This window comes from Mesoplodon densirostris, chromosome 6, assembly GCF_025265405.1.
Source record: "Mesoplodon densirostris isolate mMesDen1 chromosome 6, mMesDen1 primary haplotype, whole genome shotgun sequence".
NCBI classification, from domain to species: domain Eukaryota; kingdom Metazoa; phylum Chordata; class Mammalia; order Artiodactyla; family Ziphiidae; genus Mesoplodon; species Mesoplodon densirostris.
In genome coordinates this window covers 107,990,533-108,062,621 of record NC_082666.1, presented here as the reverse complement: position 1 = coordinate 108,062,621, position 72,089 = coordinate 107,990,533, and the positions used below count along the sequence as shown (strand labels likewise).

Here is a 72,089-nt window from a genome sequence, read left to right as displayed (position 1 = left end):
ATTTTTGAAACTAATTTTTCTTTACCTTTTAAATTCTCTTGGAATTAAATGTGGTGATTTACCACTAAGACCTTCAAGATGTATTAATTTATTTAGGCCACCGTAATAAATTTCAGAGAGAGTCTTTGTACAGAGATGCATTTTAAAAAACACAGTTAATCACCCAAAAGTAATTTATAAAGGAATTCAAATTGTAACCATTACTCATTTAAAAAAAGGTGAAAGGAATTAAATTCATAAAAAGTTGAACATTCTTAAATCTTCATCCCCCTACTCAATTTTCTTGTACTTCAGTGCTGCAGAATCTCTAATACAGAAATCCTCAATTATATCCAGCACTTTTTGGCTTTTCCCTTTTCTTTACAAACCCTCCATTATTTTCTTTTTCTTTTTTTTAAACATCTTTATTGGAGTATAATTGCTTTACAATGGTGTGTTAGTTTCTGCTGTATAACAAAGTGAATCAGCTATATGTATACATATATCCCCATATCCCCTGCCTCTTGCATCTCCCTCCCACCCTCCCTATTCCACCCCTCTAGGTGGTCACAAAGCACCGAGCTGATCTCCCTGTGCTATGCGGCTGCTTCCCACTAGCTCTCTATTTTTTTATATTTGGTAGTGTATATATGTCCATGCTACTCTCTCACATCGTCCCAGCCTAACCTTCCCCCTTCCTTGTGTCCTCAAGTCCATTCTCTATGTCTTTGTGTTTATTCCTGTCCTGCTCCTAGGTTCATCAGAACCTTTTGGGTTTTTTTAGATTCCATGTATATGTGTTAGCATACAGTAGTTGTTTTTCTCTTTCTGACTTACTTCACTCTGTATGACAGACTCTAGGTCCATCCACCTCACTACAAATAACTCAATTTCGTTTCTTTTTATGGCTGAGTAATATTTCATTGTATATATGTGCCACACCTTCTTTATCCATTCATCTGTTGATGGACATTTAGGTTACTTGCATGTCCTGGCTACTGTAAATACAGCTGCAATGAACATTGTGGTCCATGACTCTTTTTGAATTATGGCTTTCTCAGGGTATATGCCCAGTAGTGAGATTGCTGGGTCGTATGGTAGTTCTCTTTTTTAGTTTTTTAAGGAACCTCCATACTGTTCTCCATAGTGGCTATACCTATTTACAGTCCCACCAACAGTGTAGGAGGGTTCCCTTTTCTCCACACCCTCTCCAGCATTTACTGTCTGTAGATTTTTTGATGATGGCCATTCTGACCGGTGTGAGGTGATACCTCACTGTGGTTTTGACTTGCATTTCTCTAATGCTTAGTGATGCTGAGCATCCTTTCATGTGTTTGTTGGCAATCTGTATGTCTTCTTTGGAGAAATGTCTATTTAGGCCTTCTGCCCATTTTTGGATTGGGTTGTTTGTTTTTTTGATATTGAGCTGAGTGAGCTACTTGCAAATTTTGGAGATGAATCCTTTGGCAGTTGCTTCATTTTCAAATATTTTCTCCCATTCTGAGGGTTGTCTTTTCGTCTTGTTTATGGTTCCCATTGCTGTGCAAAAGCCCCATAGCAGTACTGTGTCACTGAAGCAAACTTGGGTCCACTTATCCACATGCAGTAAACCCAATCTACTGACACTGGGTTGTGGTGAAAGAAAGTGCCGTTTTTATTGTAAGGCGCCATACAAAGAGTCCGGGACAGCTAGTACTCAAAAAGCCTCATTTTCCTGATGGGTTTCAGCAAAGTGTTTTTAAAGGCAAGGTGAGGGAGGGGAGTCCCAGGGTATGTGATCAGCTTGTGCACAGTTCTCTGTTTGGTTGAGGGTGAGGTTACAGGACAGTGTCCCAGGGGTTAAGGTCATCAATTCTTTGGCTCCAGTAGGCCTGGGGGCTATGTGCTCATGGTCATTAAGTAGTTAACCTTCCATATGGTGGGGGTTTTAGCATCTGTAAAGCAGGAAATGTGCATCAAATACTGTTATCTATGCACTTCAGAGAGGAGCTAAAGTAGAGGATATGGGGGAGGAGTCTATCCTAGGAAGGCCCCATAGGGTCCTCATCTGTTACATGAGCCCTGATGTTCTTTCCAAAATCCTCTTAAAGTTGAGGACAGACAGATTCGGTTTCCATTTTTTGCTACCAAAAGCATCCTAACTTATACACTTGGCATAAAAATACTCTACTAATTTGGTACCTGCTCAGAGGTCTTGCTCAGGGCTGTACACAACTCCAGCATGTGTCATTCACATTGACGTTGTTATGAATGGTACCCCCTGGAGTTGTGCAGTCCCCAACTTTCATAGTTGTAAAAGGCTGTGCTGCTTTGTATCTGCTCATCTTTCCAGCTCTCCTTCAGTTGTCTTACATATGTGAGCTACAGTTGAGTCAGTTCCAACTACTTTTGCTCTCCAGAGGAACCATGGTATTACTTGGGCTTTTTGTGATCACTTTGTTCCCAATGCCAAATACAGATTCTTCACAGTTTGTTCATCTGACAAAGTCGTGCTTATTCTTTGATGGTCTTCTCAGATATCACCTTTACTATAAAACTTTTCTGGTCACATTATTTTCCCGCCATAGACCTTAGGCACTCATAGTAAATGACTTTATCAAATGTAAACATAGCACTCTGTGTACATTTCTATCAATGCATCTCATGATGGTTTTATGTTCGTCTTCTGTACTGACCTATGTGCTTTTTGAGCAAACAGATTTTTCTAATTGTGGCCTAGTAGAGGAAACCCTAGCACACAGCAGATGCTTAAAGGACTCTCTCTTTGTGGACTGTTTAATGTATTCATTAACACTCATAATTCACTAAATGAACCAAATCATTTAATATTTACAGTTTTCCACAGCAAGATCTTTTTCGACCCACCACCTAGAGTAATGAAAATAAAAACAAAAATAAATAAATGGGACCTAATGAAACTTAAAAGCTTTTGCACAGCAAAGGAAACCATAAACAAAATGAAAAGACACCCTCAGAATGGGAGAAAATAGTTGCAAACAAAGCAACTGACAAGGGATTAATCTCCAAAAGATACAAATAGCTCATTCAGCTCAATATCAAAAAGACAAACAACCCAATCCAAAAATGGGTGGGAGACCTAAAGAGACATTTCTCCAAAGAAGACATACAGGTGGCCAACAAACACATGAAAAGATGCTCAACATCACTAAGCAGTAGAGAAATGTAAATCAAAATGACAGTGAGGTATCACCTCATACCAGTCAGAATGGCCATCATCAAAAAATCTACAGACAATAAATGCTGGAGAGGGTGTGGAGAAAAGGGTACCCTCCAACACTGTTGGTGGAACTGTAAATTGGTACAGCCACTATGGAGGACAGTATGGAGGTTTCTTAAAAAACTAAGGATTGAGCTACCATATGACCTAGCAATCCCACTCCTGAACATATATCCAGAGAAAACCATAATTCGAAAGGATGAATGCACCCCAGTGTTCACTGCAGCACTATTTATAATAGCCAGCACGTGGAAGGAACCTAAATGTCCATCAACAGAAGAATGGATAAAGAAGACGTGGTACATAAATGCAATGGAATATTACTCAGCCATAAAAAGGAATGAAATAGTGCCATTTGCAGAGATATGGTTGGAGCTAGAGATTGTCATACAGAGTGAAGTAAGTCAGACAGAGAAAAACAAATATTGTATAGTACCATTTATGTGCGGAATCTAGAAAAATGGTAGAGATGAACTTATTTGCAAAGCAGAAATAGAGTCACAGATGTAGAGAACAACCTTACGGTTACCAAGGGGGGAAGGGGTGGGTGGGATGAATTGGGAGATTGGGACTGACATATATAACTACTATGTATAAAATAGGTAACTAATGAGAACCTACTGTATATCACAGGGAACTCTAGTCAGTGCTCTGTGGTGACCTAAATGGGAAGGAAATCTAAAAAAGAGCAGATATATGTATATGTATGACTGATTCACTTTGCTGTACAGCAAGAAACGAACACAACATTGTAAAAGAACTATACTCCAATAAAAATTAATTAAAAATTTTAGAGTTTTCAATCCCCCATTATCACATATATCCAAATGCAGCAATATTTACTTCTTCTATCAGTTGCCAATGTCAACTAAAAAAAAACCCAAACAATACCAGCATAGTAAGGAGAAACTTTACTGAAAAGGTTAAGTGCGAGGAGGGGTCAATTGCAATTGGGGGAGGAGAACTATTGCATTAGGGAGAATGCTGTGACCCTAAGATCTGCAAGCCTCTCAGTGGTTAATCAAAAGGGGTTTTTCTTCTCTTGAGAGGAAGTAACAAGGGTATTAAGTGTAGGCTGTGGGAAAATGGGATAAAAGAGTAGCTTGAGTGGATGGTAGATCAGAGAATATTTTACCCTGAGCTCAGCCTGTTCTTAGGAGAGATTATATGTTGACTCAGTCTGACAGTGAGTCAGAGTTCTGGAGCCTGGAGGAAGGAGTGAAACTTTACAGTTTGATTAATAAGCAGTTTGTTCCAATTGATTAGTAGGAATAAACACTTCAGATGATAATTTATGAGACCAAAAAAATGGCAATTTGGAATATCTTTGTCTGGCATTGCCATTGGTAAACAAGAGGAGGCATCTGTGGTGGTTCTTAGGATTAAGCTGTTTTCCACAACACAAAGGGCAGAGAGATATCTTAACTTTTGCTGTTTTCCAGGATTCGAGGGCTCAGGTAAAATTCAACATTGTCACTAATAATAGTTTTCAGTATTGAAGGACACAATTAGACTATATAAAACTTTATTTTCTTTTCCAGTGGTCATCACACAGCCAAGCAAATGTATCCACTTGTTAAATTTAATTACCTTTTATCTTAGAGAGTTCCCCCAAATTAAATAGGTCGGAAATTTTTATAAAGAATCAAATATTGCTTTCGTGTCTGAAAAGTGTGGACTGAGTATCAGAGACTTATCAGATTCCTTTCAAGCTAAAGTCACCTTCATTCACTTGATAAGACTGTAGAGGGCACAGTTGGACTGAAACAAAGCTTGAGTGAAAGAGTGTGAGAACTTTATTACATCTAGCTAATACCCAAATGTGTGCTGTCAGTGATTCATATCTGCCTTTCAGAGCAAAGGTTTTTTAAAAAATCTTTTTAAAAGAGGGTTTTCTTATTTGTCACTTTACTTTCTTTTTACTTAATCCTAACAACATTTCATGTGGGAAAATGTGTTTGAAGAGATGGAATTATAAATGAGTCCAGCATTATTGTTATAGTCCCTGTATTAAAGTGTTACTGTAAGCTAAGGCAAGGAAGTCAAAGATAGTAGATTAAGAGAAAACTGCTGGGGAAATGAGCAAGCATTATTAAAAACAAGTGAGGGCTTCCCTGGTGGCACAGTGGTTGAGTCTGCCTGCCAGTGCAGGGGACACGGGATCGAGCCCTGGTCTGGGAGAATCCCACATGCCGCGGAGCAACTGGGCCCGCGCGCCACAATTGCTGAGCCTGCGCATCTGGAGCCTGTGCTCCGCAGCAGGAGAGGCCACGATAGTGAGGGGCCCGCGCACTGCGATGAAGAGTGGCCCCCACTCGCCGCAACTACCGAAAGCCCTCGCACAGAAACGAAGACCCAACACAGCCATAAATAAATAAATAAATAAATAAATATTTTTTAAAAAAATAAAAATAAATAAATAAAGAAAAATAAAAACAAGTGACAGGCTTGTATTACTCTATTGGAAGTAGCATATAGTAGTGGAAAGACTAAGGAATTAGTTAGGCTATCCGTAAGCTATTTGAAGCACAGCTTTTCCAAAGCTAAGTAAAGTTTTCTCTAATCCTCAGCTAATTTGTGGTTTCAAAATCCTGTAGTGTTCTTGATGCAGTTACCACCAACATGAAGCATGCCCTTCTTCCTAATGGTCTATTCCTCCCCTTCCTTGTACTATATGTGCAAAACAAATGACATATACGAACTCTTTATGTTCTCTTTTCACCCTGCTTTCATTCCACATTGCACCAAGATTTTATTTTCCACATCAGTAATGGCTTTATAATTTCCAAATTCAAAGGGTTTTCTTCTGTCTCATTTACTTTAAAATCTCAATTGCTTTTGATCTTTTGCTCCTCACAGATGACTCTTATCTCTTTTGCTGTAATTGTGTTGACTATGTACTACCTGTTACTCTTTTTACATATTTAGCAAATCAGTTTGTTACTTTGAGTGCTTCTTTTTGATTTTTCCCATTCCATTATTTTGGGAATTCACCATACTTCTGTATTTTGTGTGCTGGTTCTCCTCTATCAGACTATTGATTCAATTTTATGTTTCCAGCTAAAACCTGCCATTGGATTGGCTATTACCTCAGTGGGAAATGGCTATGGTATCCATGTAATGTACTCTCACTAAAGCCCCAACTTTATATTGCTAATTGCCTTCTAAATATTCATAAATGGATGTCTTGCTATTCCTTGAAAGATAGCTATTCAAAATCATTTTTCTCTCCAAACCTAGTCCCCCTTTCTGATTTTCTCATTCTTCTATCTCTGCCATAGCCTTTAGATACAAAAAAATTTGAATGTTTTTTCAACTAACACTCTGTAGGCTCCTTGCTATCCTCCTAGGCCAGGTCTTTGGGCCAAGGTAACTAGTCTCTGGATCCATTAGAAAGTCCAAGGGGGCAGAATTTTCTTTATGCTTTGTTCATTAATGTAGCCTAATCACAAAGGATGATAACTAGATCAATTAATATTCATTAATAAATGAATGAGCCCAAATACCCAAAGTTAGGTTCTCCTATTATTTATTTTACATTAATTACCAGATGAATATTTTTTAATACCACTTTTGTATTGCTGCTTTTCTGATCAGAAACTTCATTTAGTCTATTTTGTCTCTTTTTTTCTGACTTTTAAGATTGTCCATTTTTCTATTCTAAGGAGGTCCTAAGAAAGTGAATTAGTGTTGTGGGTAAGAGTGAACGTACTGGAGTTAAACAGCCTGAGTTTGATTATTGTTCTTTCATTTACTAACTGGGACAGATATTTAATTTTTCTGTGCCTTGATTTCTACGTCTGTAAAATTGAGATAATGATCACTGGATTGATGTTAGGATGAAATAAGTTAGTGCCTCTTAAGCACTCAAACAGTGCCTGGTATTTAATGAATGCTCAATATGCATTATTATTGTTATTATTATTATTAACCTCTACATTTGAAAAGCGTCTGTACAGTCAGTGACATCCAGATGTTTAATAGAACATATCCCATCTTTCAAACAAAACTTTACATGTAATCCCAATAACTTTATGAAATACAAAATAAGTGTGGCTTTGATTATTTGTACCCTCCACTCTTTCATAAACTCATAAATGTCCTTGACAAAATCCCCAAACTCCAAGAATACAATTTAAAAACCACTGGTCTCAGTAACTTTTTTTCTTTTTTTTAAATATTTATTTATTTGGCTGCACTGGGTCTTAGTTGCGGCATGCAGACTTCTTAGTTGTGGCATGCGGAATCTTAGTTGCAGCATGTGGACTCTTAGTTGCAGCATGCATGCGGGATCTAGTTCCCTGACCAGGGATCAAACCTGGGCCCCCTGCATTGGGAGCACAGGGTCTTACCCACTGGACCACCAGAGAAGTCCCTGGTCTCAGTAACTCTTGATGTAAGTATTTACTGATTGACTAAGTCATGTTGAAAACCATTAGATTGTAGAAAGAGCAGGCATTTTAATAATACATCTATTATATTGCCTGTCTCAAGTGAGGGTATTGTAAGACAAGGAAGTTACATTTGAAAATATTATCTAACACAGACAATTTATATCTATTTTAGTAAATTTAGATCAAAGGAATAAACTTTTTTTGTAATAAATGAGGGGTAAGTTTGAATTACAAATCATACTTAAGGAGTCAAAGTGTTGTGTTATTATAATTGTCATATATAGAATAAATTATTTGCCCTTTGAGCATTTGGAGATGACTTAAAACATTATTTGTTTCTGAACTAAACCTAAAAGATGTAAAAAGCATTTTCTAAATGATAATATTGATATTAACAATACTTATCCTTTTACTTTCAACTCTGTAAGCTTAGTAAAACTTCAGCCTTTATTGATATCCCCATATCTAAAAGATATTTATCTCTACTGCTTAACTGGAAATTTTTGAGAAAAAATTAATTGATGTTATTAAAAGAAAGGTGTCATCTAAAATTATACTGTCTCATTCTTAGAAAGAATTTCCTGAGTGATCCACTGAACATCTGACTAAGAGTCATGTACTCTTAAGGGGTTGAGAACAGGTTCATGAGATATTTTAGTCCCTTCATTTTACAAATGAGAAAACTATGAGCCTGCTTAGCTAAGCAATTTACCAAAGATAAATGATTGCATATTAAATATTAAGAAATATTAAAATCTCTGTTCTCAATTCAGTACTTTTTCCACCATTTGGAAAATTAATCATACAGTCTCAAACATCAAAATATTTTTTCCTGTATCCAAAAGAGAACAGAATGTCATGTTTTAGAATCCAGATATCATATCAACTTAAAAAGCAACATAAAAAACAACTGTAAAGTAAAACTTTGGATTAAGCAGATGATGACTGCTTGATTGGTAGTGGCTTATAGTGGAATATAAAGTAAATCAATAAGCAGAAATACTGCAGTCATCTGTTTTTCTGAATGTCAATAAACAGAGCTGTTCTAAGAAGGATTGAGAAATAGCAAAAGGCTGGTCTTTCTCCAATCTGTGGTTGTCTTTATTGAACTCATTTTCTTTTTTCCTTGCCCTTTTAGGTGCCTCTTATCTCTGTTCTCTCCTTCTCCTACCAAAACTTCTTCTAGGAAACTTATATCAAACTTGTACTGAAATGTAAATGGCTTACAAGCCTTAAGGTGTTGCCTCTCCCAGGGAAGTGTGAGGAGTGAGATTTAAGAGGGGCAAAGAAAGGTAAAGTTATAGAATGTATATCTAAATATGAAATATTAAGCATCAATGAGGAAGAGAGTAGCAGTTTTAAATTGTAGGAGGACACACTTCCCAGTGATTTTAAAACCATTGTTAATCTCTCCAAAGAAATAAAAACCAAACAAACAAACACATATGCAACAAATATAACAGCCAAACACAAAACAAAAATAAAAACCCCCAAATTAATGGGACTTGACTATGTTGAAACTGAGATTAATATGTGGAGTATTGATTTCTCTAATAAGTTGAGTCCCTCAGTCCATGATCATGGTATATCCCTTTATTTAGGTATTCTTTAATTTTTCTCAATACTGCTTCATAATTTTGCATATAGAAGTCTTCGTATCTCTCATTAGATTTATTTTTATGTGTTTCACTTTTTAGATATTACCATCAAGAGCATTGTTTTCTGAATATCCTATTTGCTGTTGGTCTGTACAAATACAATTGATTTTTAAAAATACTGACCTTGGATTCAGCAACCTTGTTAAATTATCTTATTCAAATGGCTTACCTGTAGAATTTGTTTCAAATCCCATAATGATTAAAAGATCAATTCTCTAAAACAATGTAATAAATCTAAGATTTCATACAAACAATAATGTTTTTAAAAATTCATACAGCAAAAATTGACAGGAAAAGAAGAATAAATATGTAAATCCACAATCATCATGGGAGATTTTAACACAACTCTCTCAGTAGTAGGTAGAACAACCAGCCAGAAGTCCATGGAAGATTTTTAACACAAATATCAAACTTGATCAATTTGAAATATATAAAACGCTCTATGCAACAATGATGGAAATCACACTTTTAACAAGTATATATAGACTATATTACAAAATTAATTATATGGTTGTACATAAAGCAAGTCTCAACATATTTCAAAGACTGAAATACAATAAAATATACTTTCTGACCATTGAGATGTTGAGTTAGAAATCAGTAACAAAAGTTATTTTAAAATAGATCCAAATGTTCAGGAATTAAGCATTTTACTTTAATAATCCACAAAGAAGAAATCACAATTAGCATAAGAAGAGCAAAATTTTAGCTATACTCCCATGGTTTATTACATATGTGTGTACTCTAACACCATCACAGTTTCCCCCACAAGCATATGCACTAACAGAGTTTGTATCCTATTTATCTAGTTTCCTTTAGGGTCTGATAAGGACAGGTGAAGATGCTTACTAAATGCTAATTGGGTGTATTGGCAGAACTCTTGGTTTTAAGCAACATGATATGACTTAGATAACTTTAAGAAAATGAATTTATTACAATGATATAGAGTAGCTCACAGAATGGTTTGGAGAGTCAGAGAACCGTGGGTCCAAACTATCAGCCAGGAGAAATGTCTGAACTTATTTCATGGTCTGATGTGGTGAAGATGAGATTGCCACTACTGCTGGATTACTTGATTACTCTGCAGATTGTAATGCTGAGCTCACAAACACAGAACGTTAGATGCTGCTGGAAAGAGGATATTGCTTCCACTAGGGTTCTTTTATGTGACCAGTATAGACTCTACAATTGCTGTTTTCCACTCACTCACTGGCAGCTTTTTTTTTTTTTTTTTTTTGCGGTATGCGGGCCCCTCACTGCTGTGGCCTCCCCCGTCGCGGAGCACAGGCTCCGGACACGCAGGCTCCGGACGCGCAGGCTCAGCGGCCATGGCCCACGGGCCCAGCCGCTCCGCGGCACATGGGATCCTCCCAGACCGGGGCACGAACCCGCATCCCCTGCATCGGCAGGCGGACTCCCAACCACTTGCGCCACCAGGGAGGCCCTCACTGGCAGCTTTTAATTGCAAATCTGGGGCATATGCATCCAACTGATAGAATTCCGTTTTTGTGCTAATGCCCTAGTTTCAAAGGAGGCTGAGAAAACAAGTACTTGAGATCTTTAGCTTGTATGGTGAAAGGTGGATTTGCCTCATAAAGTGGGAGATTCCTAAAACATAGGGAATGGACAAGGTTCATGCAATTTATCTATGACTTTCAGGCAGACATGGGTCTTGCCAAGACACTTTGGATAGTCTATTTACTGATCTGTAGTTTCTCTGAGCACGAGGTCATTAAAATAGAGGATAAGTGTGATGTCAGAAGGTCAAGGTCCCTATGAGCTAAGCTGTGATATAGAATGAAAAAGTTCAGACAATACAGTGAAATTAATACTGCTGCCTTGTGATTTGCAAGCAAATTGTTCTGATGTTCTCAGCTTTTTAGAGTAAAGGAATAAAAGCATGTGCCTAATCAATAGCTGTCGATTACTTAGAAAGCAAAGCAGGTTCCTTAGAACCTTATTGATTTGTTCTAGTGAAGAGACCACATATAGAGCAACGGTCTCAATTTGCTGTCTCTAGCTGATCAAATTTATAACAATCTTCTGTTTTACTCCTGAATACTCTGACTTCTACACTAGACATATTGAAATTTTAAAAGGGAATATGATAGAAATCACCAATCCTGAATTTGTAAAATCTTCAGTAGTGAAACTAATCACTGTGATTCTCTTAGGGATTTAATCATGCTTTTGACATATTATTATAATAAATAGAGGAAGCTCTTGGGGCTTTTAGTGGGCTCTTCCTAATAAAAATATTATTCCCTGAGACATGCAGCCAAGATGGTGATTCTGCTTGTGGCTGAGTGTACTACTTTAATGATATACTAAGAAACTAATGAAATATTTATGGACATTTGGGGCATCCTACTAGTCCTACTGGGAGGCAGACTTAAGTCAAACTGCCATTTATCATTTCATCTTCATGTCTCCACCCTGACTAGTGGAGAATAGTGGTATTGAAGGTACCAAGAATCAATACAGGGAAGGCTAAAGAGGTTGGGATGGGAAAAATTGACTTCCATTTTCTAGGTAACTTTTCTTGGCTAAGTCATTACATGTCTCCAATCATGGCAAAAAAAATGTTACTATATATTGTAAAATTGACTTCTCCTTAGAAAGATGGCAAGTGAGGGTTGGAGAGTCCTTTCTTTATTGGAATCTACCATTATATCCTCATCCCACTACAAAGAAGTCCAGTTCCTTTTCAGTCAATGCCCCATTCCAAGATGCCAATTAAACTCTCATAATAAAGCAGTCATCAGAATTAAATGTTTAGTGTTATTCTATCTCAACCTGTGGATGCAAGAAATAAGACTTTTATCACATTCACAGAAAGTTAATGATATTTTGGCATTATCTTGAGCTGGGAATTTAAGACTGGAATATTACATTCTTATTACATTGGTGTATCCTGTTGTCTTTTTTTTAATTTATTTTATTAATTTATGAAAAGAAATTTTATTGTGGTAAGAAAACAATATGCGATCTACTCTCACATTTTTAAGTGTATAATACAGCCCCTGGCAACTATCATTCTATTCTTTGTTTCTACGAGTCTGACTATTTTAGATATCTCATACAAGTGGAATCATGCAGTATTTGTTCTTCTGTGACTGGCATATTTCACTTAGCATAACGTCTTCAGGTATATCTATATTACTGTACATGGCAGATTTTCCTTCTTTTTTAAGGCTGGACAATATTCTATTGTATGTATATATCACATTTTAAAAATGTATTCATCCATCAATGGATATTTACGTTTTGTCCATATCTTGGCTATCATGAATAATGCTGCAGTGAGCATGGTAGTGCAGAAATATCTTTTAGATCTTGATTTCAAATCTTTAGACTATATACACAGAAGTGACATTGCTGGGTCACGTGATAATTCTATTTTTAAGGTTTTCAAGACCCTCCATACTATTTTTCATAGCAACTCTACCATTTTACGTTCTTACCAACAGTACCCGGTAGTTCCAATTTCTCCACATCCTTACCAATACTTTATTTTTTTTATTTTTATAATAGCCATCCTAACAGGTTCAGGATGATATCTCATTGTATGGGTTTTTTTGGGGGGGGATTTCTTGGTCTGCACTGTGTGGCATGTGGTCTCTTAGTTCCCTGACCAGGGATTGAACCTGCACCCTCAGCAGTGAAAGCACAGAGTCTTAACCACTGGACCACCAGGGAATTCCCTCATTGTGGTTTTGATTTACATTTTCCTGATGATTAGTGATGTCGAGCACCTTTTCATATATCTGTTGACCATTCATGTATCTTCTTTGGAAAAACGTCTGTGCAAGTCCATTGCCCATTTTTAGATTGGGTTGTTTGGGGGTTTTTTTGCTATTAAGTCATAGGAGTTTCTTATAAATTTTGAATATGAACCCCTTATCTGATACAGGGTTTGCAAGTATTTTCTTCTATTCCATAGGCTGCCTTTTCATTTTGTTGATTGTTTCCTTTGCTGTTCAGAAGGTTTTTAGTTTGATGTAGTTTTACTTGCCCATTTTTGCCTTGTTGCCTGTGCTTTTGGTGTCATATAGATAGGACATCATTGCCAAAATTAGTGTCAAGAATCTTTTCCCCTATGTTTTCTTCTAGGAGTTTTACAGTTTCAGATCTTATGTTTAAGTCTTTAATCCATTTAGAGTTGATTTTTGTGTATGATACAAGAGTCCAGTTTCATTCTTTTGCATGTGGATATCCAATTTCACCAACACCATTTGTCAGTTCTGAGAAAGAGCAAAGTTGGAGGCATAAGAGTTTCTGATTTCAAAAAAATATATTACAAACCTACAGTACTCAAAACAGCATGGTACTGGCAAAAAGACAGACTAATGGAACAGAATAAAGAGACTAGAAATAAACATATGCATATACAGCCAACTGATCTTTGACAAGGGAGCTAAGAATACACAATTGGGAAAGGATGCTCTCCCAGTGCCCTTAGAAGTAACCATGACACCCTACAGATTTGGAATACTCAGGGCCTTCATACTTTTTGAAAAGATAAATTTATTTATTTATTTTTGGCTCCATTGGGTCTTCATTGCTGTGCACAGGCTTTCTCTAGTTGTGGCAAGTGAGGGCTACTCTTCATTGCAGTGTGTGGGCTTCTCATTGCCGTGGCTTCTCTTGTTGCGGAGCACAGGCTCTAGGCTCATAGGCTTCAGTAGTTGTGGCACACGGGCTCAGTGGTTGTGGCTCGTGGGCTTAGTTGCTTCCTGGACCAGGGCTCGAACCCGTGTCCCTTGCACTGTCAGGTGGATTCCTAACCACTGCACCACCAGGGAAGTCCCAGGACCTTCATACTTTTACATGTGAGTTACTACTTGATTTTCCCTAGTCAGGTCACTAGTAGGCTTTAAGTTCCAGGACACTCTAAGGATACTTTTTTCTCAATTTGTTTCTTATTGCCAACTAGAGATTTACTGTCTTCAGTGCAAACCAGGCTAGATAAGTGATGGCAATTTCCCCTATATCCTCAATGATCTGTTGTCTCTGATCTCTCCTGGTATCAATTTTTATGTTAGAGCAATCGGTGACTTACTCTGGGTTAATTAAGTAGAAAATAAACTATTAAAAAGATATTGGACAGTTTATGGAATCTCTAAATAAAAGATTCAACAAACAGGATTGGTGTTTGGAAGTTTAAACTTATGCCTAGGAATCATGCTGTAGAATTGGTCCAGGGAGCAACCTAGTGCAAGAGTCACTGGGCAGAGACACTTCAGCTAGAACTACAAATATCAATGATAGGGGATGCTAAATACAGTAATATGAATCACTGATACATTTGTTCTGGATACTGAAAACAGTGTGTGCTTTCCACTGCCAGAATATATTCTAAGCAGTCGTTTCTTCTTGTCAGTAGCTTCTAGTCCAGTCTCCAGAATGGATATAACTGATTGTCAGAGCTAAGGTCATATGCTAGCCTATGGCTTTAAAGGACACTCAGAGATTAAGTAGCTGTCATTTTCAATCTCTATGAGAGACAGATTCTTCCTCATAAGATGGGGATTTCCATAACTTATATATGTGTTCATACACTGGACAAAAACGAGGAGCAGAACTCTCCATTAGAGTTTATTCATGAATAAATACCACATAAGTCATAATTTTCTTTACAATAATATTTTGGAAACAAGAATAAGGAAGTTATATATATATATATATATATATATATATATATATATATGGGTGTGTGTGTGTGTTTATAAATTCTGACTTTATATAAAGTAGGCCTTGGTTTTTTACTGTTACTGTTCTGAATGCAGAATGGGGATCCTTTTAGTTACAAAGAGGAAAATGAAAACTTTTTTCTGAACTAAACTACATGAAATGTGAACATGAAGATTAACATCATCTCTGAGGCAGGAAACTCAAAATTATACAACATCTCAATCAATGCTATTGTCAGTTCTTAGTTTTATTAATTATTAAAGGAAAATATATATCCAAGACATTCCTGCAAATAAATATTTTAGAATATGTCTGGCTTTTCCTGTACAGTGAAAACATTTTTATAATATGAAATGTAAGAACAGATGTTTTTCCAACGTAAGTTCTCGTTGCATATTCTCACATATTATAACCATATATAATTACTGTTAAATGAAAAGCCTGAATTAGATGAGTAAATTGTTACAGCCAGTGGTAAGAAAATTATTATATTTCTTTTTAGTACAGTATTTAAATTTGATATTTAAGAAACTTTTGAGGGACTTTTCATCTAGCTAATAAGTGAGTTAATTTAAAACAGAGAAACGTTGTGAAGAGTGGCACCATGGTGTTTTTAGAATCAGAGGGATATGAATTCAAATTATTCAATGATAATTTTTGAGATCCTACCACAGCCAGGTACATGGCTTTTACATTTTCTCTAGGAATTTCATTTTCATCGTCTAAACAATAGATATAAAACATTGAACTAATGAAGTTTTTGAGAGCAGAACAAATCTTAAAGGCAAGACACAAAAAGGTGAAAACCTTTCCAAGTAACTTGACTATGTTCCAGAGCAAAACTCAATAATATTTATAGAAATACAAAAATATTCATCACTACTACAAGGCAAAATTAATAAGTTATGTCATCCAACCAAAGATTACCAGGCATACAAAGGGACAGGAAAAGATGAACTAGAATAAGAATAATCACTTGAGAGTGACCCAAATCTGGCACAGATGTTAGAATTAGAAGATAAGGAAGTCAAAATAGCTCTTATAATTGTACCACACATGTTAAAAAAAGTTATGTAGAAATATAGAAGATACATAAAAGAATCAAATTTAACTTCTAGAGATGAAAGCTACAGTTATTGAGATTAAAACAAAGCAACAAACAAATCATTTGATAGGTTTTGTGTGTTTGAAACTTTGTTGTTTGAAAATTTGTTTCATTTGTTCTACCAGTCAGACCTGGTAGAAGAAACAGTGTTTCTGGGTAAGAGATGATGAAAACACCAGTCCTCCGGTTAGTTCACTGTCACTCTCAGAGAGCTTAAAAGAGAACTCAGTGTGGTCGAACAGTAGCCCAGAGAATAAGTTGGAGGGGGTTATTGCTGGAAGTGACAAAAGTATGACATGGCTTCCACTTCGGTGGGGTTCTTCCGTGTAAAAGAGGCAAGAATGAGGATGAACCCTAAACTCTTCCCATGCTGAAGCCACAGAGTGAACCCATCCCATGTTATTAGAGGCCACTGATACCAGAGGCAGAAGACCAGGATCATAACTGCTAATGGGCAGCTAATTGTGCTTGTAGTCAGAGGAGGGTCTCCCTCTTTCCCCCTTTTTCTTTTTAATTCTAAACTCAGGGTTATAATTAAACAAAACAGGAATTTAGAGAAGAGCATGTGGGAAGCTTTTTGGCTATTTGGAGTTGTTGCTTTGAACAAATATCCCCCCAATAAAAATAATAACATAATAATAGTGGTACATGAAATGTCCATATATTTACTTAAACAAATTCTTTAAAATTAGATGTAATTTTTGGTCTAGACTGCAAAAGCATTAAATTTCCCTTGTAGCAGTTACTGAAAAAAATTAAACATGTAAATTTTTTTACTTCATCAAGATTGAATTTCTCAATCAAACCACATATGATTAACCTGGTTTTCCAATGTATCTTTTATAACAGACACATAATCTGATAATAAACATGGCATTGTTTTCTAAATTATTTTTAATGACATACATGATAGAACAAGAGAGGATCTTGGCCCATTTAGCAAACCCCATACTTTTATTTTAATGGAACATATAGTTTAGGTAGAAAATATAGCCTAGTGAATTTAAAAAGAATTATCTTTGGAAATGAAAAATAATGGAACTGAAAGATTATGTATAAATTAGAGACTAAAGGATTTGATTTATTTGAAGTACAGAGTCCTTAAATTGTGCTTCTGGTTAATAAACTGGCTTTAGACATTGGAGAAAGGTCTGTAATTTCTTCTACTACAGTCTGATATTTCAAGAGCTACCAAGAAAACACTGCTGAAAGGCTTTAGGTCTCAGAAGTTAAGACATAAGAGAAGTCAGATATCACCACTATGGTGGTAAATTCCCTCTATGCAAAACAATTTAAAAAAAATCCACTTCTCTCATTAGAATACCACAGTGCAGAACTTCCGTGGTGGTGCAGTGGTTAAGAATCCGCCTGCCAAGGCAGGGGACATGGGTTCGAGCCCTGGTCCAGGAAGATCCCACATGCCCAGAGCAACTAAGCCCATGTGCCATAACTACTGAGCCTGCATGGCACAACTACTGAAGCCCACGTGCCTAGAGCCCGTGCTCCTCAGCAAGCGAAGACACCGCAGTGAGAAACCCACACACCGCACTGAAGAGTAACCCCCACTCGCCGCAACTAGAGAAAGCCCACGTGCAGCAATGAAGAACCCAACGCAGCCAAAAATAAATAAAAATTAATTAATTAAAGAAGAAAAAAGAATACCACAGTGCAATGTCATCATCTCCTCAAGAAAAAGTGCCAAATAATTCTGTTCTCTGTCTTCAGTGTTACGCAGTAAGACAAGATTTGTTTTCTCCAAGTCCCCCCTCCCTTTTTTTGGTCATTTCCCCCTCCTAGAAGAGAACCTTAGCTTAGATGAGAAAAGAAAGTTTCTATTATCATAACACCAAATAAAGGCTATCAACATTTGCAAGAGAAATTTTGATTGTAGATGTTTAACTGAAAGATTAAAACATATTTCCGTAGGACCTTCAAGGTACCTGACCTCTCCCACAGCCTATCTTGCTGAGAAGATGAAAGGAGCCTATTGACTGCTAATCAAGCCTTGCAGAGTAAGAAGAAAGCTAAAAAAAACCAAGGTCATGGTGAAGAGGAGAAAAGTTAGGGAGAACCTACAGAGATGCAGCTTTAAGCTGAAACCTGTATAGACTTTAAATGGAAAAGAGGAAAACACTATCCATGCTCTCCACTGTTCTCTATGTGTTTTGTATTGTAAAGTAGGCTTTTCTTCTAGTAACAGACCCACTTTCATGCTCTTCCAGATATTCAAGTCGACATAAATGAGGATTTATATACTTGTGGTCTTGTCTGAGATTACTGTACTGTGACATAACATATGGCTGTGCCTCCATCTAAGACTACCATAGAAATTAGCCAAGAAATACTCCACCGTTTATCTAAACTACCAGATTGTTGCTGAGGAAGGGGAGTGCTCACAGCTTTTGTAAACTGATGTAATGAATACTCTTTCAGCAGGGGAGTAACTTGAGAAAAGTAGTAATCTTGGCCTGGAAGCACTGGCCGAGTGTCAAGTTTGAGAATGCATGGTTTAACATGAATGCCTAGGTTAATACTTTCTAGTGAGTTTATTAGTTTCCCATAGGAAAATTTCCCAAGCTGTTATCAGGCTATGAAGAGAGGGAAGAAGTCTGGGGAAGGTCATTTGTGTATCTGCATCATCCAAAATGGATGATAGAAATGAAATTAGATCGTTTATGAAGACGGAGGAAAAGTCCCTGAATGATATGGCAATATTGATGGGGGCAATGCAGTTGATACAGTATTTGACTCCAGCTACATTTGAAACAGGGCTTGAAACTAGTGAAAAGACAGCCAGTAGGTACGTGAGAAGAAGAATGCATTCTTTAGGAATTCATGATTCTCTGCCATTCTCAAATAATTCATTGAATAATTAATTGAGAGGATGGGTAAGGGAAATTGATTAAATAAGCTTTAGAGGAACTGATATAAATTATTTAGTGGACAGTGTATATTATGATTGATTTAAGAGATTTTCAAGGGTAATTTTGACTTTACTCCCTTAAACAATATTTTCCACTGATTTTAGCACCTAATCAAATATCAGAGTAATATTTGACTCCAATTTATGGACAGATTTGAATATACAAAATCTTAAGTAACCTAAGAATGGAAGGCAAGTTTAAAGAGAAGTTATAAGGTATGAATACACATTTTTCCTCTCAATAAGCAGTGCAAAAGGAGAACTACAGCTGTAGAACCCTAGAGTTTGTAGAGCTTTTCAGTGTGATTGAGCCATCAGAGATCAATGTTTTATGGTACCATAGTAGGAAATCCTATATTATGATATCATAGTACCGAAGTTAGTAATCTTATTCAATTGTGATGGTATTGTAAAAGACTAAGAAAATTAGGATGTGTGTGTGTTTGTACTAAAGGAAGTTGAAGAAGAAACTATTAATCATTAATTTACTATATCCCAAATTCAGAATTCAGAAGTTGGCATGGTATAGATTCAGGAATTTTTTTGTCTGTGTTAGATTTAAGGAAGGAGTGAATATTATTTGATACCCATACGAAGACTAAACCTAAAGAGAATATAAATACTTTTTTCTAGGGAGATTTTTTTTCCTTTGAAACAATGCTTCAGGGTAACACTAGAGTCTAAACTCTTTGGGGACAGTGGCTATTGGTGAGAGTATTTGGAAGTGTAGGTATAGTTAAATAATAAACTTGATTCTTGGAGTTAAGGACTCTGAAAAAGCAAGAAAAGTTACTTCTCTAAGGGCAAGATCACCTTAAGGAAGTTAATTTGAAAATGTCATTTAACAGGTGTGAGTTTTGACACACTTCAGTGAATATGTGCACCATGTTGTTTATTGACAAGGGGAAAAAGAATTACTTATCTCATTAACAAGACCACTTCTTACCAATCTGAAAGAACTAAAGATATTTGGAGAGTTCAGATGGTATTATAATTGATTCATCCAAGATTACTCCTAGAGTGAAATAAGTGGATTGGCATTCAGCATCTATTTGATCTATAGACATTTCCCTTTATTCGAGGTTTCATTTTCTGCTGTTTTAGTTACCCACGGTCAATCGAAGTCCAAAAGTATTAAATAGAAACTCCCAGAAATAAACAGTTCATAAATTTCTGAGTAGTGTGATGAAATCTTGTATCATCCATCCACCCACCGGGGTATGGACCATCCCTTTGTCTGGCGTATCTCACCCCTTAGTCACTTAGTAGCCCTCTTCCTTATAGAACTGACTGTCTCAGTATCACAGTGCTTGTGTCCAAGTCACCCTTATCTTACTTAATAATGGCCCCAAAGCAAAAGAGGAGTGATGCTGGCAATTTGGATATGCCAAAGAGAAGCTGTAAAGTACTTTCTTTAGGTGAAAAGGGGAAAGTTCTTGGTTTAATAAGGAAAGAAAAAATCATTTGCTGAGGTTGCTAAGATCTATGGTAAGAATGAATCTTCTGTATGTGAAATTGTGAAGAAGGAAAAATAAATTCATGCTAGTTTTGCGGTCACACCTCAATTTGCAAAAGTTATGGCCACAGTGCATGATAAGTGCTTAGTTAAGATGGAAAAGGCATTAAATTTGTACAATAAGATATTTTGAGAGAGGAAGGGACCACATTCACATAACTTTTATTATAGCATATTGCTATAATTTTTACATTTTATTATTAGTTATTGTTAACCTCTTACTGTGCCTATCTTATAAATTTTATCATAGGTATGTAAGTATAGGAAAAAAACACAGTATATATAGGATTCGGTGCTATCTGCTGTTTCATGCAACCGCTGGGGTCTTGGAATGTATACCCTGAGGATAAGGGGGCTACTGCATTTTCTAGTATACCTTCCTAAGGCAGAGGATAGAAGTTAAGAAAAAAAAAATCCCAAACCCTCTTTCAGCTTGGGATCTTTATATAAAAGAAATTCCACAAACTCAGTGCATTTATGTGAGACTTGGAATTTGAAAATAAGGAAAGGCAGTTATCCTGGTGCTTTAGCTTTTGTGGCCAGCAAGCATCGCTGTGGAGACATAAGTATTCATCTGTAGCATCATTTCTGTGTACTTAACTCCCTAGGTAGTAAGCACAATAGCTGTTTTTCTTTGTGAGTTTAGATGGAAAATCTATAGACTCTATGTACATTTAATGAAAATTATGAAGCAGTAACAATTGTTACAATCACACGGGTCAAGAAATGGAACATTGGCAACAACCAAGAATCCCCTCCATGCCTTGCATCATCACAAAACCCTCCTCCCATAGCACAAACAATAACCACTTACCTTACTTTTATGTTAACCCATTCATTGTTTTTCTTTGTAGATTTATTACTTATGTGCACATTCCTGTAATACTGTTGATAGATATTTGTGTTGTTTTCTATTTATGGCTGTCATGAACAATGCTGAACAAGATACATGTTTATATATGTATCCTAGTACACAGGAGAACACATTTCTCTAGGGAGTGAACTACTGGGTTATAGGGAAGTTTCCGGAATGAGATGCTGAGTCACAGAGAATATATGTCCTTAAACCACAAGATAATGACAAGTGGTCAAATCAACTTACACTTCCAACAGTGGTGGTGACTGATATTTAAATTCCTTGACATTAGTTGTTATCATTTATTTTAATATTTCCTATCTAATCTGTGTGTAGTGGTACCTCATTATGGTGTGAATTTTAGTTTTCATGATTACTAGTGAAAATATAAATATTTTACAATGTTAAATATAGTTATTCGCTTTTGGGATTTGCTGTTTTTTGAAGGGTCTATTGAATTTTTGGCCTACTTTTCTATTGGGTTATTTGCCTTTTTATTCTTGCTTTTAAGAGTTTACTTCATTTTTTAATTGAAGTATAGTTGATTTACAATATTATATTACTTTCAGATGTAGAACATAGTGATTCAATATTTTTATAGATTATACTCCATTTAAAGTTATTATAAAATATTGGCCATATTTCCTGAACTGTAAATATATCTTTGTAGCTGATTTATTTTACACATTTTATACCTCTTTATCCCCTACCCCTATCTTGCTCCTTCCTCCTTCTCTTTCCCCACTGGTAACCACTAGTCTGTTCTCTATAACTGTGAGTCTATTTCAGTTTTGTTATATTCATTCATTTTATTTTTTAGATTCCACATATAAATGATAACATACAGTATTTGTCTTTCTCTGTCTGACTTATTTCACTAATCATAATACCCTCCATGTCCATCCATGTTGTTGCAAATGGCAGGATTTCTTTCTTTTTCATGGCTGAGTAATATTTCTCTGTGTGTGTGTGTGTGTGTGTGTGTGTGTGCGTGTGTGTGTATCATACCACATGTTATTTATTCATTTGGCTGTTAGCAGGCACTTAGGTTTCTTCCATATCTTGGCTGTTGTAAATAATGTACATAATGCTGCTGTGAACATTGGGTGCATTCATCTTTTTGGATTAGTATTTTCGTTTTCTTTGTATATATACCCAGGAGTGGAATTGCTGGATCTTATGGTAGTTCTAATTTTAGTTTTTGAGAAACCTTCATATTGTTTTCCATAGTGGCTGCACCAATTCATATTCCTACCAACAGTTTACTAGGGTTCCCTTTTCTCCACATCCTTGTCAACATTTGTTATTTGTAGTCTTTTTGATGATAGCCATTCTGACAGGTATGAAGTGATATCTCATGGTGGTTTTGATTTGTATTTCTTTGTTGATTAGTGATGTGCATCTTTTCATGTGCCTATTGGCCACCTGTATGTATTCTTTGGAAACATGTCTATTCAGGTCTTCTGCCCATTTTTCATTGTTTTTTTAATATTGAGTTTTATGAGATGTTCATATATTTTAGATATTAACCCCTTATAGGTCATATCATTTGCAAATATTTTCTGCCATTTAGTAGGTTGTCTTTTCATGTCGTCAGTGGTTTCCTTTTCAGTGCAAAAGCTTTTAAGTTTATTTAGGTCCCATTTGTTTATTTTTGCTTTGGTTTCCTTTGTCTTAGGAGACAGATCCAAAATAATATTGCTATTATTTATGTCAGAGTGTTTTGCCTATGTTTTCTTCAAGGAGTTTTATGGTTTCTGATCTTGTATTTAGGTCTTTAATCCATTTTGAATTTATTTTTGTATATGATGTGAGAAAGTGTTCTAATTTAATTGTTTCACAAGTAGCTGTCCAGTTTTCCCAGCACCACTTATTGAAGAGACCTTTTTCCTATTGAACATTCTTGCCTCCTTTGTCTTAGATTAATTGACCATAAGTGTATATAGGTTTATTTCTGGTCTCTCTATTCTGTTCCATATGTCTGTTTTGGTGTCAGTACCATACTGTTTTGTTTACTGTAGGTCTGTACTATAGTCTAAAGTCAGGGCGTGAGATACCTCCAGCTTTATTCTTTTTAAGTTCTTTTCATATTTTGAATAGTAGTCTCTCTATTGGTTTTATATGTTGCAATGATCTTTTCAAACTCTGTGGCATGACCTCTCTTTTAACTATCTTTGTGTTTTCTTTTGTTGGAAAATATTTCTTAATTTAATGTGGGTAAATACATCAATCTTTTCCTTTAAAGCTTATACTTTTTTCCATCTTTCTACTTTGTGGCTTAAAGATAGCCTCCTATATTGTCTTTTAAAATATATTTGGTACCATTTCACATATAGGTCATTAATCCATCTGGAAATAATTTTGTTTATAATGTGATACAATTTTAATTATTTTTTCTTTATGGATACCTTAGTGCTCAGCATTTTTTAATTGAAAAGTTTGTTATGTCTTTGTTGAGGTGCTGTGATATCTCTGTTATACAGAGGTGCCATACGTATGTGTGTGTGTGTGTGTGTGTACATATATATACATATGACTTTGTTTTAATAATAGATGTTTTGGTTTGTTTTTCTGTGTCTCTATTAAGTCTTCTTTTGGTTCATTTGTTTGTCTCTATATCAAAACTGCACCCTCTTTGTTACTATAGCTTTATAAGAACACTAAATATTCAGTAGAACAACTTTTCCCACATTTATATTATTCTTCAAGTGTGTGGTGGACTTTTGTAATCTGTATAAATTTTTAAAGAAGTTTTTCAGGTCCAAAACAAAATCTTTGGCATTTTCACTTAGATTTTTCTTACTCTATAACTTAATCTTTAGAGACTGAACATCTTTTCACTATTAAGATATCCAACTTATAAACACAAAATATATCTCTCTTCATTTCTGAAATCTTCAAGGTCTTTGAAAAACTATTATAATGTTGTCTGTAAAGGCTTTGTATATCTTATTGGATTTATTGCTACTTCAGCTTTTTGGTGCTATCTAAAAGGATTTCTTTCTTTTTACTATCACTTTCTGTTTGATGCTATTATATAAAAACACAATTTATTTTTATTGATTTTTATCTAGAAATCTTAAGAAGCTCTCTTACAAATCCTAGCAATTTCCTGTACATTATTTTGTATTTTCTCTGTACACAACCATATCATATATAAATAGAACAAGTTGTGTGTTTTCTTTTCTAATCCTTAGACATTTTAGTTCTTTTTCTTGACTTTCTCCACTGGCTAAACTCTCAAGTACAATACTGAATAGAGTGGTGACAGGGGGCATCCTTGTCTTCTTCCTGATCTTTAAATCTTTCATCATCTCACCTGTATCTATAATGTTACTCTATGGTAGATTGCTAATTTTCATTTAAGAAAGTTTGTTTCTACTTTGATAAGATTAGCTGCAGGTTTTTGTAAAATCATACATGACTGCTGAAATTATAAGAAACTTGTGATTTAATTTTTTTGTATGTTTAATTTTATTAATTTTGTTGTGTAAAATAATTTTGGTTGTCTGTCATGAAATTAGCTTTTTATATTGGACTCAGTTTGCTTATATTATATTTATCATCTGTTTTCCTGGGTAAGGTCACCTCTAATTATGCTTTCTTATACTACCCTTTCCTGTCTTGAAATGAAGAAAATATTAAAAAGTAGTTGAATAGTGTTCCCTCTTTCTATTCTCAAAGAGTTTGTGTACTACTGGAATTCTTCCTTTCTTTAGAACACACTAGTGAAAAATCTTGGATTTCAGCTTTCTTCATGGTGAGAGTAGTGAGTGCTGATTCAATGTCTGTAATGTATAAATGTATGTATAAATTTCTATTTCTGTTTGAATCTATTTTGATGTTATATTTTTCTAGGGGACTGTGACTTTTATAAAATTTAAAATTTATTTGAAAACACTTTGTTCATTTTTTCCTTTGTAAAGTCTGTAACATGTATGTGATATATGACCCTTTTACCTTTCTGATATTGGTTTCTTGTGCTTTCTTTTTTTTTTTTCTTTTTTGGTCTTGAGAAGACTCTCAAGTAGATAGCCATTTTTATTAGTATTTTCAAAGAGCCAAGTGTTAGCTTTTGAATTTGTGTTCTTTATTTTCTATGTCATGAATTTCTGCTCTTGCATTTATTATTTACTTCTTCCACTTTCTTTGGGTATGTCTCTTGAAGATAGCACATAGTTACATGTAATTTTATACAATCTGACACTTATTTTCTTTTCATTTGGAGCAGCCAATCCATTTGCATTAAATGTAGTTACTAATTTGGTTTAAATCTTCCTTTTTTTCCTACTTGTCTAAATCCTTTCATATTTTTCTTTTTCTCCTGGAATCATGAAATATTTATCACAGTCTACTTTTACTCTATTAAGTTTGAAACTGTAAGCTCTATTTTATTATTTAATGACAATTTCTGTCAGAATTTACTAAATATTTAGAGCTGAAAAAAAAAACCCTTGCTGGGAACCTGTAAATCAATACTTGTAATCTGTGTCTCACACACACACACACACACACACACACACATATTTGAAAGGAAACTTATTAGTAATTAATTAGCTAAGTTTGCAATGTAAGAATTAAATAGATTGTGCCATAGAAGAAGAGATAATTAATAAAACAAGTAGGACAAACAGAAAACAAACTTTAGAGGGTATCAATAATCTCCAACTTGTAGGAGGACTCACACTTCACACTATTTAAAAAAATAGTGGTAGGACAGTAAAATGGCGTCACTCAATTGAAAACCATCTAAGCAGTTCCTCCAACAATTAAACATGAAATTACCATATGACCCAGCAATTCTACTCCTAGATGTATACCCAAGAGAAATGAAAACCTATGTTCACACCAATTGAAGAAGAATGTTTATAGCAACATTTTTCATAGTAGCAAACAAGTGGAAACAGCCAAAATGTCCATCAGCTGATAAATGGATGAACAGAAATGGTATGTCCATACAATGAAATATTACTTGGTTATAAAAAGGAATGAAATACTGATGCATGCAATCACCTAGATGAACCTTCAAAATATTATGCTAAGTAAAAAAGTCAGTCACAAAAGACCTTATATTGTATGATTCTCTTTCTATGAAATGTCCAGAATAGTGAAATCTACAGAGACAGAAGATAGATTAGTGGTTGCTTAGAGCTTGTGGGAAGTAGGGTGGGAATATAGGGAGGTGATGCCTAAAGAATATTAGATTTGTTTTTTGAAGTGATAAAAATGTTCAAAATTGACTGTAATGATGGTTGCACTTATATGAGAATATACTCAAAATCACTGAAATATATAAGTAGGTGAATTCGATGGTATGTGAATTATATGTCAGTAAAAAATGGGATCTAAATAGACAATAGAGAGGATCAGTAAACTTCAATTTTGTTTCTTTGAAAATATAAAGAATGGTATTTTTTTATGTTCATAGAAGAGGAAGGCACAAACAAAACTATGAAAGAAAAGGGGTTTTATTTACATATATTTGGAGTTTTACTAATTATAGGAATAAAGTAAAGAGTATTATGCATTAATATGAAAATTTATAAAAAATTGAATGAAAAAATAAAATTAGCACAATTGTCTTAAGAGGAAATAGAGAAACATAGTATACTAACAACTTTTACATGAATAGGATACTCTGGTCAAATGTCTACAAATCAGCAAACAAAAACACCAGGACCAGACATTTTAAAAGTGACTTTGCAAATCCTTCAGGGCTCAATTTAACCTTTATCTTATATAAAATTTTTCAGAGAGTGAAACAAGAGGGTATACTCACTTTTTCAATATACAATAGCCAAACCAAAACAAATAAATAAATAAAATATACAACACATCCATTTATAGAAATCAATAAAACTATTCCAAATAAAATATTAACACAAGATTAATTTATATGTACTGAAGCAAAAGCCAGTGGAAAATATATGTGAAAACAAAAAAAGAGGTGGAAAATGTCTGCATACAAAATATAAGAAAATCTGTAATCTCTGAACTTGCTGGATGACTGACGTACAGAAACCAATAAGAATTTAAAATATTAGCAACAACCAGTAAGAAAATGTACTACTATTAGTAAATACTATTCCATTAATACTTTTACTATTAAGTAAAAATATCATTCACAATAAAACAATAAATATCAGGTATTTGAGAATAAATATAATGTGAGTCAAATATTCATAGAGAAAATGAAGCTTTCTTAAAGGATGTAAAAAATTAAATGGAGGGCCTCCCTGGTGGCGCAAGTGGTTGAGAGTCCGCCTGCCGATGCAGGGGATACGGGTTCGTGCCCCGGTCTGGGAGGATCCCATATGCCGCGGAGCGGCTGGGCCCGTGAGCCATGGCCGCTGAGCCTGCGCGTCCGGAGCCTGCGTGTCCGGAGCCTGTGCTCCGCAACGGGGGAGGCCACAACAGTGAGAGGCCCGCATACCGCAAAAAAAAAAAAAAAAAAAAATTAAATGGAACACTTTGTAATATTCTTTGAAAACATGAATCAATATCTTATAATTGACCATGGCAATAACTTGTGTATGCATTGCTATTACAATGAAAATTGCAATAGATATTTTCATAAGCCATGACAAGCTAAATCTAAAGTTTATATGGGAGAGAAGTGTATTAGGCAGAGTTCTCCAGAGAAACAGAAGCAGAGCCAATAGGACATGTGTATGTGCAAAAAATCGGCAGGGCAGGGCAACAGGCTGGAGACCCAGGGAAGAGCTGATATTGCAGTGTGAGTCCAAAGGCAGTCTGCTGGCAGAATTCCCTCTTTTTGAGGGGACGTCAGTCTTCTTTCTATTAAGACTTTCAACTGATTGGGTTAAATGTTAATCTTATCTAAAAAAATTCTTCACACAAATATCATGAATAATGTTTGACCAAATGTCTGGTTACCGTGTCTTAGCCAAGGTGACCATTAGGTATAAGTAGGGAGTTGAAAGTAGCCAAAAATTTTTGAAGAAGATATGAAAACATTAAGAAACATGAAGAAAGGGCAACCTATGCTACCTGATATAAACACTTAAAGTCATATTAATTAAAACAGTGTGGTACTGGCACAGGAAAGGTATAGACAAACAAAATTGAACAGAATATAGGGCCCAGGAACATAGATAGATTAAAAAAAAGACTATTGTGGTAACATTACAGATTTGTGGAGAAAGGATGAACCTTTTAATAAATGGTGTTGAGATTATTGGAAATTCATATGGACAAAGGGTTAGACCCCTATCTTAAAGAAATGAGAAAAGAAATTCCAGTTCAAATCAAAAATTAAATATGAAAGAAAAAACATTACTACTTTAAAAGCAAAATATGGATATAGCTTTATGAAATCAGGTTAGGGAAAGGTGTCTTAAAGACAACATTTAAACAATCACAAAGTATGAAGAAAAGCTGAACAGATTATATGACATTAATATTGAAACATTTCCACAGCAGTATAGACAAATGGACAAATAAAAACACAAAAGAATAAATCTGGGTGGCCACGAAAATTATCATAGAAAGGTCTGCCTCTCTATCATTAAGGAAGTTCTTATTTATCTACATTAGAAGCTAGGTGCATTGGAATTTTAATGTAGTGCTGTTTATAATAAGGTGGATGTTACCTAAATTCCCTTCTTAAAGGTAATTGATAAATAAATTATGGTTTGTTTTCAAAAGTAATAGTATACAATAGGTAAATTGAATGAAATGTTTTTGTGTGTATTAACATGGGTGGATCATAATAACATAATGTGGATTTAAAAAATAAATTGCAGTTACAAAAAGAGTATGTAGGTTTACAAATATATGAACTGAAGGGATGGGTGTGTGTGTGTTTGTGTATGTATGTGAGAGAGCGAGAGACAGTGTGTGCATGAGTTTTTGTGTGTGTTAAATAAGAATATATATGTAGTCAGATATGGCAACATGAACATAGAAGATTTACATACCTTTTGGTTAGAGATCTCTCTAATGATTGAGGATGATCTGAAGCGAAATGCAGGAATCAGATCTTTGGAAATACGGTCAGGTTCCACGTGAAGTTTTGAAAAATTTACCACTTTTATTTTTTTTTTTTTTTTTTTTTTTTGCGGTATGCGGGCCTCTCACTGTTGTGGCCTCCCCCGTTGCGGAGCACAGGCTCCGGACGCGCAGGCTCCGGACGCGCAGGCTCAGCGGCCATGGCTCACGGGCCTAGCCGCTCCGCGGCATATGGGATCCTCCCAGACCGGGGCACGAACCCGTATCCCCTGCATCGGCAGGCGGACTCTCAACCACTTGCGCCACCAGGGAGGCCCAAAATTTACCACTTTAAATAAACATTTCCTTCTCTGAGTCTGTTAAGATTTATTGCAAGTTCGATCTAATGAGCTGTATAGTAGAATGAACTTTTCAAAGTATGCTTGGTGAGGGATAGATTTCAGATCATTGATTGTTCCCTTAAAGACTAAGGTTATTCGGTGAGAAGGCTCCAAAACAAGGATTTTGTCGATATATAAATCTGTTTTCTTGAAGAGCTAATTATTGGTAGTTATGGCAGTATAATTTACTGAAGCTTTAATTTGTGTTTATTTTCCCCAATAACTCTATTACCACCACTTCAAGATGGTAGTTAACATTTGCTGTTAATTACTTCAGGGGAGATTTGTGTTAGGGTGAAAAGCTGGTGTTTCCTGGAATTGACAGGTTTTCCTTTGTTCTTTGAAAAGCACAAATACTTTGAAAGAATAATGTTAGGTGAGAGAGAGAGAGAGAGGAAACAGAGGAGAGCCATTGAGATTCCAAAGGAAGAGGGATAGATGTCCCTGAGGCTGGAGAGAGGGACATATCTTCATGTAGCAGAAAACTTAAACATTCACTATGGCAATGTGAAAATAGGGCATGTCTCCAGAGATAGAGAAAGATTTCAGAAACAGTGGTTATGCACTTCATGCAAGTAATATGGGTTCAGGCACCAACTTTCCTGTTATTCCAGTTTATCAGTGAAGCAGTAGAGTCAGCAGATTTAAAGCCACCATGAAAGTTCAACAAGATGTATCTTTTGTTTAAGGCCCAAATACAGAGCCTCTACCACACTTTCTAGGGTTATTTTAAGCCTCTAGAATGTTCATGTGACCTAATGAAAGAAATGGATTCTTGAATGATGACAAACTGGTAGAGTTTCTTCTTTGCCTGATGGGATGAGGGCTTACATTATTATTAAATTTGAAATAAAAGAAGTAAATAAATGAGCCTCTTCTTGACCAATCACTTGAAATTCACTTTAATGAGAATACCAATATGGTGTTGTAGAATAACAAAATCTCATGCAAGAAGGGAGCCTAGAGATCACTCCATCCAGCCTACCATTTTGTAAATAAGGAACCTGAAATTGATCAAATGTGGACAACTTGCCCAACTTAATATTCTGGTAATTAATCAAGCTGCGATTCAAACTCAGGTCGTTTGATTCCAGTTCTAGTTTATTTTTCCCATTATATTAGGCTTTGTTTAAATAGATATAATTTTAAAAGTACATGATACCTTTACTCACTGTGGGACAGTATTCCAACATGAAGGTTTTATTTCTATTTGCCTTTCCTTGAACCTAGGACAGTTGAGGACCACACACACACACACACACACACACACACACTCTCTCTCTCTCTCTCTCTCTCTCTCTCTCTCTCTCTCTCTCTCTCTCAGTAAATTTTCATTGCTTGGACTATCAATCCATTGGTATTTTAGCATTTCCTTCAGAGATAGGATGCATCCTAAGAAACTATATTTTCAAATAGCGTATTTCAGATGAATTATCTAAATGTGTGGGGGTTAGTTCCTGAAAATCTATTTCTCAGTTAATTGCTAGTTAATGTTTTTCTATTTTTACCACCTTAATCTGCTATCCTTTACCTGGACTCTTATAAAGGGCCTTCTAAAGTTTCTTCTTGAATCCTTGTTTACTTGTCTATAGGAAACTCCCTACAGATAATCTTTGTGTGTGTGTGTGTGTGTGTGGTACGCAGGCCTCTCACTGCTGTGGCCTCTCCTGTTGCGGAGCACAGGCTCCGGATGCGCAGGCTCAGTGGCCATGGCTCGCGGGCCCAGCCGCTCCGCAGCATGTGAGATCTTCCCGGACCGGGGGACGAACCCGTGTCCCCTGCATCGGCAGGCGGACTCTGAACCACTGTGCCACCAGGGAAGCACCCCCCAATAGATAATCTTAAAAAAATAAATTAGATCATTTTTCTCCCATGTTTAAGCCTCCAAACCCAACTCTGCATTGCACTATCCTATTGTAATTGAATAAAATCAATATTTCTCACCATTGACTAAAAAGCTTACATGATATGGCATCTCCCAAATACTCCTTTGTTTATATATATATCACTTATATCACTTATATATGGAATCTAAAAAAGCCAAAGTCATAAAAGCAAAGAGTAGAATGGTGGTCCAGGGGCTGGGAGTGGGGAAATTGGAAAAATGTTGGTCAAATGATATAAACTTGCAACTGGTATTGATAGATAAATAAGCCCTGGAGATTTAATGCACAACATGGTGATTACAGTCAGCAATACTGTACTATAAACTTCAAAGTTGCTAAGAGACTAGATCATAATTATTCTCACCACAAAAAAAGAAATGATAATTGTGTGACATGATAGAGGTGTTAGCTAATGCTACTGGTGGTAATCATACTGCAATATACAAATGTATCAAACCAACAAGTGTACACCTTGCACTTACATAATGTTATATTTCAACTATATCTCAATAAAGAATACTATAGGCTGGGTGGCTTAAACACAAATATTTGTTTCTTATAATTCTGAAGTAGTATTTCCCCCGAATACTACTTCACTATTGAGTTGTAAGATCATCTTACATATCCTGGATGCCAGTCTATGTTATGTATATATCTATATCTATATCTATATCTATATCTATATCTATATCTCATGAATATTTTCTCTAATCTGTGGCTTGCCCTTTCATTTTCTAATGGTGTCTTTAAAAGTGCAGAAATTTAAAATTTTAATGTAGTTATAATTTTTTTATAATTATCAAAATGCTATTTTTAAAATTCTGAGGTAACGTGGTTTTAATTATAAATTGAAAAGCAGATAGTATAGGTATGTGATTTTGTATCTCATGCAGAATTTGGCAGTCTGGTAGCTTGTGAATATTTTCTGTTTGTACTATTATTGCATGTATGAATTTATTTACGATAAATATACTTACGTGATACATAGAGAATATTTAAGTTGTCAGGATTTGCTATTTCCCCATAACCTTTCTCCTCTCAATACTCTGAGGACTTGAAATGTTTCCTTTCTTAGTTGGTACAAGGCCTTTGTTGAGGTGGGGGGTGGACGGGAGAGAGATATAAAGAATGTAAAGAATACAAAGAATAGCCCAGGCTATTCTCTATGAGGAAGAATGAAAGAGGGCAGAGGGGTAAGAAGGATAGGGAACAATAAAGGAAGGGTGAGGACAGGAGAGAAGAGGTAAAAGGAAAGAGCAGTCACTATCAGGAATGGGATTTAGGAAAGGGAGTGTGTAAAAAATCGTTCGGAATCCTGGCTGTGTGCTGCCTCCATCTTAAAAACAAATCAACATGATCTTCAGTGCTTCCTGGAGGTTGGTTTCTGTTTGTGTGCATTATCATACCTAGGCTGTGATATATTTGACATCCTAAATTTTCATGGAGTTTATTTCCCACTCTGACATCTATGTATCTTACTGACACAACTTGAGTACTTCCTACTTTTTCTCATGTCCAATCACCATAAACTCATCAATACAAGGGACTATCATAATGCTTTTGTGATATCCAGATGACTAATCTCCCTATGGACTATAATATTATAGACATCGGGAGACTTGGCATAGCACTCAAGTAAGACAGAGTTTGAGTGTACTTCTGTCTCTGTCAGATAGAAGTGAACTGCTCCATTACCTTTGCTGTTTGATGTGGAGACAACTATTCGCCAGATCAATAGCTGTATATCAGTAGTTAGAGATGTTTTGATTTGTTCCAGGAAGAAAAGGCCCATAAAATCCAGCAGCTTTGGGCCTCCCTGGTGGCGCAAGTGGTTGAGAGTCCGCCTGCCGATGCAGGGGATACGGGTTCGTGCCCCGGTCTGGGAGGATCCCATATGCCGCGGAGCGGCTGGGCCCGTGAGCCATGGCCGCTGAGCCTGCGCGTCCGGAGCCTGCGCGTCCGGAGCCTGTGCTCCGCAACGGGGGAGGCCACAACAGTGAGAGGCCCGCATACCGCAAAAAAAAAAAAAAAAAAAAAAAAAAAAATCCAGCAGCTTTGATTAGAATTAGTACCTCATTTTCTTATGATAATCAACAATCATTGTCCATGACTTATTTGCCTTTTTTACAGGCCAAACAGATTATTTAAATGGGGCAGGTGATGGAGATTACCATCTGCATGGTTATTTTAGTCTCTGCAAATTCCCCAGATATGTGCTATTGCTATTTTTTGGTATTGTTTTCATGTAAGGACAGTTCCAGGAGCTTCCACTTGGCCCTTCCTATGTATTTTTTTCCAGTTGTGGCAAAATACGCATGACATAAAAGTTACCATCTTAACCATGTTTAGGTGTACCATTTAGTGGCATTACGTACATTCACGTTGTTGTGCAACCATCATTACCATTCATCTCCCGGACTTTTTTCATCTTCCCAAACTGAAACTCTGTACCCATTAAACAACACCTCTCCATTCATCACTGCACCCAGACCCTGGCAATCACCATTCTATTATCTGTCTATATAAATTTGATTACTCTAGTACCTCATAGGACTGGAATCACAGTATTTGTGTTTTCGGTTCTGGCTTATTTCATTTAACATAATGTCTTCAAAGTTCATCTGTATCGTAGTGTGTGTCAGAATTTTTTACCTTTTAAGGGTCATTAATATTCCATTATATGTATATACTACATTTTGTTTATCCATTCCTCTGCTGATGGACATTTAGGTTGTTTCCATCTTTTGGCTACTGTGAATAGTGCTGCTAAGAACATGAAATTACAAACATCTGTTCAAGTCCCTGCTTTTAATTCCTTTGGATATATACTCTGAAGTAGAATAGCTAGATCGTATGGTAATTCTGTTTAATTTTTTGAGGAACTGCAATGGAGAAGGGTTCAGATTTCTACACATCCATGCCAATACTTGTTATTTATTATTGTTTTTAATAATAGCTATCCTAATGGATGTCAGGCAGTAGCCGTTCTTAATAGCACTTATGTTGTTTGAGAGTTCTGTCATTTTCCAAGTATGTGTACTCCAAAAATACATTCAGATATGGGGAAATATAGTGTAGGTCACTGCACAAGATTTCTAGTGAGGTGAACTTGTGTCAAAATTCCAATTATCACATGGCTTCCATAAGCCCTCTTATGACCTGAAGACCACAGTGATGTTTTGGAACCTCAGGTGTGTAAATTTATCTTAATAATCTCTGAAAAATTCTGAGTTTTCCACTTTTCTTTCTAAACATTCCCCCTGGAAAATTGTAAACCCCTTTGAGGTAGACCTGGAGAAAAAAAAAAATCACACTCTATACTTTTGACAGTTTTGCAGCAAAGTTTCTGAAGCTGTTGTAGCCACCTGATCTCTGGTTTAGGTCTGGGCGAGGCTGTAATTTTCATTCCTGGAAAATCAATGCAGGTTTCTGCTCATTGTGCTTGAATTTTATTTTCATTTATACAGTCAAGCCTGCTCATTAATGTAATTCCCAGTGTAAATGTGATTAATCTGTTACTGCTGGAAGTCATTTTGGGTGAAAATAGTGCCACTCTGCCCTGCTGACCTTTATGATAATTGCACTCACCTTGTTTCTCATATTAAATGCTACCACTTAACCTCTGCTACTCTGTAACCCCATATTCCTGTTAAAAGCATGGGGGCCATTCCATTGGTGCTATCCTGCATTGTCATCATTAGCCCCCAGAAGACAGATTCCACAGAGGTTTTCAAGGATGCTTGTATTTCTCTCATCAAAGAATGTCTTAATGTCTTGAAGAAGAATGTTATCGATGACCTCTGTGGGGGCATAACTGTGGGATAGTTGAGTGGGTTTTACATAATTAATCCACTCCAACATTCTCATTTTAAGTACATGGATTCCTTTGTCTACATTCTGTCAGATAAATTATGGCATCTTGCCCTCTTTGAATGTTGCTGACTATTGAATCTATGTATCAGTCAGCCAAACAAGCCAACGATTAGAGCCAATTCCATCAGCTAGAGCTAATACTTTGAATCTCAGGTATGTTCTTTATAATAAATTCACCCCCTTCCAACTTTATATTCCATCTTTCTCAGTCTAGCACTTGTAAAACATATGCCAGGGCTTCCCTGGTGGCACAGTGGTTGAGAGTCCACCTGCCGATGCAGGGGACACGGGTTCGTGCCCCGGTCCAGGAGGATCCCACATGCCACAGAGTGGCTGGGCCCGTGAGCCATGGCCACTGAGCCTGCACGTCCGGAGCCTGTGCTCCGCAACGGGAGAGGCCACAACAGTGAGAGCCCCGTGTACTGCAAAACAACAAACAAAAAAACCCAAAAAACCATATGCCACACACACATTCTACAGGTTTCTGCTGATACACATTAGCAGGATATAGCATTTCTTTTGATATATATGCTAACTCCTACCAGGGTGGACATTATACTTGCCTCCTGGGGCCTGGTGGAATCTGACTGTAGTTATTAGGATGCAGTAAGTGCTGATGTGGGTGGGTCTTGAGAAAAGTAGAAATTTCCTTGAAAACTAACCTATTTAGATGAGGTCTTTAGAGATATGTTAAGTAAGGGAAGGTTAGTTTCCTCAAATGGGGAGGAAGAAGGGTGGCTTCCTTTGGCGAGGAAACCACAGGAAGATTTGGGTTAAAAATTTTCCTATTAATCTGAGTCTGCCTACTTGCACTTATCCTAAATACTCAATATATCCTTATCTTAATACCCAGCTCTTCCTGATCAATGTCCTGATATTAATCTGTGAGACTTAGCACAGATGTACCTTGAACTTGCATTTTAATTCTGCAGCTCACACTTTTAGATTTGAAACTTGATCCTCAGCCATGTCTGCTGTGTGGCTATAAGACATGAGAAAATTTTAAGGCCCTCAGTGTGGCTCTCTGTGTCTTCCCATGCCTTGATCTGAGAGTTTAAACACCTAACACCTTTTAACATTATGTGTAAACATTTTCATTTTGTAAGCTCTCTGGTGCTATAAGAAGCAGCTAATGGTCCCCGTGGAGCTTGTAGTTATTACTGCTGTAATAGACAAAATCAGCTGCCGCTTGACATGTGAAAGTATTGTCTTCAACTGGCAATATGTTCAAAGCAAACATTGCTGGTAATTTATTTATTGTTTCCACTACTCGGAAGAAGCACTTGTCTTTGCATTGGCAATGGAGTCACTACTACATTCAAGCTCAAAACCTTATTCCAGAGTCCCATCTTGAGCATCTTTTTCCTGGGATTACTCATGCAGGACAGGAAATCTGCTTCAGGAAGTTTAGAAAGTAGATTTTAATAAAAGGAGCTTGTTTCAAAAGTTATAAAAGCTGGAGTCAAATGAAATAGGAAGGCAACCTAGAGTTTGGAAAGACTGAATCCCCTAAGCAGAACTGTAATGAATGTAGAGACTGCTGATGGGTGCTAGGGACATGGAGGGAGAAGCCCTTGAGCAGGAATTGGACACATGAGGGAGACGAAGCCTCAGTTGTATCTACAACTCAAAGAAAGGGGGCATTCTGGGTTCTCCCTTATCCCCTTCTTCCAAACTCTCACCAGTCCTTCCTTTACTCAAAATTAATTGGAAGCTAGTTGCCAGTGAGTCCTGGGAAACCGAGTTTTCAGGGGTCAGTCCTCTAAAATAAAAATCAGAGCTGGAAAAAGAGAAATAGTCTTTAAAAATTATTCACACAAATATGCCATCCCTTTACAATAACTTCTCACATTCCAGTTCACTTGTTCAAATACCCCACCACTATGATAGTACTTTGATGCAAAGTCTGTTTACTCCCTTGCTTTCTCCTGATACTGCCTTTGTATCTCTCCTTACTCTCTTACATTCCAGTTTCCATTATCTAATAGTGTGTTTGTCCCTAGCCCTGTTCCAGTGTTTTTTAGTTATGCTGGATCAACCCAAACCATTGCTTTCTCTTTTCTTTTTTTTTTTTCTTTTTTTTTTTTTTTTTTTTGCGGTATGCGGGCCTCTCACTGTTGTGGCCTCTCCCGTTGCGGAGCACAGGATCCGGACGCACAGGCTCAGCGGCCATGGCTCACAGGCCCAGTCGCTCCGCGGCATGTGGGATCTTCCCGAGCCGGGGCACGAACCCGTGTCCCCTGCATTGGCAGGCGGACTCTCAACCACTGCGCCACCAGGGAAGCCCGCTTTCTCTTTTCTTGATCTCCAGCTTTCAAAGTCTTCCCAAGTAAAGTGTATAATAGTTTAGATTGTTTCCTTTATAAATTCATGATCACTAACCTAAAAGGTCCTTTAATATTGCCCTTTAATTCTGCTACGTTAATCTGGACCCATCATTTCCCACTCTTTACAGTTTGTTCTCTCTTTCTGCACTATTCTTTGTTTTTTTAAAAAAAATCTTTATTGGAGTATAATTGCTTTACAATGTTGTGTTAGTTTCTGCTGTATAACAAAGTGATTCAGCTATTGCAGTATTCTTAAATGGCATGTCCCCACCATTTGCTATAATATCAGGAGATAATCTCTTTTAATTCACAGAAAAGAAAAAACATTAGGAGAATTTTCCTGTTAATTAACATAATAGAGTTACTACAACTGCTGCCATCTTTATCTCCTTTGGTAATTTAACAGAACAGAAGCTCTATTCCTACTAAACCCAATTCCCTTACTCCTGATTTGGATTGCATCACCTTGCACTCTCTAAGGATCCTTATTTTGTTCAATACCTTCTCTAATCTGGATCTTTTCCACTATCTTTTTTAAACATTCTAAAATCTTCCAAATTGGGAAAAATAATAAAGAAGAGTAAAGCAAAAAAGAAAAGCAAAACCAAACTCACCTTTCTCCACCTGACTTCTATTACTAATTACCACACTATCTCTTCTTCAAAGGCACAGTTTTTAAAATAATTCTTGAAAATGTTTTTCTGTATCTTGGCAATTGTGAATAATGCTTCAATGAACATGAGAGTGCAATCTTTTTGAGATCCTGATTTCAGTTCTCTTATACATATATATATATACACACTCACACATATATCTACATATATATATATATATATACATATATCCATTCAGAAGTGGGATTGCTAAATCATATGATAGTTCTATTTTTAATTTTTCGAGAAGCCTCCATACTGTTTTCTATAGTGACTATATACCATTTTGTATTCCCACCAACAGTGTACAAGAGATCCAATTTCTCCATATTCTCCCCAGTACTTGTTACCTCTGTATTTTTGAAACTAAGCATCCTAACAGGTGTGAGGTGATATCTCTTTGTGATTTTGATTTGCATTGCCCTGATGATTAGCGATGCTGAGTACCTTTTCATATACATTTTGGCCATTCATATGTGTTCTTTGCAAAATATATATTCAAGTTATTTGCCCATTTCTTAATCGAGTTATTTGGTTTATTTGCTACTTAGTTGTGGGAATTCCTTATAAATTTTGGATATTTACCCCTTACCAGATATATGATTTTCAAATATTTTCTCCCATTCCATTGGTTACCTTTCCATTCTGTTGGTTGTTTCCTTTGCTGTGCAGGAGCTTTTGATTTTGATGTAGTTCTACTTGTCTATTTTTGCTTCTGTGGTCTGTGCTTTTGGTGTCATAGCCAATAAATCATTGCCAAGATCAATGTCAAGAAGCTTTTCCCAAAATGTCCATCGACAGATGAATGGTTCAAAACATGTAGTATATATTTACAATGGAATATTTTCAACTTTAAAAGAAGAAGGAGGGCCTCCCTGGTGGCGCAGTGGTTAAGAGTCCGCCTGCCGATGCAGGGGATACGGGTTCGTGCCCCGGTCTGGGAGGATCCCATATGCCGCGGAGCGGCTGGGCCCGTGAGCCATGGCCGCTGGGCCTGCGCATCCGGAGCCTGTGCTCCGCAACGGGAGAGGCCACAACAGTGAGAGGCCCGCATAGCGCAAAAAGAAAAAAAAAAAAAAAAAAAAAAAAAAGAAGAAGGAGGTTCTACCATTGTGGCAGCAGGGATGAACCTGGAGGACAATATGCTAAGTAAATAAGCCAGTCACAGATGGACACATACTGCATAATTCCATTTATATGAGGTATCTAAAATAATCAGACTTCATGGAAGCAGAGAATAGAATGTTGGTTGCCAGGGGCTGGGGAAAGGGAGAAATGGGGAGCTGTTGTTCAGCAGGTATGAATTTTCAGTTATACAAGATGAATAAATTCGAGAAATCTGCTGTACAAATAATGTCTGTAGTTAACAATAGTGTTAAGCACTTAAAATTAGTTAAGAGGGTCAATTTCATGTTAAGTGTTCTTACCACACACAGAAAAAATGGGACACAAGCTTTTGGAGGGGACAGATATGTCTATTACCTTGATTGTGTTCATTGTCTCATGGGTTTATGCATATGTCCAAACTCATCAAATAGTATACATTAAACATGTGCCATTTTTTGTGCATCAGTTGTACCTCCATAAAGCTGTTTAAAAATGTTTATCTATATTTGATATCTTCCCTTTATTACTTCCTTCTCATGCTTCAATCCACTCCCAATAGAATCCATCTTTTATTACTCCAATAAAAAGGTACTTCATAAGTTATTTCCAAATCCATGGATGCGATGTGAAAATTTTATCTCCTAGTTACTTGACCTGTAGGTAGGATTTGCTTCTGTCTTTGAGACTTGATTTTCCTTGACCCAAAAACTCCTCTGGTTTTCCTCTAATCTCTGCGGCAGTTCATTCTCTATCTTCTTTGCAGGTGCGTACCCTTCTCCTCAGACATGAAATGTTGAAACTCTTCAAAATTCAGTTCTAGGCCATTATGTCCCCTCACTCTAGAACTCATAATATGATTTCACAGAAACACACAGCTTCAGTTACCAACTCCATAAAGTTTGGACATTTGTGTAGCTGAGACCTCTAATCTGAATTCTGTAAATCCAGTTGCCTATTTAACATCTAAATCTGTTCATTTAATATATATATAAAGCTAAATACTCATGGTCTCCCTAAACTGCCGAATCTCTCCTCCTTCATTTTCATTTGTCTTAGTGTGTAGTGACACCATTCGCCCAGTTGTATAAACCAGGCACCTAACAATAATCCTTGAGTTCAACCTCTCGCATCAGCCACTATATCCTATCCATTATCAATCTTATCCATTTTACCTCCTAGATACTTCCTTAATCTACCTAATGTTCTCTATCTACTCATCGTTGTAAGTGATCAATTAATGCATGAATATAAATTTCCCTGATTGCTTTGCTTGGTACCTATAGTTTTTATGGCAGAAAAATTTATATTAAAAAAATCCGTTCATCTTCCCTATATCTTCCCTTCTGTTCCTCCATCCTCCTGTCCCCATTTCAAGCAAGTATCCAGGACTCCCTAGAAACCTCTTCCTCAGGAAATATGCCATTTCTAAGCATCAAGGTGTGAAGGAGGAGATTACAAGGCAGTTGGAGGATTAAAAGCCAGTGAGTACAACAAGCACTTCCTGACACTACCTTGTTACTGGATAGAGCCTTGGAGCTGCACCAACTCATTAGAGGGATGTAGTTGAGAGAGATATAGGGAAGGCATGTAATAGGCATGAGGTATCTATCTCATCAAATATTTCAACATCCCAAACGTTATACAGGAACATTTATAAATGGGACATAAAGGTACAGGTGTCCTGGTCTCAGAAGACCAGAAGGACCTCCACAACACTTTCATGTTACAGGGTTTTTATACAACTTTGGTTGTATAAGGTACCTCTAATAATGGCTGAGTCTAAATTCTCTACCTGCTCAGTTATTTAAAGAATTAAATTCATTTAAATCAAGTAAAGAAACAGTAGGTTTATATTACCTCATAACTGCTTACTTTTTAAAAATTTTTTATTTATTTATTATTTTTGGCTCTGTGTTGGGTCTTCGTTGCTGCACGCCAGCTTTCTCTAGTTGCGGAGAGTGGGGGCCACTCTTTGTTGCAGTGTGCGGGCTTCTCATCGCGGTGGCTTCTCATTGCGGAGCATGGGCTCTAGGTGCGTGGGCTTCAGTAGTTGTGGCGCACGGGCTCTAGAGCGCAGGCTCAGTAATTGTGGCACACGGGCTTAGTTGCTCCGCGGTATGTGGGATCTTCCGGAACCAATAGAACTTTATGTTCCTTCCTTTTATCAATTTTAAAGGTTTAAAATGCTTTCGATTTTTTTCTTCTTTGACAAACTCAAAGAAGGACTTTTATCTATGAGGTCCACACTTGATATTCTCAGTCAGAAGTCATCTGCCCAAGGAGGGCCTAGCATCTGAGGCCAACAGTCACGTCCATGTCCCTCAGATAGGACCCTGTATCCTGGAGCTCAGGCTCCAGGCTCTGCTCAGAGGCTCTCAGAGGCTCAGCATTGCTGCTCTGATCAGCCCAGCATAAAGGAAGGCTCTGTCGAGTGAGGCCTGACGTGAGAACGTGAGGCATGATCAAGCAATGGGGAACTCTGTTCTCCTGCAGAAATCCCAAACTCTCTAAATAACCCAACCCAGGGCCGCAAAGTTATGCTTTCGATTTTATCCTGGAATCTCCAAACACTCAGATGGGCCATGGGCTTCAACTGGAAGCCTTAGTCCCCCCAGAACTACTGGCCCTGCCTGGCCTATGATGTTCTATCCTCTCCTTGAACTTCCTATCTTAGGTGTCTCTCTGACCCAACCAATCTCACTGAGAAATGTGAGCAGGGGAACAAGAAAATAAAGAATCATTCTTTGAGAGGCAACTTTTGGTTCCAGCTCCAACACTTAAAGAGCTTGAGAGTCATTACTCCAGTCTTTAGAAGAAGCAAAATCTGAACCAATTGAAAGTCAGTGACTTTTCTTGTAGCATTAGAGAATTAAGGTCACAGGGCAAATCACTCCAAAATCTTCATAGAGGGTGAATGCAGAGAATCACATTTGAGGTCAGCTTACCTCAAGCAGAGGCTACTGGAGCCATAAATTGATAGGAACACTTAAAAGGACACTTTGACAAATTGCTAGAGGATGCACATGGGCTAACATGAGAGCAAGAAACTCCTAGGGTCATTATCTTAGGGGGGTCTCCACCTATTCATGGGTTTCGCCTATGGGAACCCCACCAGGTTCTCACAGTAAAGAGCCATGAAAAATTCTGATGTTTCTGGTGGAGGAGTGTGGGAATGGGAAGAAAAGTAACAATTTTGAAAACATTCTGAAATATCCCCTGAATGTTCTCCATAACAGAAGCTTACTCCGTAGAGGAAAAGACTACCAGAGGAGACTTATCCCACATGGGAGAAGAAGGGAAGTTATCCAACTCCAGTTCCCTCTAGCTTTCTTATCTCTTCTAAAAAGTGAAAAGAAAGAAAGAGAGAAAAGTGTTAGAAACATCTGTGAATAACCCAGGGACACAGGACCACTAAACGACAGATTTAATCATATCCCCTCCCCCCCAGCACCTTACTACTACATCAACAGGGCTCCAGTATGGTAACAGAGGATCATAGCCAAAAGAGCTGCAAGGCATAGGCTCTATATAAGGAGGAGACTTAGGGAAATCTGAAGACACCAAGGGAGATTAAAACAAGGACACTATAGGAAATTGAAGTCTCTGACATATACAGCTACAGTAAATATTAAACACAACCAACACCTACCTGGATTAACATAAAACTTCACACTAAGGTCTGTTTACTTCAGTTCCTATTACCCAATACATTATGTCTGGCTTTTCAACAAAAAATTACAAGGTATGATAAAAAGGCAAGAAAAAACAGTCTGAATAGATAAAGCAAGCATCAGATCCACATTCAGATATGACAGAGATTTTTGAATTGTCATACATGGAATCCAAAATAACCATCGTTTCATGTTAAGGGCTCTAATGGAAAAAGCAGAAACATGCAAGAACAGATGAGCAATAAGCAGAGAGAGGGAAACTCTAAGAAAGAATCAAAAGGAAAAGTTGGAAACCAAAAACACTATAACAGAAATGAAGAATGCTTTTAATTGGCTCATCTGTATATTGCCTATGGCCAGGGAAAGAGTAAGTGAGTTTGAAAATATGTCAGTAGAAACTTTGCAAACTGAAATGCAAAGAGAAAAAGAATTTTTAAAAAACCTTTAACTCAGAATATCCAAGAACTGTGAGACAGTTTCAAAATGTGTAATAGACATGTAATTGAAATACCAAAAGGAGAAGAAAGAGAGAAGAGAGAATAAGAAATATTTGAAGAAATAACAGCCCAGGATTTTCCAAAATTAATGACGGATTAACCATAGATTGTGGGATCTCAGAGAACACCAAGCATATAAATACGAAGAACGTCTATACCTGGACATATTTTATTAAAACTGTAGGAAGCTGAAAGATAAAATCTTGAAAGAATACAGAAGAAAGTAATATCCTGCCTCTAAAGGAACCAGGATAAGAATTATGGGCTTATCACAAACCATGCAAGCAAGAAGAGAATTGATTGAAATATTTAAAGTGTTGCAAGAAAAAAAATCACCCTAGAACTTTGTGTCTAGTGAAATTATCCTTCAAAAGTGAAGGAGAAATAAAAACTTTCTCAAACAAAAACTGAGATACTCATCATCAGCAGATTTGCCCTGGAATAAATGTTTAAAAAGTTCTTCAAGGAGAAGGAAAAGGACAACTCAGCTCTACATAAAGGAAGGGAAAAGAAGGAATAAATGAAGGTAAAACAAAACTTTTATTTTTCTTATTCTCAGTTGACCTAATAATACTAATGATAGTGTATTGGGTGATTATAGTACATGGATAAGTGAAATAAATGACATCAGTGTTACAAGGGACAGGAGGGAGGAATTGGGAACTCTGTTATAATGGAACCTGCACTACCTATGAAGTGGTATAATGTTCTATATAAAAGTAGCCTTAGATTAGTTGTAAATGTATATTACAAATTCATGGGCAACCATGAAAATATTTTTTAAAGAATACTTGACATGCTAAGAGAAGAGAGAAATGGAATCATATAAAGTGCTTGTTTAAAATCAGAAAAGGCAGAAAAAGAGAAGAAGAAAAAAAGAATACACATAATAAATACTAAACAGTTACAGATATGGCAGATATTAATCCAACTATATAAAAAAAATCACTAAATGTAAGTGTTCTAAATTCACCAATTAAAAGACAGACTGTCAGTGGATAAAACAAGATCCAATTATTTGTTGTCTACAAAACACCCACTTTAAATATAAAGACACAGATGATTAAAAGTAAAGGGAAAGAGAAAACTGTACCATGGTAACACTGATGAAAGAAAGCAGGAGGAACTATATTAATTTCAGACAAAGCAGGCTTCAGAACAAGGAAAGTTATGAGGGATAAAGCGGGGCAGTACATAACAACAAAGGGGTCAACTCTCCAAGAAGACACAAGAATCCTTATCGTGTACAATCTAACAACAGACTGTCAAAATATGTGAGGCAAAAACTGGTCCAACTGCAAGGAGAATTAGGTGAATCCACTGTTATTTTTGGAGACTTCAACACCCCTCTATGAGAAATGGACAGGTTCAGCAGGCGGAAAATCAGTAAGGATATAGTTGACCTAAACAGCACCATCAATCAACTTGATCTAATTGACATTTGTAGAATACTTCATCCAACAACAGAATATGCATTCTTCTCAAGCACACATGGAGCACTGACCAAAATAAACCACATTTTGGGCCACAAAACACACCTTAACAAATATAAAATAGAAATCATACAAAGTATATTTTCAGACCATAATGGACTTAAACTAGAAATCAATTACAGAAAAATAGCTGGAAATGCCAAAATGTTTGGAGAGTAAACAACATGCTACTAAAACATGGGTCAAGGAAGAAATATCAAGAGAAAAAATATTTTAAACTAAATGAAAATTAAAATACAACTTGTCAAAATGTGTGAGCTGCAGAAAAAGCAGTACTTAGAGGGAAACTGATACCATTGAATGCATCTATTTGAAAAGATTTAATATCTTTGAGGGACTCTGGTTTGCTGACCTGATCGATTTCTCCCTGTTTCCAAAATATTGGGAAACATGAATTCCTCCTTAGGTAGCACAGTGCCAGAAGAAGGAACCCCACCCAATACACAAACGCAAGGATGGGAAAACCTAGGAAGTTGAGCTGGAGCTCAGCCATGGTGCAGTAAGGCTCCTCAGACAAAGAAGATGGTCCAGATCATGAGAAGTGCATTGCTGCCTCAAGCATCTGGGCATTGAAAGTGCACATTCTAGACTAGAGTTCTACGCCCACATTACAGAGGTTAAGCGTAAACACCAAAGGTTCTTGAGGGTGGGGGAGGGGACAACACAAGAGAGAGAAACCCACAATCCTTCCCCCACCATCCAACCCAGCAGATCTATCCATCCCTCCAGGGCCCTTTAGATACCTCTAACCCACCTTCCAACCCACACATTTACATACCATATATTTACCTTAGTGAAAATTTCTATTTATTCCACACGTTACCCAGATATTACCTGAGACCCTTTTACTGCTTGGTGATCTACCTTTGGACCCCACATAATATTTAAAACTCTTCTATGCCGAGGGATTTTTACCTCCAAGTCTTCAACTACAGCTTCCCCTCATACATAATGTGTTCTCACCTGTATGAAGCCAGAAACGTAGTCAGAAGAAATATACGCCCCCTTATCTCCTCAAAAGAATTCACATTCACCAAAAAGTGTAAGAGTGCAGAGTAGCCTGTACCAGTGAACAGGAAGCATGACAAAAAGGGAAACAAGGGCATGGCACACCCATGAACCTATGGCAAACAACTTAAAAAGCTTTAGTAGTTCTTTTTTTCCTAAAATCCCTCTTAGGCTATTTAGCCCCCTAAGGTTCTCAAATCTAGCCTCCTCCAGCCATACAGTGTCTCATCCTGCTGCTTGCTCCCTCTTCTGAAAAATCCCTCTCAAAAGATTTAAAATTTTTTTCTTCATTTTACAGAACACAACCCGAAGGATCAACCACACCCTGATTTAAGGAGTGGGCTTCTCTTTAACATAACTTCTAATGAGCACAATATTTAGCAATACGTTTTAGCTTTTTTGAATCACACTCATGGTTACTTCTTCTATGAAAAGTTTTATGATTTTTTTCCCCATCTACTTTCTTACTTGCCACCAAAATTCCTGTTGGCATCTCCATACCTTTTTAAACAATGATGTCATTTTTGTTGATGTGTATATGTATTTATTTCATCTCCCCGTGCTAGTCATTTAATAGTTGTAGCCCTTGTGCCTTCATTATTTAGATTATAAACTGCTGAAATTAAGCTGTGTCATTTCCTTACTTTGCTTGCCTGTATTCCCTCATTGAGTCTGATGAATCAGTCTTGACCCCAGATACCTAATTCTCTCCCTCCCCTATGAGGAGGATACTAGTAATGACAGCTCCTTTCTTTACCTGTCTTCTCCTGCATCCACAGCTCCACTGTTGTCTGTACCCAAAAGGAGGGTCCATTTCAAGCCCACTCCATCTCACATACCTTCCTCCCTTGACTGCAGGAGGTGTATCTGTTCAGAAAAACCCCTCCACATATCTTTGTATCTCTGGTATTGTTTTTTTTTTTTTATAGAAAGTTTGGTCCTGACTGTCCCTGAGGTCCCTAGGATTCACAACTGTAAAAACATCCTCTAAAGTCTGAGCAATATAAGCTCCACCAAAAGAATTTCCAGGATAGAAGGGGTCATAAAAATGACACATCAAATATATTCTTCAAAAAGTAGCCTTGTCATAAAAAAAGAAAGACTGAGAAACACTGATCCAGATTAAAGGAGACTAAAAACACATGACAACTAAATGCAGTCTGTGATTCTGAATCCTGTAATGGAGGTTTTGAAAAAAAGCCACAAAGGACATTACTCAATAAATTGACAAAAATGGAATATGAATGGGAGATTAGTTAAAAGTTTTATGTCATTGTTAAATTTACTGAAGGGGAAAACTAACTGTACTGTATGTAAGAGAATCTTCTTTTTCTTAAATACACAATGAAATATTCAAGGAGAAGGTGCATGGTGCATGAAATGTATTTTCAAATATTCAGAAATGTATGCATATTTTTCATATATGTGTGTGTGTGCACGTATTCATATATAGAGAGAGTGGAGGCAGGAAGGGAAGGAGACAGAGAGAGGAGAGAGATCTCAAATGGGTCAAAATGTTAGTAGGTAAGTCTGGATAAAGGGTACATAGTTTTTACCATCCATGCATCTTTTCCACAAGTATAGTTATTTTCAAATAAATACATTTTAAAAATGGACCATTGGCTGCTGCCCTGGATTTTACCTAAACTTTGGGATTTCTGCCTTTGATTCTTGCAGCTACCACCATCACCATACCCAAACCCCAGAAATGTGTAATGCCAGCTTCAAAAGTTATCTCACATTCTGTCCCAGGCAAGAAACCTGGGACCCTCTGCACATTTCAACAGGATTTTACAAAATGCTGAAGAAGAGCACCACACCCTCCCAACCAACAAATGTTTTTAAATTAAACACAATACAAAAAAAAAGAAGGAAAAAAATCAACGTGTTTACAGCATGGAACCCCTAATTTTTCTGATCTGGTGCCACCAGGTCATCCGTCTTCTGGCGTATTGTGGTGTGAATTGGTTTGCCAGCACTTCGTCTGCTCTGCTCGCCAGTTACCATTCCTCCACCAGATTTCCATCTTCCAAAAATGTGTTGACATCTTTTGTTGTATCCTCTCTCCTTCTAGTCATCCTTAAGCACTTATTCTTTTTAAATCCTTTGTTTGAATAGTTTCATTGAGATATAGTTCACATACCATACAATTTACTCATTTAAAGTGTGTAATTCCAGGATTTTTAGTATACTCACAGATATGTGCATCACAATTTTAAAAACATTTTCATGACCTCAGAAAGAACCCCGTAACCTTTAGCTATTACCCGCCACCCTTCATCTCCCAGCTCTAAGCAACCATTAATCTACTTTCTGTCCTCTCTTGGCTTCCCTATTCTGAATATTTCACATGAATGGAGTCATACGTGGTTATTTGTGACTGGCTTCTTTCACTTAGCATGTTTTCAAGGTTCAGCCATGTTGTAGCATGTATCAGTGCTTTTTAATGCCAAAAATATTACACTGCATGGATATACCATATTTTATTTACCCATTCATCAGTTGATGGACATTTGGGTTGTTTCTGCCTTTTAACTCTTATGAATAATACTGCTATGAACATTTGTTTACAAGTTTTTGTGTGGACATATGTTTTCATTTCTCTTGAGGATATACCTAGAAGTGGAGTTGCTGGGTCACATAGTAATTCTATGTTTAACATTTTGAAGCGCTGCCAGACTGTTTTCCAAAACAGCTGCACCATTTTTCATTCCCACAAGCAGTGTATCAGGGTTCCAGTTTCTCCGCATTCTCGCCAACACTTGTTTTAATCTGACTTTGTGTTTCTAGTCATTCTTGTGTGTGTGAAGTGTTAGATCATAGTGGCTTTGGTTTTCATTTCCCTGATGGCTAGAGATGTTGAACCTCTTTTCACCAACTCTTACTTTTTTTTTCATCTACTCTTGCTTTTAATGGCATTTGGGGAAAGAGAGAAGATAAACAAGTGTGTTTTATCTACTGTGTTTAACTCGGAACACAATAGCTCATTTTAACTATGTGACAGGAAAAATATTTTCTTGTAAATATTTGAAAACACATATAGTAATGTCAAGTCTTTATCAACATGCACAGTTTACTACTTCTATTCTCTCTGCATGTTATAGTTACTGTGTGATTAAGGGAAAGCAATATTGTGCACTGAATTTGACCTGTAAGATTACTTCTTATATGGGGTTGAGGGAGGAATTCATTCAAATGACTCCTTGGGGTTGACTAAAAGGCAGAGCAGAACTGATTGCCAGAGCCTCTAAAGCACAATGCTTTTTTGTCACCAATGCTGTGTACATCTGTTGTGAATAACTGTGTACCACAGGTGATAAGTATCAAAGAAATGTGAGAGCTCTGACATGGGCACATAGCATATGTCTTAAGAGATAGATGACAAGATGTTTAAATGGGCTTTTACACTTTAATCATAGTGTAAAAGATGGGATGTATCACACATGTCAAATGATAACTGTGAAAGCTGGGTGAGGGGTGTATGGGAGGTTACATTGTTCTGTCTGCTTTCGTGCATGTTTAAACATTTTTTACTAAAAAGCTTTAAAAATAATAAAAGATGTAGAGTGACTCATAAGGAGAGGGAGGGAGCAAAAGGATACCTGGCCAGGGTGATCAGTCCATCAAGACTAGAGTTTAGCTATCTCTCAATAAGGAAATTTCAGGAAGTGTAATTCCTTTGACGTTGGGAAAGAAACTTCTTTCCATATAACAGGAAGGAAGAAGGAAAGGAGGAATAGGAAATTTTTTTTTTCAAGGATTTTGATGAAAATTTCCCATCTCATGATTTCTAGTTCCTCTGTGAATGGTGGTTTGGCACATCTGCTGAGCAAGTGGAGATGGCCTAAGTTTGAGAAAAGTGAAGGAGATTTGAAATAGATTTGAGTAGCACTGGAGAGAAAATGGACTAAGGAAACAGTGACCTAAGTTCCATTTGTTTTGTTCACATGTTAGTAAGCATGGAATAAGAATTTGTGGAATGGCTGCATTATTTCCAGGTAGCATGAGGGCTGACTTTATCATGGCATCAGTAGACTTGATTGTGAGATTTAATCCAATAGTCATCAGCTACTTATGGGAAGGTATTTCTGGAAAAGGCAGAGATAGGGGATTTTGCCAGACGGGAAGGATTAAAGGTGATTGGATGGGACCTATTTGTAGTGGAGCTTTTTAAATGTTGCTTACCTGATAGACCACCAAGCCTACCTTGGAGAGAGAGAAAAAGAAAACAAGAGCTTGGTGGATAGAGGAAGAGTAAGTGGAAAAACGACCTAAAGTTGAAAAATTAACAAGTAGTATATAAGCTGGGAGGATGGAGGATGAGGCCAAAGGGTGGAATGTCAGACTGTATTATTCCAGATGGCAGAAGTGTTCCTGGTAATAAGCTCTACAGTGTGGCAGTGACTGCACTGGAATGGAAGTAAAAATGAGATGATGTAGGAACAGGGAAGCTGGGTTACTGATAGGTCTATCCACATGGAGGTTAGAGCCCTCCACCACTCCTCACCTCTTCATGTTCCCCACCCTGGGCCCCCGCCCACCTATTGTCCCTCTCCCGGGGGCTCCACGGAATCTGCCTTCTCTGTGTGACCATAAGCTTCAGATATTGTAGGATCAATGTCATAACTCTGGATAAGAAAATAAAAGTAGTGAGAGAAGGCTGTAGTGGACATCTATTTTTGTTTTTTTGTTTTAACACCCAGTATCCATAAGTCTTTCTGGAAAAACTACCTCAGGTGCTCTCTAGGATACTCACCCTATTTTTGAGTCCCAGTCTGTACAAGTAGAGTTGCCTTCCCTCTAGTCCTCATTGTAAGGGTGGGTATGTGTGCAGCCTTGGCCAAAAAAAGGAGGTCCATGGTAGGCCCCCAAATGTCTGATACCCCAGTGCATAGTCTAGGACTCACCTCTGGTTCCTGAGCTGCAGGTATCCTGGGGAGGTGTACCACGGCTCCACCAAGGCTATTAATATCAGTGGTGGCACCTTCATCTTGATTGGTGAACTGTACACACTACGGGCAATATCTTGTATATTCCCATCAAGCATAGATGGAAGGAAAACACCATGATCACCTTCCCCAAAGAGGGGGATGCCATCTTGATGACATCCTTGGAGATACTCTTTTAGTACTCAAAGACACCCCCATGCCTTTTTGATATAAGGCATCAGTGTGCCGTGCAGTTCTCTGGTCAGCCTCAAGGACATGGTGCTTGGATCAGATTGAGGAATGGGGGAGCAGGACAGGGTCAGAATATGGGAATGATGAGGCATGAACTTTGTTCCACCAGTAAGGACATTCTTTCCCTTCACTTTTTCTTTCTTTCCCACTCACTTTAAGACATCTTTTGCTTACTCTCAGCTGTATTTTACCCTGGGAGGTAGGTGGCTGCCTGGTCAACATTCCTACCACTGACAGCTGAGTGGTGCTTTTCCTCTGCAAAAAAAAAACCAGTCATCAACTGAGCAGCCTGAAAAAATACCCCGGGAGGGGAACCACTTCCCCAGGGTGCCTTTCTAGTAAGGAAACCTCCATGTCAAGTTTAAAGTATGCTCTCCCGATACATTAACATGACCCACATAACAGATTCTTAAGCAGCTGCTGTGCTGTTCCTGGACACTACGGCAAGTAGCCCAGGGTCCAATAGAGCAGCACCTCCGCCCAAATAGTGCCATTCAGGGTTCAGCCCCCTCTAGGAACCTCTGGTCACTGAGTTCTAAATAATGATTAAGCTGTTGTTTCTTCTTCAGCATTATTTTCAGAAAGTATACCTGTACTTAATGCTCCTCAGGTATAAAAGACCTATCTCCCCTACTTCTCTAAAGGATATAAAACATTCAGGGAGGGGGGAGATGTGGGCTGCTATACATTTTCATTAAGGCTAAGCTAAGCAGCAGAAGACAAAGCCCATCTCCTCAAATTTCATCAGGGAGGAAATTGGCTTTGGGGCGGGGCGGGGGTGGGGTGGCGGGGGTGGAAGGGGCACAATATCTATTTCTCAGCAAGAACTCCAGAGGACTGGTCACCTTTTAGCCAAAGCCAAAGGAAGCAATCAGTAAGAGCTGAACTATCTCCTTCCTTTCCCTTACACATAAACCCTGAGTTACCCAAAACCCATGCCCCCAGCACAGTACACAGTACACAGAAAAGATACACTATTATTAGATAAATATTTATTGGGGAGAATCAATAATCTCTACAAGGAAGGAGTTATTTCTGGATCGGAAGTCTTCATCCCTGGAAATTCTGGGGCAGTGTTTTCTGTCTAGACAGTAGAGACAGATGTCTGAACACAGGGCCTTCAGCAGTGCTGAGCGCAGTGGTGGGTGCCTGGCCAGCTTGACGCCTGCGGGTGGGGCTTGGATGGGGCACAGGCTCCCTGTGGGACACTGGTGGGGGATGTTTGTGACACAGTCGCTGGTCCTTGAATGCCACAACTTTCTGGCGGTGTCTCTTCTTATCTCTGATCTGTCTTGTACTACTTGGAGGATAACTCTGGCCAGCAAAGATAGCTTCTTGATGGCAGGACTTGATATTTGTCAGTTTACAGGAGGGAGCCCTGTGGTTGAAAGGATGCCCCTGGACAGGCTCTGTCCAGACCTGCACTTGCGCCTTTTGCTGAGTTTCCCTAAACTGCACTGGGGAAGGAAGGGGCTCTTGAGAGTAGGTGACATCCACTGCATACTGACACCCCGGTTTCTCATCTAGGAACTTCCTGATGCCTGTCGCGATTTTCTGAGCTTCAGTTGTCCCAGTAAAGGCAGCTCTACTTTTAACTAGGCCTCTGTTCTGCACAGTTGATATGGGGCTGCCCTTTTCCTGGGCATCTTCTTGCCTTTTGTATTTTATCCCAGAAAAAAGCCATTGCAAGAAGTGCTTCATTCTTCTTCTGATATGGCCTTCAGGAAGAGGCTGTCCCTTCTGTGATAGGATCTGGGAAGACTTGCTCGCAAGTGTCTTCTCTAGTACCATCTCCTGAGTAGGGAAACTCTTCCTCCTAAGTTGGGATGTCCCGAACCCTTTATCCCCTCGATCAAGCTCTTCTGCCTTGGGCTCCAGAGGGCTCACTCTCTTTGCAGTTGGTGGGAAATTCTTATCCTGGCACCTCCTTAAGGCATGCTTAGGGACCCAAGGTTCCTGCTGCTGCTCCATCCTGATTCCTCTGTCCTCCAAATGGACATGCAGCACCTGGGAAGCTCCCATGTCCCCACCTGAGACACCCTGGGCATGAGTCAGTGAGGCCTCGTAAGTCAAGTTATCTGAAGCAAGGGATGTGTCAGTGGGTTGGCCTTGAGCCTGGCTATGCTCCCTGTTCTCCAGTTTAAAGTTCAACTCACTGAACAGTTGTTCTTTAAGGTCTAATGATTTAGGATCTTGGGGAACTGGTAATTTGGGTGGGGGGCTTCCAGTGGTCACGGTAGTTTCTACTTTATTCTCATTCACATTTATCATTTGGGAGCTCCCTGGCTTGCTAGTTGCCAACATGTCACTAGTTTTTAATTGAAGAGTATCAAGCTCCTCAGCCGTGAATACCTCCCTAGACCATCTGGGCATTGAAACAGGTTCTGGCTTCTCCACCTTTTTGCCCTGTTGCATTTCTCCTTTATCACTGGAACTCACACTCTTACGCTTCGGCTCATATCTGGCCCCAGCTTGCTTTGCAAGCAGCTTTTGGGGATATCTGTTGGCTAGTTGAGTCTGTCTATGACCTGCTTTCCCTGTGATGCAGAGGGAGACAGGCAGACGAGTCTGTCTGGCATCCTTAATTCTCTGAACACCCTCTGCCAGCCCACGGTTGACATCAGAGCGTGGTTGTCTCAGGACCCTCTGTCCTCCTTTGCCCACAGGTGAGGTGGCAGGGAGAGAACGATCCAGGTCAGGGGCTGAATTTGTTGTTCCCACTTTGTCTCCATGGAGAGATGCAGAGCTTCCTCTCAAGGACTTGAAGCTCCCAGATTTGGAGTCTGCCTCAGAAATCACATTGGTTGAGGAGGGCAAGTTGGCATGAGACAAGGACTGGCATGAAGCATCTTTCAATTTAAAGATCTGTATGGATTCAAGGACCTTGCGGGGAAGGGCCCACAACATCCTCATATGAAACCTTTTAATATGGGCTTCCAGCATCTGTTGTGGACTGGAATCAACAAAAGTCAGGTCCTGGAAGGTATTCGGGGGTATGCCTCACCCACTGATGATGGCAATCTTCTCTGTTTTGTTTGGGTGTGGGATTTCACAGAAAGAAGCAATGTTTGCTTGATAGCATGCCATGAATTACGCACAGTCTCAGGGAGCCGACCCTCATGTATGTCCTCCAACTTCTTGCTCAAATGTACTTTTAGGACATTTTCAAGTTGTCTCCAACTTAGGCTCTTTGCTGACACCCTTGAATTTTTCTCTGAGAGACTCACCATCTGACTGTTTAGGTCTTTCTCAGAGTCATACCCCAGATCCTTACCTGAAGAGCTCTTTAGGTCATTCAACAGGTGATCTTTTGGGCCATTCTCTAGGCTGTGTCCCAGATCTTTCCCCACATCTTCCTCTAGCTGGCACATTACACCAGGGCTTTCTGGAAGTGAGTTCTCAGGAACAGGCTTCAGTAAGATGGCAATTGATTTAGATTGAGTGACAGATAAAGTGCAGTCTGGCTGTGGTGAAACAGACAGAGCTGGTGGTGCATGATGACAAGCAAAAGAATCGGGGTGATTCATTGCCTGGGACAAATCTGATAAGGGGTTGATATCTTGGGAAAGGGTGGGGTCAAGAGAGAAAACGGTATCCGGAGACAAAGTGGCCTCTCGTGGGAGAACAGGACCTGCTGTCTGAGTGTCATGTGGTAGGAGACGGGGAAAGGCAAGGGGTTGGGGTGGGGAGTAGTCCACAGGGAATTTAGAATCCAAGGAAGGAAAAGGCTCTGGTGCCAGAGAATGACCCAATGGGGAGGGTGAAAAAGAGTCAACTAAGGGGGTCATTGGGTTAGGGGAGAGAACGGAGGTGGGCAGTGTGGTAGGCTCAAGATGAGAGGCTGGTGTTAGGTCCCTTGGAGGGACTGTTGAGAAGGCAGGGGACAGAGTAAACGATGACTCAGTCACAGAAGCTGTGGAAGCCAACGGGGACACAGAGGAAGTAGAATCTTCCAGGGCCTCTGGGAGTAGCAGCCGACTGACCTCAGCAGTTGCATTATTACACACCTCACAGAAGGGGTCTGGACATAAGAGTTGACGCAAGCGGGTGATGTCATTGTGCCGGCCCAGGGTGCTGCAGAAGACAGGAAGTACAAAGGTGCAACCAGGACCAGAACAAGGAAAGGGGGACCTGCTGGCCTGGCAGGGGTGGGGTCACTGGAAGCCTGCTGCCCCTTCACATTGCTCCACATCCATGAGTTCACAACATGCTCAGTAGCCCTCACCTCAAGGCCTTCATCCCATACTCATTCCTATGCTACCCCCTGCCATGACTACAGCAGGTTGCACTGAATCCCTGGAATTGCATAGAACATGCTAAGGGGGGATCAGGAAAGAAGGGGAAAGAGTCACCTTTTCAGAATAGAAATCAGCTGCGTTTTCTCCTCTGTTTCTGTCTGGTGACATCTCCAACCTGAGAAACCAGGAGAGTGGGTTATATGTAATGAAGGTAGAAGCATAGGTATAATAAAGGAGTTTCCTTATGGGAAACCCTTGGGATATTAGACTCTGAACGACCCAAGAATTAGTAGATGAGGTCAAATGGTCAGTGATATTAACATGTGTATGTTGCTTCTTGTAAAGTACTTTCACATGCATTTTATCTCATGTGATGCTCAAAACCACCATGTGAAGCCCAGAGATCAGTGTGGCCTTAGAGAGGGATCTGATCATCCAGGAAGTCAAAGGACTTTTACAAAGTCAGGACACAGAAGTTCTGACTCTTGACATCTCACCTGGCCACCTGTTGGGAAACACCCATTGCCCAGGTCCGTCACTGCTTCATGCCCAGCGATGAGCAGAGCAGGGAATCTGAGAAGTGTCTCAGGCTCTGACTGCCTTCCCACAAGCCTCTCCTCTGAGAACTCTGGTCTCTGAGAGAAACTGTACCTAGTAGTTGACATCCTCAGAGATCAGGGACCTTGGATCTCATGGAAAAGGCAGGAAGGGTCACCCTTGGAGAGTTCAGGTGGGATAGGCAGAACCTTACCTTTTGGTGTTCCACCTTTCCTTCTCCTCTTGGCTCTGCCCTGATGCTGAGAACAAAAGAAAAGAATGAAGGGCTGGGGCTCATTTCTCTCACTCTTCTCTAGGAAACTCAGATATTCATTATCCATGAATAATATGACTCTATTTTAATTAACAGAACTTTATGTTCCTTCTTTTTATCAATTTTAAAGGTTTAAAATGCTTTCAATTTTTTTCTTCTTTGACAAACTCAAAGAAGGACTTTCGACTATGAGGTCCACACTTGATATTCTCAGTCAGAAGTCATCTGCCCAAGGAGGGCATAGCATCTGAGGCCAACAGTCACGTCCATGTCCCTCAGATAGGACCCTGTTTCCTGGAGCTCAGGCTCCAGCCTATGGTCAGAGACTCAGCATTGCTGCTCTGATCAGCCCAGCACAAAGGAAGGCTTTGTCGAGTGATGCCTGACGTGAGAATGTGAGGCATGATCAAGCAATGGGGAACTCTGTTCTCCTGCAGAGATCCCAAACTCTCTAAATAACCCAACCCAGGGCCACAGAATTACTGTTTGGGATTTTATCCTGGAGTCCTCCAAACACTCAGATGGGCCATGGGCTTCAACTGCAAGCCTTGGTCCCCCCTGAACCCCTAGCCCTGCCTGGCTTCTTCCCCTAGGAGGGTGATGTTCTCTCTTCTCCTTGAATATCCCATCTTAGGTGTCTCTCTGAGCCAACCAAACTCATTTTAAAATGTGGGAATAGAAATGGAAACAACAATAAAGAATCTCCATTGGGGGTTCACCCAGGGTTGCTTACCTTTCGGATGTCTTTGGTTTTACTAAAGATAGATGAAAATGGCAAGCGTACCAGGTACCACAGGAACAGAAGAAGCAACCCCAACCCGCACAGGACGACGAGGTTTTGGTCACTATCCAAGGATGTTGAGTCACAGCTCGGACATGGGTCAGTAAGCTGTTCAAAAATGAGAGAGCGTTCCATTTTCTGAATTCCGTTTTCTGAATCACAAGGCTGCTTGAAGTTACTGAAGTTATTGAGCAGTCCCAGGCCTGCATCACAGAGCACTGAAGAGTCACAAAGGGTTTCTGAGTGTGGGGGAGGGGACAACATGGAGAGGGTGTGTCCACAGCCCCTCCCCCACCCACCAGTCCAGCAACCCCTTCCGCCCCTGCTGGGCCTTCCAGGTCCCTCTGCCCTACCCTGCCATCCTATTTTCCAACTCCATCCTTTCATGGTTTCATATATTTACGGTAATGAAATTTTCTGCTTGTCCCATCTGTAACCCAGATACTACCTGGGTCCCCTCTACTGTTTGATAGAAACTTGACTTGGGTCTCACCAATTCCACTGCCTTAAGTGTCTGAAATACTGTCTGGAATTTTTGCTTGTACCCACACATTTATACTCAGGATCATATATGTCCTTAAATCCATCTTTCCTATAGAATCTTTTCACTATGCAAACCCAGTTATAAAGAACTTAAAAGTTCTTTTATCCAGCTTTGTGAATGTTGAATAGGGAATTTTGCTTTTTGTTGCAGTCAGCCGTTACCATCTTCAGTCAGAGGGGCTGACTCAAATAATTAAAATGAATAATTCATTATTCAACATTCACAAAACTAAAGTTACTATAAAATAAATGTAAATAAACTTTCACGAGATCTTGAGGATAAGTCTGTAGCACTTATTTTTCTGAAGTTAGTGAAGCTTAAACTGCATAAAGACTTTTAGGACATGCTACACACACACACACACACACACACACACACACCCTTTGACAAACCAATCTGGTATTTTCAAATCTAAGAATAAAGTGTTTTCTCATTTTATTCCAATCTTCCATCTTTTGTTTTGACCCTACTTCTTCCTACTCTACCTAAAATACAGACAGTCCCTGACTAGGGGACATCAATTTTCTAACATGTGCACAAATCCCTGTCCTAGTCAGTTTGGGCTGCCGTAACAAAACACCATAGACTGGGTGCTTAAACAACAAACACTTATTTCTCATAGTTCTGGAGGCTGGGAAGTCCGAAATAAAGGCAACAGCAGATTCTGTGTCTGGTGAGACCTACTTCCTGGTTCATCAACAGCTGTCTTCTCCCAGCAACCCTGCAGAAAAAGTGGGTGAGAGAGCTCTGTGAGGTCTCTTCTATAAGAGCATTAATTCCATTCATGAAGGCTCCACTGTTGTGACCTAATCACCTCCCAAAGGCCCCATCTCCTAATACTATGATATCATATTGGCCTTAGGGTTTCAACATATGAGTTTGGTAGGACACAAATATTCTGTCCATAACACTACCCAAAGGCTGTGCTAAGTCCTCTGGTGGCACGGTGGGACCCAGGAATGTCAAAGCCTTAGAGAAGAATCGAGTCTTGAGCAGCCTTACCTGATTATCCTTGTGGGCCCTGTAAATATCATCTTGTCTTAAGTGTGCCTTGCCACAAAGGTTGAGAAGCTCTGCTCTACATAATCATCCCCATAAATGTTTGAAAATCAACTACCTGCCATGCTTTTTTTCAGGCTCCTCTTGTCAGGTTTAAATAATCCCACTATTTCCCTCCCCTCTTCCTACATCTTCCTTTCTAAACTCTTTATCTTCATGATAGCTGTTCTCTGAACTGTCTCCTAATTTCTCATGTCTTTCTTAAACTGTGATGCCCTTTATTTGACACCCATGGCCTAGCACAGTTACTTGATCTCCTGTGAAAGGGTTAGACAGCCTTCAAACCCACAGAGTCTTCTTTCAATTATGCAGGAACAGGTAACCTACCCTGAGGATAAAATCTGCCAAGAGGCACCACTTCCTCCTGACCTTGATATGCAGCCTCAGCCAAGTTTTCATTTAATAAATATTTCCTGCTGGAAACTAGGAGACACAAGTACCTGTAAGTCGCAGGCTCTGTCCTTAAGGACCTCATGGTGCAGTTTTAGGGGCAAGCCCTGCACAGGTCAAGAGTTACATAACCGCACAGGAGAGGTCCTCCATGGCATTTGTGAATTGGCAAGTGATCTCTGGAATAGATCAGAGAAGGGACAGATGCTATGGGTGATAACTGCTCAGACATTTTATGCTCCTTAGGAAGGTATCCCTGCATGCCTCTCCAATTTTCTGATACAAATTAACGATCCTTGGAGAAGATGGTTACAGAAGAGCTTTTCTCTTTTAACAGGGCACATGTTGGCTAGATATCCTTACATACATGTGTGTGCCTTGCGTGTAAAACTTACAAGAAGTTTCAATAAAAAGGCTTTTCCCAAAATGTTAATAAGATTCCTTTTCAGAACCTGGTAGAGCTCCTTCAAAATTGAAAGAAACAAAGGACTAGATGTACAGCACTTTTCTTTGCTTTTTTTTTTTTTTGTACCAACCACAAATAAACTCCATTGGTATTTAGTAGCAGAAGTTCACAGCACTTATCCTTCCTAGACTAACATCAATTATAAATTATAAATTTATTTGTCTAATTTATAAAACATTTTGCTTTCAGCGATCTCAGTGGATTTTCACAAACATCCTGTGATGTAAACAGTACAGGTATTATTGTGCCCATTTTATCAGTAAATAAAACTGAAGTTCAGAGACGGGAAGAAACTTCCTTAGATGGTTCAGCAAGTAAGTAGTAGAGCCCTGCCTACTAAATTCCCCACATTCTCAATGCTACTATTTTAAACAATATAAATAAGTGACTTCTTAAAAAGTATGCCCTGGTACTAAAATTAAAGTGGTTCTGTGATTGAGAATATTCACTTTATCCATTAAATGAGGCCAAATTTGGGAAGTAAAGAAAAGCTATTTTTGGCATCCTATCACCTCTTAGGTACCTTTTCCTTTGCATTCTTAGCACCAGTATCTTGGTAAGTGTTCTCTATTGCCCTCTTAAAACCTACTTTCAAGAACTCTATTACATATGATTCTCAGTAAGGTATAAATGAATAATAAAAGCTTAAAATGTCTTCCCTCCCCGGAGCACACGTCACACATTTTACATATATCTGACCCCAAAGCCTTGTACTAAAGCTCTCAGCAGAGCATTTCAGGCGGCCCTCCTGAGGTGGCAGTGGTGGCTTTCAGCAGAGTGAGAGCGTCTCCTCTCCGCCCAGTGACATCTTCCCAGTTGACCTTCGTCACTACACAGAAGTCTGGTCCCACATTGCAGGCTGCACATGGTTAGATGATCCCCAAGAAAGAGTAGTTTCCAAAAGCTCTACTAGAATAGTACGCTGCCTGTTGGAGGAGACTCAGTAGGGATAAGTCGTTCGTCTAGGATGGTCACATGTCCTCAGTGCTCTCGCTCACACCCTGGCCACGGTCCCAGGGATGAGCCACGTAGAGGGAGCTTCTTTTAGGTTACCAGAAGCCTGAAGAACAACAGATTAGTCTAGAGTAGAATCCTTTAAAACTGAACTGAACACTGCCGCTTTAAGATGTTCTTCGTTCATACACACACCACACTTTCATTGAACTCTACCATGTAGTATTTCTAGTAGAAATATCAAGAAAATAAGGCATTGCCTCTGCCCTCAGGCAGGTCATAGTTCAGTAAGTAAGGCCTGCAAACAAGTATAATAAAGTGATATGAACTATAAAAGAAGTAGGAATAAGAACACAATGAAAATACAGATGAAAGAGCAATGAATTCTTCCGCCAGGAGGGAGACGAGAGAGAGGCAGGGAAAATTTCAGACGTGGTGCCAACTGAGATGGGCCTTGTGAGGTCACCTCCTCCTCCTCTCCGCCCTTGCCCTGGCCCTCTTCCTGTTCCTCACCCCCTTCCTCCTCACCCTCCTTTGCTTCTTTCTTTAGACTTTAATTTTTAGAGCAGTTTAAGGTTCACAACAAAACTGAGCAGAAAACACAGAGCTTCCATATGCCATCTGACCCCCCCCAACACGCCTCCACACACACACACAACCTCTCCCACTATCAACATCCAGCACCAGGACTTCCCTGGTGGTGCAGTGGTTACGCCTGCCAATGCAGGGGACATGGGTTCGATCCCTGGACCAAGAAGACCCTACATGCCACGGAGCAGCTAAGCCTGTGCACCACAACTACTGAGGCAGTGCTCTAGAGCCTGTGAGCCACAACTACTGAGCCCGCAAGCCATAACTACTGGAGCCCACACACCTAGAGCCCGTGCTCTGCAACAAGAGAAGCCACTGCAATGAGAAGCCCATGCACCGCAACGAAGGGTAGCCCCCGCTCACTGCAACTAGAGAAAGCCTGCGCGCAGCAAAGAAGACCCAACACAGCAGAAAGGAAGGAAAGGAAAGGAAAGGAAAGGAAAGAAGGGAGGGAGGGAAGGAGGGAGGGAGGGAGGAAGGAAATTAAAAAAAAAAAATGCAGCACCAGAGTGGGACATTTGTTACAATCATACCTACATGGACACATCATTATCACCCAGAGCCCATAGTTTACGTGAGTCAGACAAGTGTATAGTGACATGTCTCCACCATTGTAGTATCACACAGAGTAGTTTCACTGCCCTGGAAATCCTCTGTGCTCTGCCTCTTCACTGCACCCTCCACCCTAACCCCTGGCAACCACCAATCTTTTTACTGTCTCCAGTGTTTTGCCTTTTCCAGAATGTCATATAGTTGAAATGATACAGTGTGTAGGTAGCCTTTTCAGATTGGCTTCTTTCACTTAGTGATATGCATTTAAGGTTCTGCATGTATTTTCATGGCTTAATAGCTCATTTTTTCAGTGCTGAATAAATACTATTCAGTTGTCTGGATGTACCACAGTTGATTTATCCATTCACCTTAGACGTCTTTTTGCTTCCCAGTTTTGGCACCTATGAATAAAGCTCCTATAAACTCTTTTTCTTAAAAAAACACGTTGAGGCATAATTCACATACCATATAATTCACCCATTAAAAGTGTACAGTTCAATGACTTTTAGTATATTCACAATGTTGTGCATCCATCACTACAATCAATTTGGGAACATTTTCATCACTCTAGAAAAGAAACTCTGTTCCCCCTAGCCCTCACCCTTCAATCTCATCACTCTCCCCAGCCCTAGCTTACCACGAATCGACTTTCTCTATAGATTTGTCAATTCCAGACATGCATATAAATGGAATTATACAATATGTGGCCTTTTATATCTGGCTTCTTTCACTTAGCATAATGTTTTCAAGGTTAGTCCATGTTGTTACATGTATCAGCACTTCACTTCTTTTCATGGCAAGTAATATTTCATTTTATGGATACACCACATTTTGTTTATACACTGATCAGCTGATGAACATTTGGTTTGTTTCCACTTTCAGCTATTATGAATAAAGCTGCTATGAACATCTGTGTACACATTTTGCTGCAGACATATGTTTTCATTTCTTGCTTATTCATTTTTGCAATAACTTAAAGTCACACTTTGTCTAAGTTTGTTGTTTTCTGAGATTTTGGTAATATAACCATATCAGACTCCCTGTGAAATGAAAGCTTTGGAGTCTAAATGCAGTTTTTGTCAAATGTCTGGGTGCATCAATTTGCCCTCCTGCCAACACTCTCAAAATTAGCCCTTGAGTCAGCAGGAATGATGGTGATGCATAATGCTTAACATTTAAAAGTAATGAACACCTTATGTTCTCAAGTTCCTATTCTTAGAAAATCAGAGGAGGGTGTGGGAAGAGAAAGTGCAATCCAGCCAAAGTGAACATGAGCAAACCTATTACATATATAAAAGTGCATGTGTGGTCACACTAAAGCATTGGGCATGTGTCTGAGGATGAGAGTAGCAAAAAAAATTAGGCTGAGAAAGAAGGGGACTCAACTGTGAATGACTTTGAATGACAGTTTAAGAAGCCTGAACTCTGGACCAAGGGAGTGGGAAGCTAAGGTTTTCATAACCAGAAGAATGGCATTCCCAGATCTCTGTTTTGGAAAGATGACTGGCAAGGTGACTGAGAGTTAGGGGGAAACATGCAAATTATATCACATAGGACTCTTTCTCTTGCAGATGATAGAAAACCTAATGAATTCTAGCTTGAGCAAAATTTTTAATTTATTGGCTTCTATTTCTCTATAACACAGGAGCAGATTCAGTTTCTGACTTGCTACCTCTTGGTTCTGCTTTCTTGGTGTTGACTCATTCTCAAGCCACTTCTCTTATAGTCCCAAAGTGGCATCCAGCCAGGAAAAACAGAATTGTTGTCCCAGTTTCTCAACCAAAGTCCCAACATTCAAGTGACTGGGACCAGCTCAGGTCATAAGAACACCCATGAAATAATTACTGGGAACCAGAGAATACTACTGGCCTAGTCTAGGTCAGTGCTACTCAAAGTGTGGTCCGTGGACCAATGCCTGTTTCCACATTTTTGTTACCATCTACAACAAGATAAGTTTAGACAATCATCCATAAAAATAAACGAAATTGAGTTCTTTATAGTGAGGTGGGTGGACCTAGAGTCTGTCATACGGAGTGAAGTAAGTCAGAAAGAGAAAAACAAATACCATATGCTAACACATAGATACGGAATCTAAACAAACAAAAGTGGTTCTGAAGAACCTAGGGGCAGGACAGGAATAAAGACACAGAGAATGGACTTGAGGACACGGGGAGGGGGAAGGGTAAGCTGGAATGAAGTGAGAGAGTGGCATGGACATATATACACCACCAAATGTAAAACAGATAGCTAGTGGGAAACAGCCACATAGCACAGGGAGATCAGCTCGGTGCTTTGCGGCCACCTAGAGGGTTGGGATAGGGAGGGTGGGAGGGGGATGCCAGAGGCAGGAGATATGGGGATATATGTATATGTATAGCTGATTCACTTTGTTATACAGCAGAAACTAAGACGCCATTGTAAAGCAATTACACTCCAATAAAGATGTTAAAAAAAAAAAAAGGTAAGTATAGAAACTGAGGATGGTTAGAAACTTGTACTGCAATTTGAGAGAGTCATTAAATTTAATAATAAAAACTGAGGCTTATATTTTGTATGTCATAGTTCGTGTGTCATTTTTCCAGTGATTCATTTTTACTATATTTTATACAAGTACCAGTCCACAGTGGATGGGGGTGTGGGAGATGAAGCAAACTGGTCCTTCACCACAGATAGTCTGAGAAACCGTGGTCTCATATACATGGTCCACTGTGAAGCCTGCGGGTGAATCAACATTCTGGAAGCACACAGGGAGACTTTGGGGAGCTCTTCCCCCCTCGCCATGAAAGAAGGCAAAAATAAATGTCCACTATAATCGGGATCTTAGTTGGAGAGAGGAAGGACATTCCCAGACTTACTTTAGCTCTCTTATTTTCTCAAGCTTTTGTCCACGTTGATCTGCCCTTATTCAGAGTCCCTAGTAAGAATTTACTCTGCATAAGCTTTGGATATGGCCAGTTTAATAGGCTAAACATTACATGGGCATTCACCTGCCTTGCCCATTAAAACTTTTATTACTAGAATCAAAGCATTTGAATGGCTCTCTTAAGCCGTTAAGAGAAAAACAACTTTGAGCTAGACTAACACAAGGTAATTACTAAGCTGAGCGAAATTCCTCTGCCATGCTCTTGGCACTGAGGTATGGAAACTCTACAGCCCTATAAGAAGTCTGAAGGAAAAAAATGTTTTATACAAATTTCAGGGGTCTAAGTTTCTCATTAAAAGTACATTTTAGAAAGTTGTTTTAAGTTAACTTGCTAGGGCAGTTGTACGGCAAGCAGACGGATGTAGCAATTTGTCAAACTGCAGCTTTCATCTCTCTTTTAAAATAATATGGAAACAATAAAAACACAATTAAAACTAAAATTAAAAAAGCATAATCTGAAAGAGTATTTTGATTTTTTTCTAATTAAAGCTCTGCAATTAAAGTTTTGCTGGAGAACAACCTGTGTTTTTAATCTCACAAAGGGCTAATAAATGCACAGAATTTGAGATGTCTGCTAAAACTCAGAGCTGGAAGTGACCTTGGAGAACCTTCTAGTCTGGCTTTCTCATTTTACAAATTGGAAACTGAGGCCAGAGCAGGTTTATTTCTTTTTTCCTTAATTCTTTCTTTCGTGTGTGTGCATGTGTGTGTTTTCTCTTGGTGTCTGCACATAATTTAGTCACTCAATATAGGACTTTCTTCTTTCCAGTATGAAGACAAGGACTCAACAAACACCAAAGTTTATGCAGTACTACCTCAAAATCTGCAATTTTTGCCCAAGTGAACTTCACAAACCATTGAGATAGTAATGCATTTTTGTGAAAACCCAATGGAAATACAGCATGTGCCTTCATGCCTTCTGCAATAAAATAAGCTGAATGTAACTTCAATATTCTTTGGTGACCCCAGCTTAGTCTAATAAACAGCTGTGATACTGCAGAGGAGCAGGTGTAGGCGGTCTGGGACATGGACACAAATGTGCATTGTCTCCAGCAGTGCCCCACAAACCTGCTATCATTTTAAAAATCCATCACCTGTATTTTAGGAGTTTACCTCTTTTTCATAAAAACACAGCAACTGTTTGCCAAATGTACATATGCAGTGCAAAACTGACCTATGACAGAACTGCCTTTAGCAGGTCACAGGGCTGCCCTAAAGAGTTAATGTAGTTTGGATCACTTTTATCCCCTCAGGGGGTGAGGGAACGACAGGAAGGAAATGGAATATAACAAATAATATAAGATTTGGTGGGTACTTAATTTGTGCCCCAAACTTTCACTCATTTCATCTCTTAACTATCTTGTGAGAGAAGAAATAGTTCTCTCACTCACAGATAACAAGACTGAGCCCCAGAAAGATTAAATAACTTGCCCAAGGCCATAAGAGCTAAAAAGTGAAAAAGTAAGGATTTGAACCAAGCTTGCTTTGGTCCCAGACGTGCGTCTTCAGTCCACACAATACTGTCTCAGAGAGTAGAGTCACTGCGTCTTGATCACTGACTTCATTTTAACATGCCAGGAGCTGTATTTTGCTGTATAACAAACCATCCCAAAAATTAGTGGTTTAAAACAATGAACATTTTATTTGCTCATAATTCTGCAATCTGGGTTGGGCTTGGCTGGGTGACCCTTCTGTTGATCTTACTGATGGCTACTCACGTGGATTCATCCAGCTGGCAGGTCAGCAGGGGCCTGGGCTTGACTGAGACACTGGGATGGCCAGGCTTGTCTCTCAGGGCCTCTCCCTCTTATGTGGCTTTTCTGACAGCCTCTCCACATAGCTCCAGCAGGCTAACAGAATTCTTATAAAGCAGATCATGGCTCTGAAGAGAACAAAAGCAGAACTTAAGGCTTGGAACAAGAACTGATAGAGCATGACTCTGCCACTTCCAGTTAATTAAAATAAGTCATACTCCCAACTCAGGTTCTAAGAAAGAGGACTACACAGAGGCAAATACTGGGAGATCACGGGGGGCCAACAATGTAACAGTGGTCCCTATACTCTTCTTGAACTGTGGCACAATCAACTGTAAAAGTTGCTGTTTCTTCTATACCTTCCATTTTTCTTATGTGCAGTTTTTCACTCTTTTCCTGTTTGTTTCTCCACTTTCTCCTACCATTTCTTAGCTTTTCTGCGTTGTAACTGGCCTTCCCTAGGCAGCCACAAATAAAGGATGCCTCTCCTTCAGAGCAGTGAACTGACCAATCGCATCTTGTCAACCCTATTCTTCAGGTCATCAGTCTTTGTTAAAGTGTTCTACTGACAGAGGTTGCTTTGTCTAGGTTTTTGTTTCATTTTGTTTTGCTTTATAAACTGCGTTCAAAGCTGGAAGTCTAATGTAAAGGAAATAGGACATTACTGCCTCAAGAAGCAACTTAAGTGAGTACATTTAAAAGCTTCACCCTTATAAATAAAATTTAGAATCTATCATACTCCTCTTCAGTTTTACCTGCAAGAAGGCAAGATGTCCAGTTCAATGGCCAAGGCAAGAAATCAATGTTTATCATGTTTTACATGCTTTAAATTCCTTTAGCAGTCATTCACCAGGGCAGAGAAGGAAGAGAGGCCTGTAGGAATCAGATAACTTCCAGCATTACAATTCTAGTTCACAGCAGGTTGCTTCTTACACGTAGCTAAAATGAGATCAGATTAAATTTCCATTGAATCATTCAACCTGTCTGATCACTGCTTTCTGCTGTCAGGAGAGTTTCAAGAGTACTAAGAATTAGGGCCAGGAGAACTTGCTGTACAGATACCACAAGCATGAAGAGGGCAAAGGAAATAAGAGAAAAGAATTGTAAACACCCAAGGTGAAAATTCTTGCAGAAGGGGATCATGGGTTTCCATTTGAAATACTGACGAATTAAAATGAAAGTTAAAAGTTGAAACGTGAATTACCCTTCAAGTGTTTCCAAATCCATTCACTGACAATGTTTATCATTGTGTCTTTTATTCTGCACCCTGAGGCCAGTCACTGGATCCTTGATTGTTGCATTACATCTCCACCAGACATTTAGGTGCAAAAATGAAAGGGGATTAAATTTAATTTGGCTATGAATTGCTCAAGTGAAGGAGACAACTGAGATAAAATGTCTTTGTTACTATTTTAGACTAATTCATTGACTCTAATCTGTGTTCTGTCGTCACAAACTATCAAAAGTTGATTGAAAATGGGTGTAAATTCATACATAAATAATACACAAACTCATTACAACCCTCATAATGATTTACAAAGTCCAATAAATATTCTAAAAAAATTTGGAGAATCTGACTAGATTCTGATGTTCTCAGGAAGAAAAAATTGATAAGTTTATCAAAGAAATTTTTGAATGAAGAATATGAACGGTAGCCACACTAGATATTTTAAGTACAGCATAAAGCTGAGCTGGAGGGAGTGGTGCCCACCAGCACCAGTGTCCACATGGTGGGGAGAGCTCCAACGGTGGCTGCCGCCAGTTGACTCTGTCCCCAGGGTGAACAGCAGTCGTCACCATCCCTCACCCCATGCCTCTCTGGGAAACTCTCCAAGACCAGTAAGCATTTTTTGTGAGAAGTCTCTTTTAAAACTGCTTTTGCTATATCCCATAAATTTTGGCATCAACATGTCTCATGGTCTGCCTGAAGGACAGGGCCTGGATCTGACCCCATCTCTTCATCCCAACCTCCAATTCTCCCCCTGGACCAGCCTTCACCACCCTCAGCCTCAAGTCACCTGTCATGGTCTCCCACACGAGCTCCACGCTTTTTACCCTTTTGCTCACATGTTAGCTTCTGCCCTTTTATATGGAAAATAAACACTCTATGGTGAAAAAAAATAAGGCTATGATAATTAAAATAAGACACTACAGAAAGAAGGAAAAATATAAAGATACAGAACACACACTAGTCAGTCCAGAATTGATTTTTTTCCATACAAGAATTTGCTAGGAAACAAAAGTGACATCACCAGAAAGGAAGAACTATTCATTAACTTGTGCAGGAATAACTGGGTAGGAATTTAAGGGAAATAAAATTAATTTAGACCCATCTTTCATAGTGTATAACAAAATAAATCCCAGATATATTAAAAAGTTAAATATTTTTAAAACATCCTTTTCCAAATGCCCGCTCAAACAAGGTATTAGATCTGTGAATTTAAAACCAAGGATGACTTCCTAAGCTTAAAATCCTTTTAAGAAATCATAAAACAAAAGACCAACTGTTCAGACTACATAAAAATTGAAACTTCTATTTGTAAAAAAAAAAAAAAAGGGTAGCAAAACCAACTTTTTAGAAAGAACAACAGCAGATTGAGAAAATGCATTATTTTACTATTATAGCAAAAGAAAACATTTTCACATTTATTTTTGATTTTTTAAAAAATGTTTATCTTTGGCTGCGTTGGGTCTCCATCGCTGAGTGTGGGCTTTTCTTTAGTTGCGGCGAGTGGGGGCTACTCTTCATTGTGGTACACGGGCTTCTCATTGTGGTGGCTTCTCTTGTTGCAGAGCACAGGCTCTAGGCGTGCGGGCTTCATTAGTTGCAGCACGCAGGCTCAGTAGTTGTGGCTCGCGGGCTCTAGAGTACAAGCTCAGCAGTTATGACACACGGGCTTAGTTGCTCCGTGGCATGTGGGATCTTCCTGGACCAGGGCTCGAGCCCATGTACCCTGCATTGGCAGGTGGATTCTTAAACACTGTGCCACCAGGGAAGTCCCAGAAGTTCATCTTCTTTAGCAATTTATTTTCATATATGGAAAGGAAAAGAAAAATGGTTAAAAAAACCTCTAGGTCCTTACTGCATAGTTAATTCATGAAACCCTGCTGCGCCTTACTGTACTCCTTGCTCCACAGTATTCCAGTCATTTTATTTTCACATTGTCTGAAGACAAGTGTATTTATGGAGCAGACTACTTGAAATAGGAACTGTCCGCTAAACCTTGAAAACGTAGTCGCTGCGTCTATAGCTGACTTACCATTCTGGTGCTCTCTCTCAACACTGAAGCTCTTAGAAGAGACCTTTTATCCACTTTATAAGTATCAGGCCGAACATGACATATAAGCATTTCACAAAATAGTTTGGATTTTGGAATAATTTTGATTCAACTACTTGGATGCAGAGATGGAGAAATGAAGGAGGCAAGAAGGTACTATTCCTCTGTTCAGCCCCTTGCACTAGGTTTGTGTCCCAAGGAAAGAGGAGCATCTCTGTGTTTCGACATGGAGCACGGCCCTAAGGAGAGTGACGGGCGCACAGGGCTGTCCTGCCGTCTTCCGGGTGTGAACCACCCTTCCAGGTCTCCTGGCAGACTAGAGAGTGAGGCTCTTTCATGGGGGGCACACAGCAGCGTCAGTGTGACAGAGCCTCGGACACCTCAGCGGACACCTGACGTTCCAGGGGCTGCCAAAGTGGAAGGACAAATGGAACATGTCTTTGAAACCCATGCAGACATCTCTGAGGGTGCGCAGTGTGTGTGTACTTAGGGACCAAAATGCTCCAACAAGACAGAACTATAAACCAGGAAATTTTTGCTTGATACCATTTCTCGAACTCTATTTACGCCCACAAATAGGTGAAACCCAAGGCAATTCAGGTCACACTGACAGATGCATTTGGCCAAGTTGGTATGTGGAATACCAACTGTTGAGTTTCTTGACCTCATCTGAACAGTTCTCTGATGTGTATGGTCAAAGGAAGGTCACGGATCTCAGGAAAGCATCTCCCTACCACACCTGCTCTGTCTCTGTGTTCTTTGTTCCTGTAAGTCCCCAGTTTATTGCCATCTCCTGCCCCCGCTCTCCTTGCTGGCACAGGCTTTTTTGGATATGATGTGTCTCTTTCCTGGCTCATTCTTTGGCATTTCACTGAAACACCTGCTATCAGACCTCAGGAATAGGGAGAGTTATTTTTCGCCTGGTCAGGAATGAGCATTTGGTGGGAGTCATTTCTTTAGTGTGCAGTGCTCTGAACCCAGTGCTTTGGGTGTGGAGGTACGAGGCATTTCCTTGGGGAATCTGGTCCGCTTCCTGGTATAGAAGACTTAAGTTAGCCACAATCCTTAAAGCAGTCCTATGAGAACATATAAAATACACTTCTATGTTAGAAATGTCCTAGCATTTTTGGAATTAGGTACTTTTGAGTGTTTTTATTCCATAGACATCATGGATGCCATATCTCAATTGCATTTCAATTACTGACTTATACTTCCGCAGTATAAATTTTGTAACTTCTTGACCACAAACTAGGCTGAGCACTGAGCTTGCTTCCTTTCTTTCCCTCCCTCCCTCCCTCCCTCCCTCCTCCTTTCCCCGTCCTTCTTCACTCCCTCCCTCCTCTCCTTCCTCCTTCCTTCCTTCCTCCCTCCCTCCCTCCCTCCATCTCCCTCCTTCTCCTTCCTTCTCTCTCTCTCTCTCTTTCCCTCTCTGGCTTGGGTGATTGATGATGCCATTCAGAAACAGAGAAGATGATCTATTCAGTTTCTAATATGTCAAATTTGAATTATCTAAACAGGTAGATATATCCTCTACCCAGTTATGTCATACATAGTAGAAACTTTATAAACACCTGTGATTAAATATATTTGGGGTCCAGTTCTGGAGCTCAGCAGAGAGGGCAGCCTGAAGATGTAAGTAGGGGTCTTCAACATACACGGTGGATGACAGGGGCGTCTTGGGTTTAGAAGATGTCCCTTGGGGAATCTGCACAATGGGAGAGTGAAGGACAAAGCTCTGGGGAAACAGACCAGGGGCCGGCAGAGGACCTGAGAAAGAGCAGTTAGAGAAAAGTGAAGATAACCAGGAAAGAGAGAGGTAATGGAAACTGAGGGAAGAGAAGATGCAAGAGAGGCTGTGTGACAAAGAAGAAAAGGCCTGCAGTGCCCTGAATCCTGAAGCCCCCAGCCCTGGCACCTGGGGGCAGGGAGCAATCACTATATAGTCACAAAGTTTGTTGCTTTTTATAGAGAGGAAGGACTCATTCAGAACCAGAATGAGCAACATTACCCCCTTTAAACATTATTTTTTATTAATAAACCTCCACAGAATTAACAGTATTTTATTTTTTAAAAATTTGTCTCTTCTTTTTTTTTTTAACCATTATTCATCATCTCTTTGATTACTTGCTCAAACCCAGTACACGTGTATAGGGGTATCAGAATTGAGAAGTGAGGGAAACCACTTTATTAACAGGAGAAGAGTGCTTATTCATATAGTTCCTTTAGTCCTCAGTCTTATAATGTCTACTCATTTTCAGATAAATTTCCCCCCTTTCCTTTAATGAAGTTATGTCATAGATCTGTAACACAGATTCTTTGTTTAAATTTAAAAACATTTA

At 38.8% G+C, this 72,089-nt stretch overlaps 1 pseudogene; it reads right to left on the bottom strand.

Annotated features, from left to right (window-relative positions):
- Positions 1–52,438: 52,438 nt before the first annotated feature.
- On the bottom strand, positions 52,439–64,576 carry LOC132491669 (spermatogenesis-associated protein 31D1-like; annotated as a pseudogene).
- Between the last annotated feature and the right edge of the window lie 7,513 nt (positions 64,577–72,089).